Here is a 72089-nt window from a genome sequence, read left to right on the forward strand (position 1 = left end):
GTTTTTATAATTCAAACTTAGTTATACTAAAAAAAAATCCAGACTTTAAAATAAACATTTATTTAAAGATAATATAATTTTTTTTAAATATCATAAAATTTATAGTCCTTGTAAGGGTGAGGATCAGAGGAGTCTGATATAATTGTGGAGAATATTAAACTACTCAATAAGATTATGGTATATGTTCATTAAATTTCAGATTGACAAAATTATTCTGGTTCAAAATAATGATGTTATTGGACATTCATCACTAACAGAAGGCAAGTGACAGGAAACTGCACATGCTTAGTGATTGGCTGTGTTTTTCCATTTGCTTTTTTTGTTTGTTTGTTTTAGTGAGGCAATTGGGGTTAAGTGACTTACCCAGGGTCACACAGCTAGTGATTATTAAGTGTCTGAGGCCAGATTTGAACTCAGGTACTCCTAACTCCAGGGCCGATGCTCTATCCACTGCGCCATCTAGCTGCCCCTCCATTTGCTTTTGACAATTTCTAATAAATTGGATGTGTTGTGGCATTTCTATTGTTGATTTAAATGATCATGTTGAAAAGGTAAGACTCTTTGAATGCTTTTATTTAACCCATATTTCTAGAACCACCTATTTTACTGTATAGCTATGTGAATGTGGCTGTGGTATCAATTATATGACTCTCACCTTTCTTTTTTTTTCCAATGGAGAAATCATGTGTGAGGGTGGGTATGGGGGTTGACTATATAAGGGCAAGATTTAGTATGGGAAGAGTTAAGTGGGCAGCTCACCATAGTATTGGGGTAAGAAAGGAAATAGCCTCTTTCAAAAAACAAAACAGGTTTATTAATGGGAACAAGTTCAAAACACAAGTGAAGTTAATAGAAATAGGGAATCTAAATCTCTGGGGTAAAAAGGCCCCAGGCACCCCAAACCTGCTTCCAGCCCAGGAAGCTCCAAAGAGCTAGCTTTGCCTCAAAAAAAAAAAAAAAAACCTCAATACCACATGAAATCTGTATCTGTAGCTCTAAGGAAAATTAGCTTGCAGTCAATTCTGTTTTGGTCTAAAGGTCAAACACCAACAGCAACTCTTACTGTCTACCTTCCTTCCCTGTTTCTCGCAGAATCCTCTACTCAGAAAAACTCTCTAACTGCCTCTAACTCTCTCTCCCACTAGAAGGGGCAGTTCTAAGCCATGCTGAGTCTCCAAATGGCTCAGCACACCAACATGGGCTGTCCCCATTATAATCTGGCCAGGCCCATGTGGGTGTGGAGGAGCTACCAGGTGAGGCTAAGTTACTCAGTTTCAATAAATGTTCCCTGTGGTCAGAGTTCCTCTTGTTTGTTCAATTATCTCCCAAAGTACACACACATTTTCTCTTAGGCTTTTAAGCTTACATTTTTTTCAGTCTGACCATAACGAAGCAAAGATAGGGTTATGAAAACCCCAAATCACAATTAATTCCTTAAAACTATGTATTTTTCCTATTATCATCATGCTTTTCAGACTCTTGGACTCAGTATATACATATCACCTTATCTTAAATGATCTGTTTTATCTGTGATTCTTCCCCTTATTCATGAAATGTAAAAAGCCATAAAGTTATAGGGCTTCAAGTTTTTCAGTAAAATTTTATGGTTTTTTAAAAAATTTGTGCCATTTATAGTTGTCCTACATAAGATAACATTTGTTCTTTAAACATATTAAATTTGTTTTAATTAGGATGTTAGCACAGTAAGAGAGCTGGTACATTGTCTTAACTGAAGGATTTCATAGATAATGAGTTTTAAAAATGATATTTGAGATCAAGTTTGAAGCATATATTGCTAGTAAGAGAATTGTTAAAGAAGTACACATTGCACTCATTTATTGTGTATTTTGTGAAAAAAAGTAATTATGACACTGGTTCTTATGTCTTTCATTTTTTTCTCTAATTCTCCAGGTTGCTGTCAGCCTGGCCCACACACAGGTCTATTTCCTGTATACAAACATACCCTTTTGGGCTCCTGTTTATGTATTGTCTTACCCCATTAGAATGTAAGCTTAATGAGGTATAGGACTGCATTTTTTGCATTCATTTGTATTCCCCATATTTTATCATAGTACCTGGCATATTGGAAATGCTCAATGAAAACATTATTTATACACCATTGCTTATTTATCCAAAGTTTTTTTTTTAATAAAACCTAGACAATCAGAAGATTTTTGAAGTTAAAAAAAAGATGGTTCAGTGCAATGGCAACTTTGAATTATAAAAAATGGGCATACACAATCTAGATTCTAGCATAGACATATCAACAAGGAACTACCTGGAAAATAGTTATATGAAATCAATAAACTCATAAAATTGAATATGTTAAAACATTATTTAATGAATAATTTCAAAGGAAAGAAAGACAGTAGAAGATATTTATACACATTTTACCAATATAATGTATATTTGAATAAAATCTACATCTTACATACTTCAATTTAAAATCAATGTAATTGGAAATATGATACACATATATGTATATAAACTAATTTTTCATAATTTTTTGTGTTACATTTCTTTTTTAGACTGAAATTAGGCAAAAGGACTAAATTTTATAGCATGCCAGTCTTTAAAATGACTGTGCATTATAACTGCTAGGGTTCATGGCCTAGGAAATACAAACACACAATTTTATTTGCTCAATAACCTCAATTCTTCTGACAATTATCAGCCTGAAACTCTTTTAAAAGATATTTTGGTGTATTTTTCCTTCTATTTGAATTAAAACTCTTTGGAGTACACAATTTGCTTCTAATTCCATAAGGTTCCCATTGGAATTGAGGTTGAAGATTGTGAAAAAATTGTTGTATGATCAAATGTGAAATAAAAAGATTGTTAACCGATAAAAACCAAAGACAGCCTATTGCTATGTTTAATCAGTATTCTAATTTCAGTAAAAGGAGAGAAAACAGCATAGTATCGGACTCTAATTATTACACCGGAAAAGGATCTATTTGGGGGCAGCTAGGTGGTGTAGTAGATAACACACCAACCATGAATTCAGAAGGACCTGATTTCAAATCCCGCCTCAGACACTTGACACTTACTAGCTCTGTGATCCTAGATAAGTCACTTAAACCCTCATTGCCCCACAAAAAAAGAAAAAGAAGTCAAGGATATATTTGGAAAATTCTGCTCATAACACTGTCAATTCACTATTCTTTCTGAAATGTGTTGAGCTTTCTCAAGATGAAAACAGCAACATAAAAACAGAAGCATTTTGTTCTATCCCTTATTTAAAACAAACAACAAGAGAAAAAAAAACTTTACCAAGTTTAATTAGTCATGTATTCTATTTATAGTATATCTCTTGCATTATTCATACAACTATTTTAAAATATCAAGAGGTATATTTTTAATGATTTGAATTTTTTTCTATTTTTTGTGTTGGGGGATTTGGGTTTATAGATTTCTTAAGTAAGTAGGAATAATGTCTTCAGTGAAATTAGGCATTTATGAAATGATAATCAATCATCACAATTTAAAATTACTTAAGTATCTACTAAATTCAGTGCAAGATGCAAAAACTTTATAAAATGAGTTTTCTACCCCTCCATTAGCCACAGAAAGATTTAACTTGGAGAATAAGGCAGGCGATGTCCTCTTCCATTCATCCATCAACTCATTCTTTTTTTTTTTTTCCTGAGGCAATTGGGTTCAAGTGATTTGCTCAGGGTCACACATCTAGTAAGTGTCAAGTGTCTAAGCCTGGGTTTGAACTCAGGTCCTCCTGAATCCATGGCCGGTGCTCTATCCATTGTGCCACCTAGCTGCCCCTCTATCAACTCATTCTTGAGAGGCAACATCCACAGTAGACTTTATACTGAATCTCATAAAGAAGACCTGGATTTTAATTTCTCTTATGTGCTTAGTCCTTGTCTGTTGGGCAAGATACAATGTCTTTCACCTTCAATGTCCTCATCTTTTTTTTTTTTTTTTTTTTTTTTAGTGAGGCAATTGGGGTTAAGTGACTTGCCCAAGGTCACAGAGCTGGCAAGTATCTTTTTGGTTTTTTTGTTTGTTTTTTTAGTGAGGCAGTTGGGGTTAAGTGACTTGCCCAGGGTCACACAGCTAGTAAGTGTTAAGTGTCTGAGGCCGGATTTGAACCCAGGTACCCCTGACTCCAGGGCTGGTGCTCTAACCACTGCGCCACGTAGCTGCCCCAGAGCTGGTAAGTGTCAAGTGTCTGACGCTGGATTTGGACTCAGGTCCTCCTGAATCCAGGGCCGGTACTCTCTCCACTGTGCCACCTAGCTGCCCCTGTCCTCAACTTTGGAATAACAACAATTAATAGTACCTATCACATAGTGTTTTTGCAAAAAACAAATGCAAATTTATTTGAAAGCCTAAAAGTGTTAAATCTGTCAGTTATTATTACTATATGTAAGAGTGTAAGGATTGGAATTATGCCACCTGCTGGAGACTTACCGCAGGAGGGCTTTGCCATGAGGAGAAGGTGCCTGAGGGCAAGACATGTGGCTTTTCTTTAGCATCAGGAAATGACATTTGCTTGTGGGAGGAAGAGGGGGCAAGTTTGGTGCTCTCGCTCTCTTTTGCCAGGAGTCTCATGAAGAGGGGAGCAGAACTATGACTCCCTGAGATAGACAGCTGAATCTAGGCCTCTTTCTTTCTCTTCATGAAATTTTTGTTCTCTTTAATAAATGCTTAAAAGTCTAACTCTTGCTAAAGCTTATAATTTATTGGTGACCACTCATTAGATATTTTAGACAGACTAGCTAGAATTTTAGCCCCTTAAAGAGACAGTGAACATAGAACATTTAGATGCAATTGATTGTCAATAAGTCTCAATCCCCAAAGACCCCAGGCCCATATATATATAGGATCTAATTTTAGGAGCTGACCCCAGGCAGGTCATTAACACTGGCAGCATCTAGTGCTCTAAGACACTTTCCTAATATTTTCATGGGGAGAACTGAATCCCTAATTTAAATGCCAGTACTTAGTTTACTGAGTGCACATTAAATATAGGACAGTATTTGCTTTTCTGCTAAATAAAATGTATAAGTATCACAGAAATACCTAAAGTACCAGCTCTATTCAATAGGTTTCTGAAATAAAGATTGCTATAGTCAAGGCAGCAAGGATACAAAGAAAACATAAGCAAAACAAAACAAAAGATAAACCACTGCTCCACACAGGAATCTGACATTTTTTTTTAAGTCCGGGCAATGGGGGTTAAGTGCCTTGCTCAGCATCACACAGCTAGTAAGTGTCAAGTGTCTGAGGCCAGATTTGAGTTCAGGTACTCCTGAATCGAGAGCTGGTGCTTTATCCACTGCACCACCTAGCTGCCCTGGAATCTGACATTCTAATTGAGAAAATGGTACACAAACTACTAGACAATATATATGGAGGGAGAAATTGGAAATAATCAACAAAGGGAAAATACTAACATTCAGAAAAGACTTCCTGTGGAAGTTGAGATTTTAGATGGGACTTGGAGAAAACCAGATGATTTAGGTGAGGATGGAAAGAGTTCCATATCATGTGAATAACAAGATGATGGACTAGACATTTTCTCTAAACCTCATATTTCTCAGATATCTCCAAACTGAAATTACACATCAAAGATAAAGCCTCTCCAACTACATGGTCTAAGATAACCAGAATTCAAAGGAAGTTTAAAAAAAAAAAAAAGATCTAGCCAGAGGGGTGGAGCCAAGTTAGTGGAGGAAAGGCTGTAAATTTCAGAGCTCCCAACACAATGATCCATCTACATACCTTCAAAAAAAATGATAAGACAATTCTTGGAGCAGGAGAACTCACAAAAGAACAGATTGAGATCATTTTCTGGCCAAAGATGGCTTAAAAAGGGTGGCCAGCCATGAGCAGGTCATGCCTCTAGAGGCTTGGAATCATCAGCGCCAGTGGCTACTTCTGAAACTTGTCTCACAGGCCAGTAAGGGAGTCCAGCAGTTGCCAGGCAGAAATAGTAGTGTTCTCTGCTGGAGCAGAGGTATAGCCCTGCCGTGTTGTTCAGGAAGCAGACTTGAATGGCAATAGTCCAGTGCAGGAGGGGTACGGGCACATCAACCTTGCAACCACAGAGAATCAGATTTCAATCAGATTTCTGCTTCCAGGTTAAAGAACAAGCTGGCGCCCGGTTACTTACAGGGCAGGCAGACTGAGAGCAAGCCTCTCCTTGAATTGTACCACCTGGGACCCCCTAAACCTTGGGACAGTTTACCCTGCAAGCAGTGCTCCACTTTAAGAAGGAACTAAAAGAAAGAAAGATGTGGAGAAAATGAGCAAGCAGAAAAAGCAGTGAACCCTCAAAAGTTTCCTTGTGACAAGGTACATAAAAATATATCCTCAGAACAAGATAACAAGGTCAAAGCTCCTACATCCAAAGAGTCCAAGAAAAATATGAATCAGTCTCAGACCATGGAAGCTCTCAAAAAGGGCTTTGAAGATAAAGTAAGAGAGGTTGAGGGAAAAGTAAGAGAAGTAGATGAAAAAATGTAAAGCATAATGAGAGTGATGCAGGAGGGTCCTGAAAAAAAAGTCAACAGTTTGAAAAGCCAAATTGGCCAAATGTAAAAGGAGGCACAAAAGCTCTCTGAAGAAAATTATTGCTTAAGAATTAGGATAGAGCAAATAGAAGCTAATGAATTATGAGTAATCAAGACACAATAAAGCAAATCTAAATGAATAAAAAATACAGGACAATATGAAATATTACCTTGGAAAATCAGCTGACCTGGAAAATTGATCCAGGAGAGATCATTTGAAAATCGTTTGACTACCTAAAAACCACGATCAAAAAAAGAGCTTAGACATCATCTTCTGGGACAGCTAGGTGGCACAGTGGATAGAGCACCCACTCTGGAGTCAGGAGTACCTGAGTTCAAATCTGGCTTCAGACACTTAACACTTACTAGCTGTGTGACCCTGGGCAAGTCACTTAACCCCAATTACCTCACTAAAAAAAAAAAAAAGACATCATCTTCCAAGAAATTGTCAGGAAAAATTGTCCTGATATTCTAGAAGCAGAAGGTAAAATAGAAATTGAAAGAATTCACCAATCACCTCCTGAAAGAGATCCCAAAATGAAAACTTCCAGAAAGAAAATCCCTCCAAACCCAGGAAGTGATGGTCAATGGCCTCGAACTACCTTAGCACACTTTCCCCCTATACATAACCCCCATGATAACTGTAGCAAAACTACACTAGCAGACCCAAGGACATAAACAAGCTTATAATAAATATATCCTTGAACCTCATCCCCCCACCTCTTTCTAGTATGCTAGAGATGCTGGCTTTAGGCTTCAGAAGTTTGATTGGAAATCAACACCTTGCTCTTAGCAGATCATGAGCAAAATCCAGTCAGAAATTGTAAACCAGTAGCACCAGTGTGCAAAGCTCTGAATTGGTGGTGCCTGGGAAGCAAGCAAAACATGGATCTCAAATATAGGATATATAGTTCTTGCAAAGAAATATGACATGATAAAGAAGATCATAACACCATAATAAAGCAAATAATAGAAGAGAACTGCCCAGAATTTATGAACACACAAAATGAAGTAACAATGGAAAGAATTCAAACATTCCCTCCAAAGGAGGGGGGAGGGGAGGCTGCAAACTCCAAAATATTCTGGTTAATTTTAATTATTCAATTCAGAACTCAAAAGTTCCAAATGCCATCATGAGAAAGAACTTCAAACACAAACAAAGGCTATTCAAAAAAAATCAAAACTATTATTTACCTGCAAGAAAAAAAGAGAAGGAAATAGAATGTGTTCTGAAGATCACTGGCGTTTAGATTGCAACCCTGGGAGATCTATCTTTAAAATCAGAGCTTATTCAGAAAAAAAAAAAGATGGGCTATCAATTAAAAGAAAAAAGAAAAAAGAAAAACAGAACAAAAGAGATAATGTTTCTCCAACTCTTCAATGAAGAGAAATGCAAAAGGAATGAATAAATGCAGATAGCAACAGCAATAGAGGGACAAAGAATAGTAGGAGACATATATTTATATATTTATTTAAGTTTTCAAACTTTGTTTAGATAAGATTTCAAATTTCAAATTTTTTCTCCCTCCATCCCCTTCCTGCCCCCCTCCCCTAGACAGCAGGTAATCTCATACATAACAGTAAACATATTTCTGCATTAGTCATATAATACAAGAAGAATCAGAGCAAGAAGAAAAAACCTCAAAAAAGAAAAACAACAGCACCAAAAACAAAAGAGATAGTATGGTCCAATCAGTGTCTATATTCCAAAGTTTCTTTCTTTCTTTCTTTCTTTTCTCCACCTATTCCTAAAATCTCCAGTGTTTTTATTAGGAATATGTGCTGTATTTTGTCAAAAGCTTTCTCTGCATCTATTTAGATAATCATATGATTTTGGTTAGTTTTCTTATTGATGTGGTTGATTATGTTAATAGTTTTCCTAATGTTGACCCAGCCCTGTATTCCTGGTATAAATCCCACCTGGTCATAGTGTATTACCCTGGTGATCACTTGCTGTAATCTCCTTGCTAATATCTTATTTAAGATTTCTGCATCAATATTTATTAGAAAAATTGGTCTATGATTTTCTTTCTCTGTTTAGCTCTTCCTAGTTTAGGTATCAACACTATATTTGCGTCATAAAACGAATTTGGTAGAACTCCTTCTTCACCTATTTTCAAATAATTTGAATAATATTGGAATTAATTGTTCTTTAAATGTTTGGTAAAATTCATCTGTAGACCCATCTGGCCCTGGGGATTTTTTCTTAGGAAGTTCATTAATGGTTTCTTCAATTTCTTTTTCTAATATGGGCTTATTTAAGGATTTTATTTCCTCTTCAGTTAACCTGGGCAGTTTGTATTTTTGTAAATATTTATCCATTTCATTTAGATTGTCACATTTATACAGTTGGGCAAAAGAAGTCCTAATTATTGATTTAATTTCCACTTCATTGGTGGTAACAACACCCCTTTCATTTTTGATATTGGTAATTTGGTTTTCTTATTCCTTTTTTTTTAAATCAAATTAACCAATATTTTATCTATTTTATTGTTTTTTTTTTTCATAAAACCAACTCTTAATTTTATTGATTAACTCTATAGTTTTCTTGTTTTCAATTTTATTAATTTCTCCTTTAATTTTCAGGATCTCTAGTTCAGTATCTAATTGGGGATTTCTAATTTGTTTTTTTTTTCTATCTTTTTAAGTTGCATGCCCAATTCATTGATCTACTCTTTCTCTTTTTTATTAAGGTAAGCAGTTAGAGCTATAAATTTTCCCCTAAGCACTGCTTTAGCTGCATCACATAGATTTTGGTATGTTGTCCCATCTTTGTCATATTCTTGGATAAAGTTATTTATTGTTTCTATGATTTATTATTTGACCCATTCATTCTTTAGAATGAAATTATTTAGTTTCCAATTGATTTTCAGTCTACTTTTCCCTGGCTCTTTCTTACATGTAATTTTTATTGCATCATGATCTGAGAAGGATGCATTTACTATTTCTGCCTTTCTACATTTGACTGTGAGGTTTTTGTGCCCTAATACATGGTCAATTTTTGAAAATGTGCCATGTACTGCTGAGAAAAAGGTATATTCCTTTCTATCCCCATTCAATTTTCTCCAGACATCTATCGTGTCTAACTTTTCTAGTATTCTATTCACCTCTTCACTTATTTCTTATTTATTTTTTGGCTAGATTTATCTAATTCTGAAAGGGGGAGATTCAGATCCCCTACTAGTATAGTATTACTGTCTAATTCCTCTTGTAACTCATTTAACTTCCCCTCTAAGAATTTGGATGCTTGGCACATACGTGTTTAATATTGATATTACTTCATTATCTATAGTACCTTTTAGCAAGATGTAGTTTCCTTCCTTATCTCTTTTACTGAGATCTATTTTTGCCTGTGCTTTATCTGAGATAAGGATTGCTACCCCTGCTTTTTTTACTTTAGCTGATGCATAATATATTCTGCTCCAGCATTTTACCTTTACTCTGTGTGTATCTCTCTGCTTCAAATGTGTTTCTTGTAAACAGCATATTGTAGGATTCTGGTTTTTAATCCACTCTGCATTTGCTTCTGTTTTATAGCAGAGTTCATTCCATTCACATTCACAGGTATTATTACTGACTGTCTATTCCCCTCCATTCTATTTACTCCCTTTGTACTTTTCCCCCCTTTTTTCACCCTATTCCTCCTCAACAACATTTTGCTTCTTACCCCTGCCTCCCCCAATCTGCCCTCCCTTTTTATCACCCCCTCCCTTTTCTTCACCCTTTTCTACCTTGCTTTTGCCCTCCCTTCTATCAGTCCTCCCCTTTCTCTTGCCCTTTTACTTACCTAAAAAATCAGCTAAGTTTCTTTATGGAAATGAACATATATATTATTCCCTCTTTGAATTAAATCTGGTGAGAGCAGGGTTGAAACAATGTTCACCCCTCCCTTCTTTCCCTCTATTGTAATAGGTTTTTTTTCACCTCTTCATATGATGTAATTCATCCCCTTCCTCCTCCCCTTTCCTCTCCTCCCCATAGACTCCCTTTTTAACCCCTTAATTTTCTTTGTATCATCACATCAGAGACAATTTATAATTATACCCTCTGTGTATAGTCCTTCTGTCTGCCCAAATACATTTACAATTCTCAAGAGTCATAAGTATTATCTTCCTGTGTAGGGATGTAAACAGTTTAACCTTATTGAGTAACTTTTTCCCCCTCTGTTTACCTTTTTAAAGTTCTCTTGAGTTTTGTATGTTAAGATTGAATTTTCTATTCAGTTCTGATCTTTTCCTCAAGAAACCTTGAAAGTTCCCAATGTCATTGAATGTCCATCTATTCCCCTGAAAGAGAATGTGCATTTTTGCTGGGTAATAGATTCTTGGCTGTAATCCAAGCTCCTTTGCCTCCCGGGAATATAATATTCCAAACCTTGCGGTCCTTTAATGTTGAAGCTGCCAGGTCCTGAGCAATCCTGACTGTGGCTCCATAATATTTAAATTGCTTCTTTCTGGCTGCTTGGAGTATTTTCTCCTTCACCTGATAATTCTGGAATTTGGCTACCATATTCCTTGGAGTTTTCCCTTTGGGGTCTCTTTCAGGAGGTGATCGGTGGATTCTTTCAATGATGATTTTATCCTCTGATTCTATGATATCAGGGCAGTTTTCCTTAATAATTACCTGAATATGGTGTCTAGATTCTTTTTCTGGTCATGGCTTTCAGGCAGTCCAATGATTCTCAAATTGTCTCTCCAGGATCTGTTTTCCAGATCAGTTGTCTTTCCAATGAGTTATTTCACATTTTCTTCTATTTTTTCCTTCTTTTGATTCTGCTTGACTGATTCCTGGTGTCTCATGGAATACTTATCTTCCAACTGTCCAATTTTAATTTTTAAGGCATTGTTTTCTTCAGTGAGATTATGCACCTTTTTTCCCATTTGGCCAGATGAATTTTTTAAGGAATTTTTTTTTTCAGTCAATCTTTGTCCTGCCTTTTCCAAACTGCTGATTCTTTTTTCATAATTTTCTTGTTTTGCTTTCATTTATCTCCCCATTTTTTTGTTCTCCTACCTCTCTCAATTTACTTTGGAAATCTTTTTTGAGCTCTCTGCCCATTTTTTCTTCTACCTCTCTCAATTGATTTTTAAAATGCTTTTTGAGCTCTTCTAGGAAGGCTTTTTGTTCTTGAGACTAATTCAATTTCCCTCTTGAGGCTTCACATGTAGGCAATCTGAGAGTATTGTCTTCATATGAGTTTGTGTTTGCCTCTTCCCTTTGATACAGAAGCTCTAAATGGTGAGGGCTCTTTTTTGCTTCTTATTCATATTAAAGCTTATTTATTTATTCATCCATCCATCCATCCATCCATCCATCCATCCATCCATCCATCCATCCATTCATTCATTCATTTATTTATTTATTTATTTATTTATTTATTTTTAAGTTGAGGTCTGCTCTGGGGGCACCAGGGTCCCTGTTTTGAGCTTCTTGTGCTGGGGTATACGGGCTGTGTCACCAGCTTTTTACACTGAGGCTTCCATGGTGTATGTATTTCCCCCACCCTGGACTTCCTGTCTGAGTATGCTGGGATCAGTGGGCCTAGTCATGCCTATCCTGTCTGTGGCCCTCCAACTGGCAACCTGCCATCTCAGCTGGTGCAGGTGGGTTTTTGCCACTGTCCTGCTATGTCACCAGCTTGTTGAGCCAGGATCCAGGGGCCTCAGTTGCTCAGCTGTGGCCCACAGCTTCTTGCTAGGTTGCCCCTACCCCCTTGGCATTGCACTGCTGCTCTGCTCTGTGCCTGCCTTTTGCCAGAGTCAGACAGACCTTTCCTGAAGTCTTCTAAATTATCTCTGGTTGGAAGACTGTGTCTCTCTGTCTCTTTGAAAGTTCTGTACTTTCAGAATCTGTCCAGAGGCTTGATTTAATGTTCTTTTTGAGGGAACAGAAGAAGAGCTCGGGCAGCTTGCTGATTCCTCTCTGCCATCTTGGCTTCACCTCTCAACAGACTTTTTTCTAAAGGTACACAAGGAGATTGGATTTAAGGCTAAAATCTGGAAGAGGTAACAGTGAAGATGCATGCAGGGGGCCTTATGGACAGAACTTAGAGACACTTTGCATACAGATGAATGTTTCTTTTGTGGGACTACATTAAAACAAGGCAGGATAAATGAAAAGAGAGGGGAGCAGAGGGATTGAGAGGACTGAGTAATGTCTTCGGGTCAAAGGAAGAGCTAGCAACAAGCATAAAATTGCCTCCATTGTCTCAGAAAGATAAGAGCCTACAAAGAAGTGAGGGCAGATCAGAAAGATTGGAAATGAGGAAAGAAACAAGTATTTATTTTGGAGGTGGGAGGGGGTTCCACTAATGAATTTGCTTATGAGTGAAGAGAAATGAGGACTTTAAACTAGATTATGGTTTGAATAGTCAACTTTTCCTGGTTTGGGTAGCTGAAAGCTATAGGAAGCAACCGGCATCTGCAAGAGTAGGAAAATATGGAAACAAGGAGCTTTCTAGACAGATGTGGTAGGGGTAGGGGTGGGGAGGATGTCAACAAGAAAGGTTACAGATAAATTGGGGGAGGGATCCTACCTTGGGGTAGTGTCTTCTTTGACATCTGAAATAGTTGGCATTGTTATGAGAGTGAGGCACAATGGAAAAGGGAATCTATGAGGTATTTTATACAGTGCAGTGGCAGAAAGTATTTAGAGGACACAGCCTAGAATGAACAGTTTGGAAACTTTGATTGTTTAAAGATACAGAAAAAAGAGAGACACCAGGTGATTATAGGGGTCATTAATCTGTGTATGAGCAGCTAGAGTAAATGGAAAGGGAATATGGATAATAGAGTGAGATAAATCCCTTTTTAGAAAGAGTTGCAAAAAATGAAATTAAAAATATAATGAAAAGCACTAGCTAAAGGGAAGAAGTGGAAGAAAGAATCTATATAAATAACTGAAATTGAAAAAGAGGTAAAAAAAATATATTACCACATAAAAGTACAAAAAGAAACAAAAAAAATACCTAAAGGACAGATGGTAACACATGAGAAGAGGGGATCAGAAGTGAGAGGAAGAGAGCCAGTGGGAACAGTGCCACTTTAAAAGATTAAAGTGAAATAACTGAAATAATTTGTTTCTTTTTTTGTTTACAGCAGAAGAGGAGGAAAATCATCATTAAAAAAAACAAACACACAAACACCTTTATAGACAGATGAAGGAAGATACAAACCCAAATTTTATAACCATAAATGGATTATGTTAGATTAACAATCCAATAAAACAAACCAAAAAGAGAGACAGATTAGATAAGAAAACAAAACCATATAATCTCTTGGTTACAAGAAACACATTAAAAAAAACCTAGCGATACATGAAATAAAACTTGAGGATACATGGGGAAAAAGTACCAAACATTAAATGAGTCAAAAATATCAGGAGTTGCCATGATGCTATCAGAAAAATCAAGAACAAAATTTCAAAAAATAAAAAGGGACAAAGAATGAAACCATATCATTCTGAAAGAAACTATAGAAAACCAAATATTGGTAATAAACTTAAATGCTTCAAATTTCTTTGCATCCAAATTCATAAAGGAAACATTAGCTGAGTCTCAGTAAGATATAGACAGTAACACAGTATGGGCAATAGACTTCAAAATCACTTTATTACTTTTGGATAGGTCTAACAGAAAGATTTAAAAAAGGGAAATTATAGAACTGAACAAATTTCCAAAGAATCTAGAGTCAAAAATCTTATAGCATGTTGAAATGGGACATATTTCTCAGTACCACATGGAATTTTGACAAAAATTAATGGGACACAAATGTACAAAGAAAGACATAGTCAACATATCCTTCATATACCACAATGTAATGAAAACAGAAATTGGTTCAGGGACCAAAAAAAAAAAAAAATACAGAATCAAATGGAGACTTAACAATGATTTTTTTTGGTGGGGCAATGAGGGTTAAGGGACTTGCCCAGGGTCCCACAACTAGTAAGTGTCAATTTTCTGAGGTTAGATTTGAACACAGGTCCTCCTGAATCCAAGGTTGGTGCCTTTTCCACTGTGCCACTTAGCTGCCCCCATAACAAAGAAATATTAGACAATGAATGAGTCAAAGAACAAATCATAGAAACATTTAATAGCATGATGATAATAATGAAACATATTATAATCATATATAATATAATATGATAATTATGAAACATTTATTATAATAAAATTCACGTTGCTAAATGCATATAAAGATAGGAAAGAAAATGAAAAAAATAAAGTTAAGATTTTATCCAAAAGCCTAAGAAAAGGGAAAAGGCTACTTTCCAGAGGAAGTAAAGAGATTATAAAGGTGAAAGGGGGACAGCTAGTTGGCACAGCAAATAAAGCACTGGCCCTGGATTCTGGAGGACCCGAGTTCAAATCTGGCTTCAGATACTTGACACTTACTAGCTATGTGACCCTGGGCAAGTCAATTAACCCTCATTGCCCTGCAAAAAAATGATAAAAGGACAAATATATTCTATTAAAAATCAAAGAAGAATTTAACTGATAAATAAATACAGTTGTTTTTTCTGGTGATAAATCAATAAAATCAGAAAGTCATTCACAAATTTATTTTTTTAAAGTCAGAAAATATATATCATTATAATTATAAATAAAAAATAAAATAGAAATATTTTTTCTTTCTTTTTTTTTTTTGGTGAGGCAATTGGGGTTAAATGACTTGCCTAAGGTCACACAGCTTGTAAGGGTCAACTATCTGAGGCCGCATTTGAACTCAGGTCCTCCTGAGTCCAGGGCCAGAGCTTTATCTACTGTGCCACCTAGCTGCCCCCTAGAAATATTAGTAGTAAATAATACCCATAGCTTTTTTAATGGAGAATTTAAAGGAGCTACATGGTTATCAAAAATACCAATTGTTCGGTTTATATTAAAACTGTAAGACATTTATCATTTAAACAGATCAATCTTAGAGTATGGAAAAGATTCCATCCAAAAAGTAAAACTCTGGGCCCATATAGATTAATAGTAGATTCCTTTCAAATTTTCTAAAAATCAGTAACCCCTAGGTAACATCCAAAAAAAAAAATGATCCCTATTACAGAGATTACTCTTAAAAATAGAGAAAATGGAACATTACCCATTAAATTTTTTATGCCAATGTAAAACCATAGGAGCATAATACTAAACATAATACTAAATGTTTAGATAGTATTTTAGAACTTGCAAAGAACTTTTCAAATATTATCTTATTTTGTCCTCATACAACACAGGAGTATAAGTTTCATTATTATTCCCATTTATAGATCAGGAAACTGAGACAGAGAGGGGTTAAATGATTTGTCCACAGTCATATAGCATATAATTGTTTAAGGCTGGATTTAAACTCATGTCTTTTTAATACCTAGGCAGCTAGGTAGTGGAGTACATGGAGCTCCAGACCTTCAGTCAGGAAGATCTAAGTTCAAATTTGGCCTTTCAAGACAAGATCTTATGCATCCCACCAGTTTCAATTTCCTTATCTATGGATCATTCCTGACCCAGAAGGTTTTAAGTAGCCCTTGGAAAAGAACAATAATAACTATTATCTATATAGTACTTTAAGTTTTATAAAAAAATGTACATATATTATCTCATTTGATCCTCACAACAACCCTGTGAGGCAAATGTCAGCATCATACTTATTTTATAGCTGGGGGGAATGAAGTTTAATGAGGCTGAGGTTATGTGACTCATAAAGGACCACCTAGCTAAGTAGATATTTGAGGTAGAATTGAAACTCAGGTCTTTTTAACTCCCATATTTAGCCTTTTTTCACTAAGACATTTATTCTATTCCAAAATACTTAGTTAATTCAGTATTAATCTCATCATAGGTCTTTCTGTCACCTTATTTCTACTAGCTGGCTGTATTCTGGTTGTCTATTCAAGGCCCTGTTGCCTTGGATCCTAATTTCAGTAATGAAGTCTTGGGAAAACCTTTTGATACCTAAAACTTTGCCTTGGTTACCTAACTCCTCCTCTTCAAATTTATTTAGAGATAGAGTTGCTTTGCATCCCCACATCTATCCTTCTAGGGAAAGGAGTCTTGGTCTTGAACCTAAAATCCTCATAGCACTATCTGTTGCTAGATAATCCTGAGACTGACAATTCTCATTGCTTCCATGACAAGACCTTTCCTACCCTGAAATCCTTGCACTGACTGGATGTCACTAATTGACCCAACCCTGCTAATTTGTTTGGTGCCCAGGTGCTGGTAATTTCTGATCTATCCTGTCCTTCTGCCAACAAAGTCATCATCAAAGAACTCTGAGTACTTCAATGACAATTCAAACAGGACTTCCCTTTGCCAATCCTGATGAAAGAAAGAGTTGTGGTTAGGGACATTCTAGACAGAACTGAGGCTACCTAAACGTAAAAATTACTCCCCTAGTCCTTTTATTGAGGAACTCACTGGTTGACACAGACCATATATTCAAGAGTAGAGGTAGATGTCAAGACAAATCTTAAAATTCTCTAAAATTAAAAGGCTCCCATTCAGCCAAGAATACATAATATGACATTTTATTTTGTTTCTGGCCAAAAAGTGTCTTGAACAATCTTGTCATAGCATCTCTTGCATTGCTAGTAAATGGTGACCAAATGTCCCATGTTTCTAGAGATTAGAGTTAGAGTGGTTTAATCAGATTTTATACTTTTGAAATAATTCCTCTTATTTTTGAAAAACTTTCTGAAATTGAGATGCAGGTGGTAAAAGTACAGTAATTAGATTTAATGATATAAATCAAATTATGCAAATTCATCTAATGTGGCAATATTAGATTCTTGCCATTTAAAAATAATTCTAGCTTGACTCCTGCACTGATTTGACCTATTTACTGTGGAATCAAAATTCTGTTTGTGAATTTTTGCTTTAGAATAATTTGAATGCTAATTCCTTAGCTCTATTTACTCAGCTGCCACTCTACTTGCGTTACCAGCCCCCAGTTTTATAAAGGAACTCTTTCTGCCCAGATCATAATGTTCTTTGTGAAGTCCAGTCTTGTAGCATTTGGGGGGAACTGAGAGATTAAACCTTTTGTCCAGAGTCACACAGTGCTTGTATGTCAAAGGTGGACTTTGAACACAAGTTTCTTACAGTTTGAAGCCAAGTTTATCTACTCTTATACATTAACTCATAAATTTATGTTTAGAAAGGATGAGGATGGTGAAAAACAAATTTGAAGGAAATTACATTCTGACTTTGAGCATATTAGCAACTAACACTGTGGACTGTTAATCAAGAGAAAGCTAATCTAAAAGGAAATGAGATTAATAATAGCAGCATTTATATAGAAGTTTGTTTTACAAAGCACTATATATGTTATCTTTCTTATCACCATTTTACAGATGAGGAAACTGCCTGAAAGAGGTTAGGTAAGTGATTTGCCAGGGTTTGAGGCAGGATTTGAACTCAGCTCTTTCTTATTGCAAATATACTGCTCTTAGCTACTGCATAAGCTAGCTACCTAGATAGTTCAAGACGTCATGCACATTATCTTCTTTGTCCAACATTCAGCAAGAAAAATATGAAGAAAAATTTAAATTACAGACAAACCTCAAATTGTCACAGTGAATTATTTTTACTTTCTTGTAGGATTCAGTGTTTGAGCTTAATATGAAATAAACTATTTTCTTTTCAAAGCTATTTTAAGTGTTAAAAAAGAACAATCTTTTCTGCAATTAATTAAGTACAAGAACCAAGAATCATAGGTGTTTTTCTATAAATTGATATAGAGAAAAATGTACTAAATTGATATTTTAAAAAACCCAAATGCTTAAAATATAAGAACATGAAATATAATTTTGTTTTTGGAGAACCAATTGTTAAATAATAAAATCTATTCATAAATTGACCAAAGTATAAGAATCAATCAAAAATAACAACAATAATAATCAATCAATCATGAGTATTTATCAAACCTGTTATATGCTAGGCAGTATGCTAGAAATACAGCAAGTGAAAAAACATGTACTTAAAAATTGCTTACATTCTAACAAACAAGCAAGATTTAATTATGGGCTCAAATAGACAATTTTTTATATAATAAGCATTAGCAAAGGTGAATTTGCATCTGCACATTTTTTGTCTACTATCTAAATAGTAATCTATATTTAAAGCGAGTTCACTATTGTTGTGTTGAACTTCAAGAACAGTTCAAAATAAATTTGCTTGCAATATATCAATGATACAAATGTAGTAGCATCTCAGACTAAAAACTGAGCTAAAAGCTGAAAAATGTACAACCTCTTTAAAAGGGGATCAAAGACATGAAAGATTTAGAAAGAAATGGTTCTGTGATGGTCAGTAAAATTGTGTATTAGACATTTCTATTCTGGGCTGAATTCAGTTAGGCATACAAAGCTAAACTGACATGGAAAATTGTCACAGGATCCACAGAAATGCTGAGGCATTAATGGGCTAGAGACAGTAAGAAAGAACCGAAATAACTGGCAATATTGATCATGTTTAAGTAAATGATGAAGGAAGTATAAGGAGACAGTGCACTGTACTATAGGGTATTAGAAGTGACTACACAGTGGGGGCAGCTAGGTAGCACAGTGGATAAAGCACTGGCCTTTGATTCAAGAGGATCTGAGTTCAAATCCAATCTCAGACACTTGACACTTATTGGCTATGTGACCCTGGGCAAGTCACTTAACCCTTATTGGCCCACCAAAAAAAAAAAAGAAGGAAGCAATGACTACACACTCTGGAGCATTTTAAGACTCAAATTAAGAATTTAGATATTAAATAAAAATTTTCTGCATGTCAGACATCAGGTTGGTAAAGATATGTCACTGTTAACTGTGCTGACTCTGGCTTAGCAAAAGTTTAAACCATCTGCACTCTTTGTATTTCTCACATTGAAGAAGGCTGCTGAACAGAATTTGGAGTTAGGAAAATAAACTCTAATCCTGCCTCAGATACTTATCAGTTTTGTGCCTGGTAAGCCATTTAACATCTCACAGGCTTAGTTCCCTCATCTGTAAAAGTTGGATAATAATAATCATAAAATTGTTGTGAGTTATCAAATGAGTAAATATATGGGAAACAATTTTCAAAACTTAAAGTGGTATATAAATGTTAGCACCTATTTATAATAGCAATAATAATCATGCAGGAGAATTGTTTTAGAACTAGTATGTTATAGTGAGAAACCACTTTTAAAAACACTCATAAAGTAAAAGGATTTCAAAATTCTCACAGAAAGCACTCAGGGCTCATTGCAGCTTATCTTAGTGGAATTCCTTTTAAAATAACCTTTTCAGTTGACCTCTGATCAATTATTGCAAAAGTCATTGCTGTTCAAAAAGCTGATGCTATGAGCCTAGGAAAACATTGCTTTTACCTACTCAAAGTAAGGCCAAGTGAACTACTGGCTATGAATTTAATTGGAGTGATTTGAATTTGTATAGTACCACCTTATGCTTATAATCACTTTGTTCTGAAAAAGGCTGCAAGAAATGTAAATAAATGGGACCCAATTAAAAAAAATACTGTGGGTACAGGGAATACTGGTAAGGAAAGGAAAAGGTTAAGTTTCCAACTAGACAAGTCTACATGAGTTGGTATAATTATGTAAATCACAGACAAGTGCCATTACTCTTTCTATTACTTTCACCAGGAGATTTCCAAATGACTCAGTGGGAATGCAGAGACCTATTATGGATGCAATAGAAATGTCTAGAGGCACAGACTTGATAGCACACTGCCATATCCATTGAAAAACAGATTATTAAAATTGATATGAGCAAAATCCAAACTGAATAATCTAAACTACTCCAAGCAGTACAGCATTATAGAGTTTTCTTTGACTGTAGGCATTTAACAAATATTTGTTGAATTTAATTGAATAATGCCATTGATTTAGTCAATAATAACACTATATCTAAAAGATGGTAGTAGGCAAGTGTGTGGGGGTGGAGAAGATGAAATAAAACATGAAATAAAATCTGCCTTCAAGGAGCAAATAATCAGAAAACAGGAATTAAATATAAACAAGTAACCAAAATAAAAGAAAACTATGAGACAAAATCAAAGGAAAGATACAAAGTATTACAAGATATTTGAAAGAGATACCACTTATTTCCAGGTGGCAACATGAGGGAAGGTTTCATGAAGGAGGTAGAACCTGAACTAGGTTTTGAAAGGCTTACATTTAGTAAGCAGTACTGGGGAAATAACTCTGTTCCAGGCATGGAGACTAGGTAAGCAGAGATATGGAAATAGGAGAGAGAAGGAGGAGAACCAGACATGGTAAGAACTATACTTTGGCTGGAACATAAAATCTTGAAAAGGCATATGATAGGACTATAAACAGAGTTTGGAGTCAGATTTTGTAGGGCCTGTACAACTAGAGAGGCTACTAGGTTATTACTGAAAATATCTGAGCAGAGGAGTGGCTAGATCAGTAGGATTCATTAGGATAATGATGAAGATAGAGAGAGACAGAGAAACAGAGAAAGACTGAGAAAGAGAGAGAAGAAAGGAGAGATTGGAGCCAGGAAGCCAATTTATTTATTTACTTTTTTTTTTTTTTGGTGAGGCAATGGGGGTTAAGTGACTTGCCCAGGGTCACACAGCTAGTAAGTGTCAAGTGTCTGAGGTTGAATTTGAACTCAGGTCCACCTGCATCCAGGGCCGGTGCTCTATCCACTGCGCCACCTAGCTGCCCTAGGAAGCCAATTTGAAAGGTGATTGTTGTGTCTCCATCTCTAAAGGAATAGAAAATGAAATTGTTGAATGAGAAATACTCATGGAACAAAAAGGTTTAGTTCCTCTTTGCAGAATTTCTTAGCTATGGCTAAGATCCCCAGATGCAGAAATTTTACCAAATCTTTCTGAAAGCACAGAATACAACGAGGAAAAGTTTTATTTATTGGTCAAAGAAAAAAACTGGAACTTACAGAAGACAGAGGAAAATTACGGCCAGTGATGAGAATCCCCATGCCAGAGGATTCCAAAGACTGGAATGTTCTCTTCCATTTCCATGGTTATTTTCACATAGATATGAATGTCTGAAATAGAGCTCTCTAACATGTATGCCTCCTGAAAATTAATCATTCAGAGACATGTAGTAAGGATCCATGGCTGGAATCAATGAGTGATGAACAGGCATAAGAAAATTGACCAATGCACAGACTTAAATGTCTAATACTAAAGAGTAACTATTAAGGCTGAACCAAAGTGAAAGCCAGGAAATCAAAGAAATACCTGATCCAATGTTTAAGAAAACATGGTCTGGACTTTGGTGGAATGGGTCCAAAGCTTACATGGTTTTGCACAGAACAGGACCATGAGAACACAGCTGATGATCATGATGCTTTGACTAATGAAGCCCACCCACTCATAGTTGCTATCTTCACCCCCTAGGCCTTTTCTGAGGTTCTAAAGGCCTTGCTTAGATGTGATACAAAAGAAAGTGCCAAGTCCCCTCCCTTATCTAAGCTCCCCTAGGCCATACTTTCATTTACCCCAACCTTCTGTAGGACTTTCTTAGTGTCCCAGGACTACACATTTCCACCTCACTTGAGGGAGGGCCTTGAATAAGCTAATCACCCTGTCCCTCAATGGACCTCTTTAGGCCACTTGATATTCTGCCTGGGCTCATTCCTCCTAGTTTAGCATATTTACACCATCATATTCTCCCCATGCTGGGAATTCTGAATACCCAGCTAACAACGTACAAACTTACACCCCCAGTGCCCCAATGCCCAATCCTTATTTCCATTCCCCTCAACCATTTAACCCAAATGTTCCACTCCAGATCTACCTGTTCTTTCCACTGTGCTCTGTGGAGAGTTAACAGATATGTGATATATAGTTCCACAGCAGCAATTTCCAGGGCTCTCTCCTTTTCCTTCCTTCTATACCAAGCTGCCTGACTCCTTGGGACAACTCCAACCGTCAGACTAAACTCCTATAACCAATGAAAAGATTCCTGAGTTAAATGATCAATTATATATATATATATATATGTATATATATGTATATATATATATATATATATTCTAGGTCTCCCACTGATTGTTCCCTTAATTTCACCCCCATCAATCCAACCCCAACAATGTCTCTTTCTAAAGCTAACTGCCCCTTCATCTGTGCTCTCCAGAATGGGTGCTTCATAGGTAAAAACCTAGATTTCACTTTAAACACTTTCCTTTCTCACTTTCTTCATCTTCTTGTATTCACTGAGACCGGGCTCTGTCCTGGTAACACCCTTGGCCCCTCTTGCTAATACTGGTTGCACTCATACTCCCTAAATCATTGCTCATGGTTAAGGGAAACAAAATGTTCCTTGCTTCCCACTGCGACTTTTATACCTTTCCTCTAATATCATCACCCTCCAACTACTTATCTTCTGAGGTTCATTAAATCTATATTTATTACCCAAACAGGGTTCTGGTGGTTGTCATCCATGGAGCTCTAAGACACTCTCCTTCTTTCCTCATTGATTTCAGTGCTTGGGCCATAGTCTTCTTTTCTCTTACTCAAATCCTGCCTCAGTATTAGTAGACTTTAATATACATATTCATATTCCCTCAAGCCCCTAAGCAACCAGTTCTTCTATTTATTTACTCTTCTACTCCATCATATTTACACACAGAGGTGTTAATATCTTTGATCGTGCCATTACCCATAAGTCCACCAAGTTCAAGTTCATGAACTTTGAAGATTCTTTATCTGATTACAATCCCTTGTCCTTCAAACTCTCCCTCTGCCTTGGAAACCCAAACCCTTTTCTTCATTCTCTTTATGACCCCTAATCCCTCAATCCTTCAATTCTTTCTCAGGTCATCATCCCTGCAATGATTACACTATTCTCCCTTCCTCATCTAGACCACTTTGTGAACCAATTTAACTGCACTGGATAATCCGCTTTGTCTTGTTCTCTAGAAGCTGCCCAAACACATGTTAGCAAGGATCTTGCCCTTAGAAGTCTCATCCTTGGCTTACTCTCACCATCTGTTTCCTTCACTTACCGTTGTGCTTCTGAATGAAGCTGGAAAAAATCACAAACTGACCCCTCACTGCAGCAAGGCAGTCATTTTCTACCTCCCTATTCTATAAACTATCCCAGTCACCTCAACAGTTATTCCAAACCTTTGCAATCTTTCTCAAGACTCTCATAGAATCCCTTTCCTCCATGTTCTAAGCTGAAGTCCTTGCCTCACGCTTCATTAAAAAAATTTTTTTAAATAAGGCTATGGCTAAGTGCTTCCTCTTCTCCCTTCCTCCTTATCTCACATTGCTCAGATATATTCTTCCATCTACCCCCATTTCATATGAAGAGGAAATCTTCATTTCTGACAAGGGAAACTTCTTTAAAATTCTCTCCCTCCCTCTCTCTCTCTCTCTCTCTCTCTCTCTCTCTCTCTCTCTCTCTCTCTCTCACTCACTCTCTCTTGCTGGGCAGTGAGGGTTAAGTGACTTGCCCAGGGTCACGCAGCTAGTAAATATCAAGTGTCTGGGGCCAAATTTGAACTCAGGTCCTCTTGAATCCAGGGCCAGTTCTTTATCCACTATGCTACCTAAGGTGCCTGTCTACATTCATTCATCTCTTCTCCAACCCATTGCCCTTCTATATTCCCCATTCATTAATTAATATTTAATCTCTCCCTAATTACTGGCTGTTCCTTTGCTGCCAATGAATATTTATGTGTCTCTTTGTCTTAAAAAAATCCTCACCTTATCCAACCATCTCCACTAGTTATTATCCCATATCTCTTCTGCTTTTCCTGAGCAAAGTACTGGAGACAGTTGTCTGCAAGCAGCGCCTCCATTTCCTTGCCTCTTACTCTCTAACTTCTGAACTCATCATTCAAATGAAACTGCTCTCTCTAAAGTTATCAATGCTTTGATAATTAATTGTCAGAATTAATAAAATTTATCTCTCTTAATTCTTCCTGACCCTACAACCTCTGCCAGTGATGATAACCCTCTTTTCCTGGATGGTCTTTCCTCTCTTTTTCCTGACATCACTACTCCATGAGTATACTGGTTAAAAACTGGCACACACACCCATAATATATGTGTATGTATGTATGCACATATATATGCATACATATGTGTGTGTATATATATATATATATATATGTTATGTACACATATGTATGTAGGTACTATTACAAGTAAAACTAAATGTGTGGTGACTATCTCTGTCCCAAGTGTAGGGAAAACTAGCTAGGGTTTACTTATAAATTAGAAGCTTTAGTACCAGTTTAGGAATTAAGCATTTATTAAAGTATATTAGAGGTTAGCAGAGAGAGAACACGTTTCTCTGAAAGATAGGAAAGCCTAGCTAGGATCTATGGGAGAGAGAGAAGAAAAAGCTACCTTCACCTACAAGTCCCAGGCCACAAAGAGAAAGTTCTTGTTTCTGTTTCAGTGGAAGTTCCCTATAGGACCAGAAGACAGGCGGGCCCTACACACAGCTCCAAGCTAAATGGCTGTTAGCATTCAAGTCCATTGTTTGGCATGACTTGAAGGCCGTCCATGAACTTGAGGTAACTTCCTGATGCCTGGTTGATCTTAAATCAAAGGTCAGCCCCCCCCCTTCCTCCCACTCTCAGCAAGGGGGATGGGCCTGGTAATAATTTTCTCACAGTACTACACATGCAAACACACACACATATGCCTGGCATGCTTTAAAGATTAATCTACATTATTAACATTTTCTCTGTCACTTTCTTGACTAGAAAATCAAAATAATAAATCAAGCCCTGATCTGTAGCATTTGCCAATTTCTGAAGTGTAAATATTCACACTGAAACCTGGCTCTTTCAAACTGCTCTAACAGGCTGCGGTATACTGTGGATTTGTTCCCTTCTGCTTCTATTTCTTCCTGTCTGACATTCCTTCTAGTCTCTTTTGAGGGATCTTCCTTCAGGTTATGCACTCCAACCGTTCAATAAATCCCCCAAGGATTTATCCTTGGTCCTCTTCTTTTCACCCTCTATTACAATAACATTTTTTCTGGGTAATTTCATCATTTTATTAATAATTCCAACATATCTATTAATAAAAGGATGATCATTTGGCTGTCTCACTTAGACCAAAGACCCCTCACGGTGGTGGGCTCACAGTTTATGTGCTCTTGGAAGTTATACCAGTAATTCTTAACCTGGGGTTCATAGATAGATACCTTAGATTTCAGGGTAACTCAGAATTTGGAAAGGAGAAATTCCATCTTCCTTTTCACTAACCTCTAAGTAAAATGTAGCATTTTCTTTGATTATTTTAAACCATTCTGAGAAAGAAAGGGTCATTAGGCTTCACCAACCTTAGAGAAGGCCCACCAACCTTAGAGAAGGCCATAACACAAAAAAGCTAACAAACCCTGTTTTATACCACCTCCCTTGATGATCTCATCAACTCTAATGGGTTCAGTGATCATCTCTGTACAGGTGATTCTCATATCTATTCATCCAGCCCCAGTATCTTCCCTTATATTTCATCTCATATCAACTATCTATTGGACTTCTCAAACTGTATTTCCAACTTGACAACTTAAAATCAACATGTCCAAAAATAGAAATTGAATCTTTCTCCCCAAACCCTCCACTCTTCCTGACTTTTCTTTTAATATAAAGTACATCACTGTCCTCCCACTTAGGCTAACAATGTCAGTGTCATCCCAGATTACACACTCACACACCCCACATACACAATTTACTGACAAATCTTGTATTTTCTACTTTTTCAACATCCTTCTATACATTCTTTTCTCTGTATCTATACGGCTGCCACCCTCATCATCACATCATATCTGAATTATTACAATAGTCTTCCATCTGTTTTCCCTATTTACCAACTCTAGTCTACTCACCATTAAGCACCAAAGATACCTTCCTAAGGTACCAGTCTTAACATGCCACTCCCTGCCTCTATTCAATAAATGCACTTTTTTAAAAAGGGGCAGAAAAATATTTTATTTATTAAAAACTTATAAAATGTAAGTATGAAGATTAAAGGTCAAAGACAAAGATTTTGTAAGAGGATCATTTTGGGAACTTATGAAAGGATTTAACTAAAGTCCATCATGGTTCCTCAGCTTATTTTTGTATGAGGTTTTTTTTCCTTTTTAAAAAATTTTCCAGTTACATGTAGAGATAGTTTTCAACATTTGTTTATATAAGATTTCCAATTTCAAATTTTTCTCCCTCCCACTCTCCCCAAGACAGCAGGTATTCTGAAATAGGTTATATATGTACAATAACATTAAACATATTTCTGCATTAGTCATGTTATACAAGAAGAATCAGAGCAAGAAGGAAAAAAAAATCTCAAAAAAGAAAAACAACAGCCCCCACAACAAAAGAAATAGTATGGCTCAATCAGCATTCATATTCCACAGTTCTTTTTTTTTCTTCTGGATTTGGAGAACCTTTTCCATCATGAGTCCTTTGGAAGTTTCTTGTACCATTGGATTGGTGAGAAGAATCTAGTCTATCACAATTGATCAACACATAATGTTGATGATACTGTGTACAATGTTCTTCTGGTTCTGCTCATTTCACTCATCAACAATTCATGCAAGTCCTTCCAGGTTTCTCTGAACTCCTCCTGCTCATCATTTCTTACAGTACAATAGAATTCTATTACATTCATATACCACAACTTGTTCAGTCATTCCCCAATTGATGTGCAGCCCCTCAATTTCCAATTCCTTGCCACCACAAAAAGAGCACCTATAAATATTTTTGTACATGTCAGTTCTTTTCCCTTTTCATGATCTCTTTGGGAAAAAGACCCAAAAGTGGTATTTCTGGGCCAAAGGGTCTGCACAGCTTTATAGCTCTTTGGGCATAATTCCAAATAGCTCTCCAAAACAGTTGGATCAATTCACAGTGTTCCAATTTTTCCACAGCTTCTCCAACATTTATTACTTTCTCTTTTGTCATATTAGCCAATCTGATAGGTGTCAGGTGGTACTTCAGAGTTGTTTTAATTTGCATCTCTCTAATCAATAGTGATTTAGAGCATTTTTTCATATGGCAATAGATAGCTTTGATGTCTTCATCAGAAAGCTGCCCGTTCATATCCTTTGGCCATTTCTCAATTGGGGAATGACTTGGATTCTTATAAATTTGATTTAGTTCCCAGTATATTTTAGAAATGAGGTCTTTATCAGAAGTACTGGCCATAAAAATTATTTCCCAACTTTCTGCCTCCCTTCTAATTTTGGATGTATTGCTTCTGTTTGTACAAAAACTTTATAATTTAATGTAATCAAAATCATACATTTTGCAATTCATAATATTCTCTATCTCTTGTTTGGTCATAAATTGTTCTCTTTTCCAAAGATCTGAAAGGTAGACTATTCCTTCCTCTCCTAATTTACCTATGCTATCACCTTTTATGTCTAAATCATGTTCCCATTTTGAACTTATTTTAGTATAAGGTGTAAGATGTTGGTCTATGCTTAATTTCTGCCATACTATCTTCCAGTTATCCCAGAAGTTTTTGTCAAATACTGAATTCCTATCCCAGAAGCTGGAGTCTTTGGTTTTATCAAACACTACTTTACTAAAGTCATTTACTACTGTGTCTCCTGTGGGTGGCCTATTCCATTGATCCTCCACTCTATTTCTTAGCCATTACCAAATAGTTTTGATGACTGCCACTTTATAGTAGAGCTTCAGATTTGGTACAGCTAACTCACCTTCCTGTGCATTTTTTTCATTATTTCCATTGATATTCTTGAGCTTTTTTTTTCCAGATGAATTTTGTTATTAGTTTTTCTAGCTCTATAAAATAATTTTTAGGTAGTCTGATTGGTATGGCACTGAATAAGTAAATTAATTTAGGTAGAATTGTCATTTTTACTATATTAGCTCTGCCTATCCATGAGCAATTGATATTTTTCCAATTATTTAGATCTGATTTGATTTGTGTGAAAAGTGTTTGGTAATTGTGTTCATAGAGTGCCTGGGTTTGTCTTGGCAAGTAGACTCCCAAATATTTTATATTGCTACCATTACTTTATATGGAATTTCTCTTTCTATCTCTTACTGCTGGATTGTTTCACTTTTAAAAACAATCAAGCCCCCATCCTACCGTTTTAATCTTATTAAAATTTACTCCTTAATCATGTTTTGTGATCAAATAAAACTTATCTTCTTGCTTTCCCTTTCAAATGACATTGCACTTTCCAACTCTGTGCCTTTTATTTGGCTGTCTGCAGGCCCTTGTATGTTTCCCCTCTCTACATCCACACTCTGGCTTTTTTCACAATAACTCAAATTCTGCCTTCTGTTAAAGATTTTTCTTGCTCCACTTCTAGCACCTTACCTCTGAATTTCCCATTAACACATATACAGAATATATCTTGTATGTACACAGTTGTTTAGGTGTTGTTTCTTCCATTAGAATGTTACTCTTTGACTAAAGTGACTATGTTTTTGCTTTCTTTGTATCCCCAACACTTAGCACAGTACCAGACATGCATTAAGAACTTAATAAATACCTGTTTACTGAATAGCTGACTGAAGATTTTCTTCAGCCAGCAATTAGTCTGAAGCAATACTGTTGTCTGTTGCAATAGTCTAAGTAATGGGTTATGGTAGGAATGGTGGGAAATGGGGTAAAAATGGTTAGAGGTGCAAGCACTATTTCAGGGATAAAATTTTTAAGGGCTGTCAACTGAGTATTTATGGAGAATGGAAAAATAAAAATAATAGTTAACTGAATTTTTAATCCTGGGTGACTGGAATCATGCTCATGAAAGCTACAGGTTGGAACAGATTTTGAGGCATAAGAGAAGCTGGGTTCAAATCCTAACATTGACATTTCTACCTGTAGACTTTGAGAGTCTCAACTTCTTTGAGACACAGGTTTCTCACCTGTAAAATAAGGGTGTTTGACTAGATGAACTCAAAGTTACTTTCTAACTTTAATACTTTGATTCCATGACTCAGATAAAGTTGTTCAGACCACAGCAGTACTGAATTTGAGGGGAAAGTTGGGACAAAAGGCATAAAGAGTGATTCACATATAAATAACAGTTGAGGGGGCAGTTAGGTGGTACAGTGGATAAAGCACCAACCCTGAATTCAGGAGTACTTGAGTTCAAATCCAACCTCAAACACTTGACACTTACTGGCTGTGTGACCCTGAGTAAGTCAATTAAGCCTCTTTGCCCCACAAAACACCCCAAAAACAAAAAACAACAACAAAAAGAAATAACAGTTGTATCAACAGAAATGAATGAGATCCCTAATATAGAGAGGGAAGAGAGTCAGTGACAGAGCCTTTGGGTGATTGTCACATTTAGAGAGTGAATGTGAGTAAGTAAAATAAATTTAGGAGTTGTCTGAAAGGTATTTACAATCACAGACTCTCAAAACTGGATATAACCTCAGACAGAGACTATCTGACCCAATATGTATCAGAACAATAATCCCTATATAATGTTCACAGTGAGGAGCCATCTAGCTTTGTTTCTAGTACAATACTCTCACTTTCTCTCTCTCTCTCTCTCTCTCTCTCTCTCTCTCTCTCTCTCTCTCTCTCTCCCTCCCTCCCTCCCTCCCTCCCTCCCTCCCTCTCACAAACACACACACACACATATACATACACATGTGTGAAGGTAGAAATTTTTCTATTTTATGAAAAGGATTTATAGATTTTACTTTGAATAACATTAAAGACATTTCATTTCAGACTAATCATATACTTTCTTCAGAACACTCTTAAATAAAGGACAATTTAATAGCTTACTATTTTAAGGGTAACAATAATACTTATCAGTGTTAAGTTATTTATATCATTGATTATTGATAATGTTATTAATAAAATAGCTAGCATTTATATAGTCCTTTAAGGTCTAAAAAGCACTTTATATATGATACCTCATTTGATCCTTACAACAACCCTGTGAAATAGGGACTATTATTATCCTTATTTTACAGATGAAAATACTGAGACTGAGGCAGGTTAAGTGACTTTCCCATGGTCAAATAGCTAAAGGTTCTGATATAGGATCAAAACTTAGATTTTCCTGACTATAAGTCCCATGATCTATCCATTGGGCCATTTAGCTGCCTTTTAAATGTTTTCAAAGGTTCATATTTCTACATTTTAAAATAAATAAATACAACATAAGAGTCCTTAGAATTTTTCAAGAATTAACAGCAGGTATTGATAATCAGGAAACATTCACAGAGTATGAAGAAGGAAGAAGTGTACAGAAATATCCAATGCTATAGGAGTCAAGGAGTATGAATTCTTAAAAAACTGCTTAAGTTGGTGGTAAGGCAGTCAATGGTAACATTGAAAAAAATCGTTTCAACAGTGTTGGATAAGTAACTCCATAATGCTGAACAATAAGAAGGTAGCTTTTAGAGGAATGCTTTTAATGGGATTTTAATGAGCCCAACACGAAATCAGAAATAAACAAATATCCAACTGGAAACTGTTAGAGAGAACAGAAACTGTCACTTTGTCCTAATAGGAGATTCTAGCTACCTCTTATTAGCCTAAATTAAAATTTGGGAACATTAGTCTGTAACTCAGTTGTATAACCAGGTTGTTAATTCCCACAGGGGAGACACAGGGAATAACAAACTGCTGGTAATGGCTTCAATCTATCCCTGAAGTAAAATTTAGATTTCCCTAGTTCTATCATGAAAAATGATCTGATATGTTTGTCCACAATCTTATAAGGAAAATAAATAGACAAAATATTTTCAATAGGATAATATGATTTTCTTTACCAGCAACATGAATAATTCAGTAATAGATTTTCCTTGACCATAGTTACAAATGTCTTTTAGCTTTCCTCCTCTACTACTCAATTTTTCTTTCTTTAATCCATGAAACTGTAAGTGGCTAAAATTCTAGCTAATCTGTCTAAAATCTAATGAGTGGTCACCAATAAATTATAAGCTTTAGCAAGAATTTAGACTTTTAAGCATTTATTAAAGAGAATAAGAATTTGGTGAAGACAGAGAGAGAAAGAGGCCTAGATTCATCTGTCTATCTCAGGGAGCCAATGTCTCCTTCTCCACTCTCCATGAGAGTCCTGACAAAAGAGAGAGAACCACCACTTCTTCATCCCACAAGCCTCCTGTGAAACTGGGAACACCCTGTACACACACACACACACACACACACACACCTCCAAGCTGGTATCTTTGATAGACAGTACCCATCAGCAAACATCACTTCCTGACACCAAGGACCTGCATGGCTTGCCCTCAGATACCTTGTCCTCATGGTGGAGCTTTCCTACAGTAACTCTCCAGCAGGTGGCATCACTCCAATCATTATAAAACTAAGAAAAGAAATAAGTTTTAATTGAATTCAATAAGCATTTATTACGTGTTGGTCGATTCTTTCAATACAAAGACAAAAATGAAATAAACATTACCTGTCCTTTAGGACTTTATATTCTACAGGGAGTCAAGGGGTGGTAGTTACATACCAGTTATATACAAAGTAATTGCAGGGTGAAGGGAAGGAGAGAGTGCATTCTCTCCCCTGTAAAGATGAATTAGGAAAAGTTTCAATATAGAAAGCTCACTTTACATGAATTGGAAATTGGAGGAGGGGATTGGGTTGGAAAGATGCAGAGGTATGGGAGAGGGAATTACAATCATGGAGAAAACCTATGAAAGAGACACTGTGATGGGAGATGGAATGTTTACTTTGGGGAATAGCTAGTATACCACTTCAGCTGGTATTTGAAATGCATGAATATGCAATAAGTCTGGAAAGATAGGATAGAGGCAGATTGTGAAGGGCCTTAAATGTCAAATTGGAGATTTTTATTTTATTTCAAGGAAAACAGAGTCTTTGAAGCTTTTTTTGAGCAGGGGAACAAACTTATATTAGGCCTATGCTTTCTGAATGGATTGAAGAGGAGAAAGAACAGAAGCATGGAGATCAATTTAGAGGCTATCCCAGTTGTCAGGTGAGAATCGATGAGAGTTTGGACTAGGGTAGTGGTAGACTTTTAAATGGAAAGAAGGGGAAAAGGGGAGAGTTATTTTAGAGGTAGAAATTATAAAACTTGGCAGCTAATTAAGAATAGAGAATGCTAGGATTGGGGAAGAGTCAAGGATGATTCTCAGGTTGGGTACCTGGAAAGTGAGAAGAATGATTATAATTTTAACAGACATAAGGAAACTGGAGAGAGGGGGGCATAATGATTTCTGACAGGGTATGTACCATTTGGGACATGTAGGAAATACAGGTAAAATTTTCTAGCAGGCAATTGGCAATTTAGGATTGAGACTCAGGGAAAAGTAGATCTGTGAATATGTAGACTTGGATAGCTGTGGTAGCTGAATCCATGGGAGCTAATGACAGCACTAAGAGTATAAGGGATGTGGGGGGGAGCATCCATGGCAGAGATCTCTGGTTTATTCATTCCAAGAGTGAAACATGTAATTCTCCAAAAGAGACCAAGAAAGACTGGTCTGTTAGGGAGAGAGAAAACACCACCACAACAATTTCATGAAGACCCCAAGGTGTGTGTGGAGGTTGGAGAAGTAATCAGGAGGAGGGAACAGTCAGTATTGTGAAAGATAAAGATTGGTCAAGAAAGATCAAGATTGAGAAAAGGGGGGCAGCTAGGTGGCACAGTGAATAAAGCACCAGCCCTGGATTCAGGAAGACCTGAGTTCAAATCTGGCCTCAGACACTTGACACTTACTAGCCTGTGTGACCCTGGGCAAATCACTTAACCCCAATTGCCTCACCAAGAAATAAAATAATAATTTCTCTTTGCCTGAGTTTCCTCATCTGTAAAATAAAGATACTAATATTACCACTGTAAGGATAAAATGGGGGAATATTCATAACAAGATTGAGAAAAGGGCATTGGATTTAGAAATCATGATATAAAATTGGATACTATGAGGTAAACTCAGAAAGAGTCAAGTGGTGGGGTAAGGAATCATACTGCAAGGAGTTGAGAAATGAGTAGGAATAAACGAAATAAAGACAAATCCCCCCCATATATAGAAGATTAAAACTTTCATGCCAAAGAAATGTCAATTGTGTTTGTAAAGTTTATCTTTAGAAAAAAACAGATATTACTTTGATTCCCATGCAAGCAACTAATTCAGTCACAAAATCCTGGGCAAAAACAATAAGAACAGTAAAGAAATTTCATGTCTTTCTTTTGTGGGGCATATATATGAAGTTAGGAAATTAGGTTTGTATGTATGCATGCATGCATGTATTTGTGTGTATATATATATATACATTTGTATACATGTAACTATATGTATACATATGTAAACATATCCTCAGGAAATATATAAATGTGTATAGTATTTAATATCTAGTTTCATACATATAACTGGGCTCTGAAATTTGAGTGACATTTACTTTAAGAACTTGAAAAACATGAACAAAATGAAGATTGTACTTTTCTTTCCTTGCTTTATAAAAATACCAAAAATGAATTTTAATGAAAGATAAATAATTATGAGACTGAATTGTGAATTTGTCATGAATATACTTACCATTTATGAGCCAAACTAATTTTTAATAAGATATATGCATACAGCTAATTTTTGCTCTTATTGTGTTTTATGCTTCTTTACATTCCAAATTGTCATGCTCATATGTCAGGGACTACAAACTCTTCCTTATAATTGGGGTCCCAAGTACTTGTGCTAGGAGAAACTGTTCATTTCTAGAAATAGTCTTCGTTAATTTCAATAAACCATCAGATATTCCCCAAGAGATTAAGGAGGATGGAATGCCATTGGGGAAGAAAATCAGGTTGCTCTCCCAGATTGAGATTCTATGTTTGACTGGAAGAGGATGGATGCAGGGGAGGAAAAGAGAGTCTTATAATGTAAAGAGATGCACCTCTCAGCCTATAGAGAGAAGAGCCAAACAGTAAAGACTCACTGTAAGTGTGCATAGGATTGAAGACAGATTCCTGTGCAGTGAAAGCAAGCAGTCAACAAGCACTTGTCAAGTATTTACTCAATGCCAGACACTGTACTGACAATGGGCAAGGACAAGAATGAGCTCAAAGGTTAAAATCTTGCTGCTGTGTATACAATATGAGATGCACATTTGTTTAAGGAAGTAGAGAGAGAGTGAAATTGTCCTCCAGTATTAATTTTTTGGTTTATTTTTTGCTTTCTCACCCCACCCCAACTAATTCACAGAGAGCAGAAGGTGTTTTGGAATTGAAAAATTGGAGTACCCTAAGTCCCAGAGCCTTTAGTTATTTTCATAATTAGGTATAATCTAGATAATATTAATATTAAAATTGGGAGGCATTTATAATACCCACCTTAAGCTAGAGTATTATCACTCATAAAAGAAAAAAAGGCCAGTGACTAGGTAGTTATATTTCAAATGTAGATTTGAGATCAATGTTCCAAAGAGCTTACCTCTTAGGGAAGATGATTTTCTACTATAGATGAAAAGCCTTCTAACCAGGACTCTTAAATTAACATGACATAAACTTTAAATTAACAGGGCACACTCTTGGGATAAAAGAAAGTTTTTTTCTTTTGTTTTGTTCCCTGCCCAAGCCCAAAGGGGAAAAAAATGGTTCATGATTTGGGTTCAGGGTTTGAACTGAAAGAGAATGGTAGAGGCAGCTAGGTGGCACAGTGGATAAAGCACAGGCCCTGGATTCAGGAAGACTTTAGTTCAAATCTGACCTCAGGCACTTGACAGTTACTAGCTGTGTGACCCTGAGCAAGTCACTTAACCCTCATTGCCCCACAAAAAATTTTAAAAAGAAAGAAAGAGAATGGGAGAGGCTATAGTCTCTAAGTGACAGCAGACAAGGATTTCAGCCAAAGCTGGAATCAAGGGGTAGCTTTCCAGTCATGTTCCTATTTGGGCTATGCCTGCTAGTGGCCAACAAATATTATGTAAAGAAAGTCAAATTGCAATGGTTTATGCCTGACAGAAGAGTTTTTCTAAAAGACATCATGTCCAGTAGAATAGTGTCTGGAAAGGACTATTCATTGAATGAAACAGAATCCAATAAGATTTGTATAGGGTTAGCTTAGTGCTGTAGTAGATAGAGTGCCATCCTGGAATGAGGAAGACTCATCTCCCTGAATGTAGATCTGGCCTTGGACACTTACTAGCTGTGTGACCCTAGGAAAGACACTCAACCCTGTTTGCCTCAGTTTCCTCATCTGTAAAATGAGTGGGATAGGGAAATGGCAAACTTCTCCAGTATCTTTGCCAAGAAAACCCCAAATGGGGTCACAAAGAGTCAGACATAACTGAAAAAGACTGAATAACCATAAGAAAACCGCTGTGTATTCTAGTAGAGTAAAATCTAGCAGCAACAATTCTAGGCCATAAGAGAGCAGAATGACATTATCATCAGAAGACATCATTATCCCTTCAATCAACAAGCATTTAATATAAAGGAATTTATTAAGCATCTACTATATGCCAGGCACTGGAGATATTTTTATGCTTAATTTTGCACAATATTTTTTTTACAATTTCTTAAATATTTCTATTTATTTTGTTAAATATTCCCAAACTTCATATAAAGGAGTTAACCATCATTTTTTTTAAATTGGAGTTCCAAATGTTTTCCCCTCTTCCTACCCCCCCACCTCCTTGAGAAGGGAAGCAATTGAATATAAATAATACATGTGAAGTCATGCAAAACACATTTCCACATTAGATACATTGCAAGAGCAAGACAAAATAAAAAGAAAAATACAGTAAAAAAAAAAAAGACAACAATGGATGCTTCACTTTACATTCAGAGTATATCAGTTCTCCCTCTGGAATTGGATAGTATTTTAAATCATGGGTTCTTTGGAGTTGTCTTAGATCACTTGATAAGAGTAGCTAAATCTCACAGTTAAGAATTATTATCATATTGTTGTTACTGTGTAGAATGTTCTGCTGGTTCTACTAATTTCATTTTGCATCAGTTCATATAAGCCTTCACAGGCTTTTCTAAAACCATCCTGCTCACCATTTCTTATTGCTCAATAATAATCTATCACAATCTTATACCTCAACATGTTTAGCCATTCCCCCAATTGATGGATATCCCCTTGATTTCCAGATCTTTGAATTACAAAAATAACTACTTTGAATACTTATATGCACATAGGTAATTTTCCCTTTTCTTTGATCTCTGGTATACAGATCTAGTAGTGGTATTGGTGGGTCAAAGGGTATGCACAATTTTATAGCCCTTTGGGTAGAGTTTTAAATTATTCTCCAGAATATTTGCACTAGTTCACAAATCCTCCAACAATGCATTGGTATTCCAATTTTTCAACATCCCCTCCAGAAATTGTCAATTTCTTTTTGTGTCATGTTAGCCACTCTTATAGGTTTGAGGTGGTATCTCAGAGTACTTAGTCTTTTGTAATTGTCTTCATATGATTCCTGAGTTTTTTGTGTTAGATAGACTCTCAAGTATTTGATGTTATCTGAAGTTATTTTAAATGGAATTTCTCCTTTAATAGCTTGCTGCTGAGTTTTGTTGGTAGTATATAGAAATGGTGATGATTTATGTGGCTTTATTTTATATGCTGTAACTCTGCTGAATGTGTTCATTGTTTTGGGATACATATTAAAAAAAAAGTCATTACCTCCCTCCCAAGGTGGTTACATTTTGTTAGGGATGTAAGACAAACTGAAAGATAAATAAATGTAAGGCTATTAGGAAAATAATTGTGCCATGATATGTGTTTTTAAAGGGGATATTTCTATGAGCTGAAGGATTCAGGAAAGATGTCTTGAAGGAAGAAGCATAAAATTGGAGCCTTAAGGGGAGCTGGAGATTGCCAAGAGAAAGAGATGAGGAGGGGGATGATGACATTCATATCTGATGATGTTTACAAATTCAGGGAGGCAAAGGATAACATCAAATGTTGGGAATAGTAAGTATACCATTGTGGATCATATATAAAAGCATGTTATTGGTAAGACTATGTTATTAGCCTGAAAAGATAGGCAGATAAGGGCTTTAATGGCTAAAAGATGAATCTATGTGGTATTTTTTTCCTTTAAGCAATAGGGAAGTATTGAAACTTCTTGAACAGGGGAATGACATTGAATTCAGAGAAATAGAAAATCATTTGAATCATCTGAGAAATGGAAGAAACTGAAGGGAATATCTAGACTACAAAGGAATACACAGTATAGCATACCTGATAGGTAATTATCTAGTCTCTGCTGAAACATTTTTAACTAGGGAAAACCTACTACTTCTTAAAAGGCAGGCCATTGCACTTTGGATGGTTCTAATTCTTATAATTTGAGGTTTGGGTTTCTTGTTTGTTTTCTGTTTTCCTCATACAAAGCCCAACTTAGCTGATTTGAAATATTGACCCGGTCCTACTGGTCCTCCAGCTTTGGCCAAAGGGCACAATTGTAATCTCTCTTTCACATGATAGTCTTCCAGACACTTGAAGACAATTATCAAGTGCTTCCCTAAGACTTCTCTTCTCCTGCCTAAACATCCCTATGTGTTGTTTAAAAATCTAAATGTGATGTCTAAAAAACCTAACGTGTGGTCACCTTAAGTTAGAAGCTTTAGCACCGGTCTTTGGGCATTAAGCATTTATTAAAGTATACCAGGTATTCAAGTGGAGTTTTCAGAAAGTTAAGAAAAGGCCTATCTAGCCAGAGTCCCATCCTGTTTGAGTTCTTCCTCAAGTCCTCCGCCATGAGCCTGTTTCAATCACGAACCCTCAACCTGTGTGGAAGTTTTTTATAGGTGTGGAGCAAAGGCGATTCTTACACACTCCTTCAAATTGATTGGTTGAGAGTGATCTCCTGTTGATGTTGCAGTCCACAGCCTCTCAGAATACACTCTACTTAGGGTTGGCCATGTGTGGTCTCAATTTAATCAACCTTACCTAAGTTCAACTTCTGAGAACAACACCCTACTCAAGGCTGGCCAGGTGTGGTCCTGATTTAATCATCCTTAAGTAGTTTCTCAGTCTCTCAGTCTCACCCAATTCAATCAATTCCAAATCAATCTTCAGGTGGGGTTCCTGGGTGTCTTCCAAGTCCCATGATTTTATCACACCCAATTCTTTCCACTGATCTTCATATGACATGAACTCTTGAACTTGAGTCCTTAAAGTCTTGTGACCAGAAATGAACATAAAACGTTTGCTGAGGTTTGACAGATAAGAGCACAATTGGACTATGAACTCCTTATTCATGGAAGATAGGCCTCCTGATGTTGCCCAAAATTGCACTAGATTTTTTTGGTTACCACATCACACTGTGGATATGTATAAAGCTTTTAGTCTACTAAAACTTTCAGATGTTTTTCAGAACTTCTGTCCAGTTGTTGTCTAGCCCTAGCTTATACTTGAGCAGGTAATTATTTTCATAGCCAATTTTGTGACCCCAATTACTTCCCTTGAGTTACTTCTTAATAGATTAAATACAATGAGCTACTAGAGAAGATGGGGAGATGTAAACCAGATGATAAATAATCAGATGAATTCAAAACTATTTGGATGACTAAACTCAAGGACTTCTTGTTTACAATTCCATATCAGAATGATAGGAGGTTTCCAATGGAATAATCCAGGGATCTGTGATAGGACTGGGATATTTAATAATTTATACAAATTACTAAGATAAAGGCATAAATGTCATGTTCAATAGATTGTTATTTGACATAAAACTTGAGGATAAATTAGAGGATGAAATTTCCATTAATGTAATTTAAAAAGTTATTTTCTGTTCTGCTTTTAACAGATGGAGAATTCTAGCATATATTTATAAAACAGATCCATTCTCATTCTATTCCTCTGTGCCAAACTTCTGATGAGTTTCTAAAACTCCTCATCTATTTTGTCCTTCTGTCCAGGTGGTTTATAGTATCCTCCAATGACAAAATCACTTTTGTTTCTCCTTTCATTGATCTTCATCCAAATGTTTTCCCCCATTGTGTCCTGTGATTCCTGCCTTCCCTCACATGAGTATAACACATTGATACTTTATCCCTTCACTCACAATCCTTAACCTATTCTCTTTCCTTTAAATAACTGCACCAATGCAAAGGTATATTTTAGTTATTTCACCAAATCTCACGTATAACTATAAGGCCAAAATTATTCCTTGTGTTAGAATCTCAAATTCAAAATTGGAGCATTTGTATATAGACATATTTGGATATGTGTTATTGCTACTGGCTCTTTTCTTGAATTTTATCTTCTGTGAACTTCTGGGTCTTTCAACTGTTATTCTTTCCCCACCATGTATTATTTTTTGTGCTATCTAACTTAGGAGGACAACATAAGCAGGCTTCTTCCTCCTCTGATCTTTATCATTTAAGTTCCATTTTGTTAAATATGTGAAATACCTGACAAATATTTACTTACAAGCCTTGCTTGGTATGTTCCCTGTCTTTCCAGGAAATTGTCATTATTTTATTTTAAGCTGTGGTACAGAAATGCAAATCCTATTTTTAGACACTGTCTTCTTGGCCAGATGTTAACTCCCTAAATCAACTTTTTCCCCTCATTTTATGTTACCTAGAGTGTTAGACTTGTAGTCAGAATAGTCTCAGGTGCAATTCTGCCTCAGGCACTTACTGTGTGACCCCAGGGGAAGTCACTTAATTTTTCTTAGTCTGAGTTTCCTCATAAGTAAAATAAGGATACTGAGAGCACCCATCTCACAAAGTTGTTCTAAGGATTAAATGAGATAATACATGTAAAGTATTTTTTGAACCTTAAAGCACAATATAGATTATTATTAGCATTCATCATAATCATTCTGGCCTTGATTTGGCAACAGTGGGAGAAATACAATCTGTTCAGTTTCTTACCAAAGACCGCATACTTTTTGTCAACAGTTCTTAGCTCCTTACTGGCAGTATCATTTTTGATCATATGAATCACTAGAATTAGAAAGTAGTCATCAGGGGCAGCTAGATGGCACAGTGGATAGAGCACCGGCCCTGGAGTCAGGAGTACCTGAGTTCAAATCCGGCCTCAGACACTTAACACTTACTAGCTGTGTGACCCTAGGCAAGTCACTTAACCCCAATTGCCTCACTAAAAAAAAAAAAAAAAAAAAAAAAAAAAAAGTAGTCATCTGCCTTCATAAGTCTGGGGAGGTTCTCTATTATATGTTATATTTAGTTTCCAAGGACCCAATAGATCTCTCTATTGTTGTCATCAAGTCAACAGATAGTTGTTTCAATAGCCCTGAGCAGAGAATTACCCACTATTATCCCATTTTTTCCCTTTGACTTATCCTGAATGATCTCTTTTGTTTCTTTAGCTCTATACCATTCTTTGAAGGACAAGTAGCTGCTTTCTTCTCTTATACATGATCAGGTTTATACTCTGACAGTGGTATCAAACTCAAATAGAAACTAAGACCAATAATCTTTACATAAGGATCACTGTGGGCCACATATTGACTTCGTTTTAAAATATATGGTTTTCTATATTATATTTTATTGTATTTTTATTTATTTTATTAAATATTGCCCAATTGGAGCCAAGATGGCAGAGAGGAAGCAGCAAGCTGCCTGAGCTCTCCTTCTGTTCCCTCAAAACGAACATTAAATCAAGCCTCTGGAGAGATTCTGAAACTACAGAACCTGCAAAGAGACAGAGAGACACAGTCCTCCAACCAGAGATAATTTAGAAGACTTCAGGAAAAGGTCGGTCTGACTCGGGCAAAAGGGAGGCCCAGCGCAGGGCAGCAACCCAGCGCCGAGGGGGTTGGGGCAAGTCAGCAGGAGCTGCGGGCCACAGCCGAACAACTGAGGCTCCCGGAACCTGGTTCAAAAATCTGGTGGCCAAGAAGGACAGTGGAAAAACCTACCTGCACCGGCCGAGAGGGCCACGAACGGCGGGATCAGACGCTGGGGTCTGGCGCCTGGCTGGCCGAGCACAATCAGACAGGAAGTGCAGGGTGGGGGATCACCACACACCATAAAGGCCTCAGAGTAAAAGCCCGGTCACACAGCACCTATACACCTGCACAAGAAGCCCAAAACAGGGACCCTGGTGCCCCCAGAGCAGACCTCAACTTAAAGAATAAATAAATATGCTGCAATAATGAGTAAGAAGCAAAAAAGAGCCCTCTCCATTGAGAGCTTCTGTATCAATAGGGAAGAAGCCAACACAAACTCAGATGAGGACGATAGCCTCAAATTGGCTACATCTGAAGCCTCACAAGGGAAGGTGAATTGGTCACAAGAACAAAAAGCCTTCCTGGAAGAGCTCAAAAAGGATTTTAAAAATCAATTGCAAGAGGTAGAAGAAAAAATGGGGAGAGAAATGAAAGCAAAACAAAAAAAACTATGAAAAAAGAATCAGCAGCTTGGAAAAGGAAGCTGAAGAAAACAAAGCCTTAAAAAATTCATTTGGCCAAATGGAAAAAAAGCTGCATAATCTCACTGAAGAAAACAATACCTTAAAAAATTCACTTGGCCAAATGGAAAAAAAGCTGCATAATCTCACTGAAGAAAACAATACCTTACAAAATTCACTTAGCCAAATGGAAAAAAAGGTGCATAATCTCACTGAAGAAAACAATGCCTTAAAAATTAAAGTGGGACAGTTGGAAGATAAGGAATCCATGAGACACCAAGAATCAGTCAAGCAGAATGTGAAATACCTCATTGGAAAGACAACTGATCTGGAAAACAGATCGAGGAGAGACAATTTGAGAATCATTGGACTGCCTGAAAGCCATGACCAGAAAAAGAATCTAGACACCATATTCCAAGAAATTATTAAGGAGAACTGCCCTGATATCATAGAATCAGAGGATAAAATCATCATTGAAAGAATCCACCGATCACCTCCTGAAAGAGACCCCAAAAGGAAAACTCCAAGGAATATTGTAGCCAAATTCCAGAATTATCAGGTGAAGGAGAAAATACTCCAAGCAGCCAGAAAGAAGCAATTTAAATATCATGGAGCTACAGTCAGGATTGCTCAGGACCTGGCAGCTTCAACATTAAAGGACCGCAAGGCTTGGAATATGATATTCCGGAAAGCAAAGGAGCTTGGATTGCAGCCGAGAATCTATTACCCAGCAAAAATGTGCATTTTCTTTCAGGGGAAAAGATGGACATTTAATGACATTGGGGACTTTCAATCTTTCCTGGTGAAAAGACCAGAACTGAATAGAAAATGTGATCTCAACATACAAGACTCAAGAGAAGTTTAAAAAGGTAAACAGAGGGGAAAAAAAAGTTACCCTATTAGGTTAAACTGTTTATATCTCTACACAGGAAGATAATACTCATAACTCTTAAGAACTGTAAATGTATTTGGGCAGAGAGAAGGACTTTATATAGAGAGTATAAATATAAATTGTCTTTGATGTGATGATACAAAAGAATTAAGGGGATAAAAAGGGAGTCTATGGGGAGGAGAGGAAAGAGGAGGTGGAATGGGATGAATTATATCATATGAAGAGGTGGAAAAAAACCTATTACAATAGAGGGAAAGAAAGGAGGGGGGAACATGGTTTCAACCCTATTCTCATTAGATTTGACTCAAAGAGGGAATAACATATACGTTCATTGGGATAAAGAAACTTAACTCATTCTTTAGGGAAACAAAAGGGGAAGGGAAAGGGGGGGACTGATAGAAGGGAGGACAAAAGCAAGGGAGAAAAGGGTAAAGAAAAGAGAGGGGGGTGATAAAAAGGGAGGGCAGATCAGGGGAGGCAGGGGTAAGAAGTAAAACGTAAGTGAGGAGGAATAGGGTGAAAGAAGGGGGGGAAGTACAAAGGGGGTAAATAGAATGGAGGGGAATTGACAGTCAGTAATAATAACTGTGAATGTGAATGGGATGAACTCTGCTATAAAACGGAAGCGAATTGCAGAGTGGATTAAAAACCAGAACCCTACAATATGCTGTTTACAAGAAACACATTTGAAGCAGAGAGATACACACAGAGTAAAGGTAAAAGGCTGGAGCAAAATATATTATGCCTCAGCTAAAGTAAAAAAGGCAGGGGTAGCAATCCTTATCTCAGACAAAGTGCAGGCAAAAATAGATCTCATTAAAAGAGATAAGGAAGGAAATTACATCTTACTTAAAGGTACTATAGATAATGAAGTAATATCAATATTAAATATGTATGCGCCAAGTGGTATAGCATCCAAGTTCTTAGAGGAGAAGTTAAATGAGTTACAAGAGGAATTAGATAGTAATACTATACTAGTGGGGGATCTGAATCTCCCCCTCTCAGAATTAGATAAATCTAGCCAAAAAATAAATAAGAAAGAAGTGAAAGAGGTGAATAGATTACTAGAAAAGTTAGACATGATAGATGTCTGGAGAAAATTGAATGGGGATAGAAAGGAATATACCTTTTTCTCAACAGTACATGGCACATTTTCAAAAATTGACCATGTATTAGGGCACAAAAACATCATAGTCAAATGTAGAAAGGCAGAAATAGTAAATGCATCCTTCTCAGATCATGATGCAATAAAAATTACATGTAAGAAAGAGCCAGGGAAAAGTAGAATGAAAAACAATTGGAAACTAAATAATTTCATTCTAAAGAATGAATGGGCCAAACAAGAAATCATAGAAACAATCAATAACTTTATCCAAGAGAATGACAATAATGAGACAACATACCAAAATCTATGGGATGCAGCCAAAGCAGTGCTTAGGGGAAAATTTATAGCTCTAAATGCTTACATGAATAAAAAAGAGAAAGAGGAGATTAATGAATTGGGCATGCAATTTAAAAAGTTAGAAAAAGAACAAATTAGAAATCCCCAATTAGACACTAAATTAGAGATCCTGAAAATTAAAGGAGAAATTAATAAGATTGAAAGCAAAAAACTATAGAATTAATCAATAAAACTAAGAGCTGGTTTTATGAAAAAACCAATAAAATAGATAAAATATTGGTTAATTTGATTAAAAAAAAGAAAGAAGAAAACCAAATTACCAGTATCAAAAATGAAAAGGGTGATGTTACCACCAATGAAGTGGAAATTAAAGCAATAATTAGGAAATATTTTGCCCAACTGTATGCCAATAAATTTGACAATCTAAATGAAATGGATGAATATTTACAAAGATACAAACTGTCCAGGTTAACTGAAGAGGAAATAAAATCCTTAAATAAACCCATATTAGAAAAAGAAATTGAACAAGCTATTAATGAACTCCCTAAGAAAAATCCCCAGGGCCAGATGGGTTTAGGGGTGAATTTTACCAAACATTTAAAGAACAATTAATTCCAATATTATACAAATTATTTGGAAAAATAGGTGAAGAAGGAGTTCTACCAAATTCGTTTTATGACACAAATATGGGGGTGATACCAAAACCAGGCAAAGCAAAAACAGAGAAGGAAAATTATAGACCAATCTCCCTAATGAATATTGATGCTAAAATCTTAAATAAGATATTAGCAAGGAGATTACAGCAAGTGATCACCAGGATAATACACTATGACCAGGTGGGATTTATACCAGGAATGCAGGGCTGGTTCAACATTAGGAAAACTATTAACATAATCAACCACATCAATAAGAAAACCAACCAAAATCATATGATTATCTCAATAGATGCAGAGAAAGCTTTTGACAAAGTACAGCACCCATTCCTAATAAAAACACTAGAGAGTTTAGGAATAGGGGGAGCTTTCCTTAGAATAATAAACAGTATCTACCTAAAGCCATCAGCAAGTATTATATGCAATGGAGATAAATTAGAGGCCTTCCCAATAAGATCAGGGGTGAAACAGGGATCTGCATTATCACCCCTATTATTTAATATTGTTCTAGAAATGTTAGCTTTAGCAATCAGAGAAGAGAAGGGAATTAAAGGAATTAGAATAGGCAAGGAGGAAACAAAGCTATCACTCTTTGCAGATGATATGATGGTATACTTAAGGAATCCTCGAGAATCAACTCAAAAATTACTTGAAACAATTAACAACTTTAGCAAAGTAGCAGGATATAAAATAAATCCACATAAATCATCAGCATTTCTATACATGACCAACAAAGTCCAGCAGCAAGAGATAGAAAGAGAAATTCCATTTAAAGTAACGGTAGATAATATAAAATACTTGGGAGTCTACTTGCCAAGACAAACCCAGGGACTCTATGAACACAACTACCAAACACTCTTCACACAATTCAAATCAGATCTAAATAATTGGAAAGATATCAATTGCTCATGGATAGGCAGAGCTAATATAGTAAAAATGACAATACTGCCTAAATTAATTTACTTATTCAGTGCCATACCAATCAGACTACCTAAAAATTATTTTATACAGCTAGAAAAAATAATAACAAAATTCATCTGGAAAAACAAAAAATCAAGAATATCCAGGGAAATAATGAAAAAAAATTCACAGGAAGGTGGGTTAGCGGTACCAAACCTGGAGCTTTACTATAAAGCGGCAGTCATCAAAACTATCTGGTACTGGCTAAAAAATAGAGTGGTAGATCAATGGAATAGGCTAGGCTCAGGAAATGCAGTAGGAAATGACACTAGTAATGTAGTGTTTGATAAACCCAAAGACTCCAGCTTCTGGGATAGGAACTCAGTATTTGCCAAAAACTGCTGGGAAAACTGGAAGATAGTATGGCAGAAATTAGGCATAGACCAACATCTTACACCTTATACTAAAATAAGGTCAAAATGGATACATGATTTAGACATAAGAGGTGATACCATAGGTAAATTAGGAGAGAAAGGAATAGTGTACCTATCAGATCTTTGGAAAGGAAAACAGTTTTTGACCAAACAAGAGATAGAGTATATTATAAAATGCAAAATGGATGATTTTGATTATATTAAATAAAAAAAATTTTGTACAAACAGAAGCAATGCATCCAAAATTGGAAGGGAGGCAGAAAGCTGGGAAACAATTTTTGAGGCCAGTACTTCTGATAAAGGCCTCATCTCTAAAATATATAGGGAATTAAATCAAATTCCCCAATTGAGAAATGGTCAAAGGATATGAACAGGCAGTTTTCTGATGAAGAAACCAAAGCTATCTATTCCCATATGAAAAAATGCTCTAAATCTCTAATGATTAGAGAGATGCAAATTAAAACAGCTCTGAGGTACCACCTGACACCTATCAGATTGGCTAAAATGACAAAAACGGAAGATAATAAATGTTGGAGAGGCTGTGGGAAAATTGGAACACTAATGCATTGTTGGTGGAACTGTGAGCTGATCCAACCATTCTGGAGAGCAATTTGGAATTATGCCCAAAGGGCGATAAAGCTGTGCATACCCTTTGACCCAGCAATCCCACTTTTAGGTCTTTTGCCCTAAGAAATCATGGAAGGGGGAAAGGGACCCACATGTACAAAAATATTTATAGCTGCTCTTTACGTGGTAGCAAGGAATTGGAAGTTGAGGGGGTGCCCATCAATTGGGGAGTGGCTGGACAAGTTGTGGTATATGAATACAATGGAATACTATTGTGCTGTAAGAAATGATGAGCAGGAAGAGTTCAGAGAAACCTGGAGGGTCTTACGTGAGCTGATGATGAGTGAGATGAGCAGAACCAGAAGAACATTGTACACAGTATCATCAACATTGAGTGTTGACCTACTGTGATGGACTATATTCTTCTCACCAATGCAATGGTACAGAAGAGTTCCAGGGAACTCATGATAGAAGAGTATCTCCAAATCCATGAAAAAAAAAAGAAAGAAAGAACTGTGGAGTATAGATGCTGATTGAACCATATTATTTCTTTTGTTTTGGGTGCTGTTGGTTTTTTTTTTCTTTTCTTTCTATTTTGAGGTTTTGCATCACTGCTCTGATTCTTTCTCTTGTAATAGGATTAATGCAGAAATAGGATTAATGTTATTATGTGTATATATATATGTGTGTGTGTATATATATATCTATATGTATATGTATAGAGATATATAGATATAACCTATATCAGATTATCTGCTGTCTAGGGGAGGGGGGAGGGAGGGGTGGGAGGGAGAAAAATCTGAAATTGTAAAGCTTGTATAAACAAAAGTTGAGAACTATCTTTACATGTAATGGAAAAAATAAAATACCTCATACATTTAAAAAAAAGTAAAAAAAAAAGAAAATGTAAAATTTTTCATTGGAAAAACAACTGATCTAAAAAATAGATCCAGGAGAGATAATATAAGTATTATTGGACAACCTGAAAGCCATGATCCAAAAAAAAAAAAAGGCCTGGATAATATCTTTCAAGAAATTATCAAAGAAAACTGCCCTGAAATATTAGAACCAGAAGACAAAATAGATATTGAAAGAATCTACCAATCACCACCTGAAAGAAAGAGATCCCAAAATGAAAACTCCCAGGAACATTATTCCTAATTTCAAAGCTCACAGATCAAAGAAAAAGTATTGTAGCCAAAAAGAAACAGTTCAAATACCGTGGAGCTAAAGTCAGAATTTGCAGCTTCCACATTAAAAAATCATGTTGAGGGAAGCTAGGTCATACAGTGGATAAAGCAGTGGCCTTGGATTCAGGAGGACCTGTGTTCAAATTCGGCTTCAGACACTTGACACTTCCTAGCTGTATGAACCTGGGCAAGTCACTTAACCCTCATTGCCCCACAAAAAGAAAAAAGAAAGAAAGAAAAAAAAAATTAAAGACTTGCAGGGCTTGGAATATAATAGTTAGGTTTACAACCAAGAATCACCTACCCAGCAAAATTAAATATATTCTTTCAGGGGGGAAAAAGGATGTTTAACAAAATAGAGTACTTGCAACGATTTCTGATTAAAAGGCCAGAGTTGAATAAAAAATTTGACCTGCAAATACAATACTCAAGAGAAACAAAATAAAGGGGTAAAAAGAAATTGCATGGAAGAAGGGGAGAAATTGAATCAGGTGAATTATCCCTCCAAACATACACACAGAAAGAAGCATAAAAGAACTCTCATAATGGAAGTGAAGATGGGGGGGTGGTGAGCATGGGCAAAGATTAAACCTTATTCTCATCAAAGTTGGCTCAAAGAGGAAATCACAAACACATTCATTTGGATATAGAAATTTATCTTACCCCATAAGGAAGTTTAAAATGGGACACTGATAATATAAGGGGGAGGGATGATTGATACAAAGGAGGGGATGTTGGAGAAAGCAGGGATCACAAGTAAAATGCTTGTGAGAAGGGAGAGGGTGGGGTCAGAATGGAGGGGAAACAAATGAAAAATAGCATGGGGACAAATAAAGAGTTAGTCTTCATAACTATAAATGTGAATGCAATGAACTCACCCATTAAACAGAAGCAAATGACAGAATGGATTAAAAACCCAAAAACCTGCAATATGTTGTTTACAATTAAAACATTTAAAGCTGAGAGACACACAGGGTACATGTAAGGGGCTGGAACAGAATCTATTATGCTTCAGCTGAAGCAAAGAAAGCAGGGGTAGCAATCATGATTTCAAACAAAGCAAAATCAGAAATAGATATAGTTAAAAGAGATAAATAAGGAAACTAGATCTTACTGAAAGGTAAGATTGACAATGAAGTCATATCAATACTTAACTTATACGCATCAAATGATATAGCATCTAAATTTTTGAAGGAGAATTTGAATGAGTTACAGATACAATATTAGATAATAGAGGTGATAATGGTCATCCTTGCTTCACCCTTGTTTGTATTGGGAAAGCTTTTAGTTTTAAAAATCCCCAACTATACACCAAATTAAAAATCATGAAAATCAAAGGAGATATTAATAAATTGAAAGTAAGAAAACCAATGAATTAATAAAACTAGAAACTGGATTTATGTGGGAAAACAATAAAATAGATAAACCATTGGTGAATTTGATCAAAACAAAAGGAAAGAAGAAAACCAAATTACTAGTATCAAAAATGAAAGGCGTAAACTTACCAATGAAGAAGAAATTAAGACACTTATTAGGAGCTATTTTGCCCAATTACATGCCAAAAATTTTGACAATCTAAATGAAATGGATGAATATCTACAAAATTATAAATTACCCATATTAACAGAAGAAATAAAAAACTTAACTGAATTTTAGAAAAAGAAATTGACCAAGTCATCAATTAACTTCCTAAGAAAAAATTCCCAGGACCAGATGGATTCACAAGTGAAGTCTACCAAACATTTAAAGAACAATTAATTCCAATACTATATAAATTATTAAAAAAAATAAGTGAAGGAGTTCTACTGAATTCTATTGTGAGACAGTTATGGTACTGATACACAAACCAGGAAGAGCTAAAACAGAGAAAGAAAAGTATAGACCAATTTTGCTAATGAATAGTGATGCAGAAATTTTAAATAAATGCTAGCAAGTAGATTACAGAAATATATCACAAGAATCATACACCATGACCAGGTGAAATTTATACCAGGAATGCAGAGCTGGTTCAATATTAGGACAACTACCAGCATAATTGACCATATCAATAACTAAACAACAGAAATCATATGATTATCTCAATAGATGCAGAAACGGCCTTTGACAAAACACAGCACCCGTTCCTATTAAAAACACTAGAGGTATAGGAATAAAAGGAGCTTAACTTAAATTATAGGTAGTATTTATCTAACACCATCAACAAGCATTATCTGTAATGGGGATAAACTAAAAGCTTTCCCAATACAAACAAGGGTGAAGCAAGGATGACCATTATCACCTCTATTATTTAATATTGTATTAGAAATGTTAGCTATAGTAATAAGAATAGAAAAAGAAACAAAAGTAATTGGAATAGGTAATGAAGAAACAAAACTATCACTCTTTGCAGATGATATGATATTATACTTAGAAAATCATAGAGAATCAATTGAAAAGCTATTTGAAATTATTAACAACTTTAGCAAAGTTGCAGAATAAAAAATAAATCCACATAAATCATCAGCATTTCTATATACAACCAATAAAGACTAGCAACAACAGATAGAAATTCATTTTAAAATAACTGGGGCGGGGGGGGGGGAGCTAGGTGGCACAGTGGATAAAGCACTGGCCCTAGATTCAGGAAGACCCGAGTTCAAATCCGGCCTCAGACACTTGACACTTATTAGCTGAGTGACCCTGGACAAGTCACTTTACCCCCATTGCCCTGCAAAAAACAAAAACCCAACCCCTCCCAATAAAATAAAATAACTGTGCCCAATATAAAATACTAGGGAGTCTACCTGTCAAGACAAATATAGCAAATATATGACCAGAACTACAAAACACTTTTCACAGAAATAAAGTCAGATCTAAACAATTGGAAAAATAATTGTTCATGGGCAGGCAGTGCCAATATAATAAAAATGATAATCCTACCTGTTTATTTATTTAGTGTTATACAAACTATCAAAAATATTTCATAGAGCTAGAAAAATAACAAAATTCATCTGGAAAAACAAAAGTTCAAGGATATTGTGGGAATCAATAAAAAAGAAATACAAAGAAGGTGGTCTAGCATTACCAGATCTCAAACTGTATTATACACAAATAATTATCAAAACAATATGGTACTGGCTAAGAAATAGAGAGGTGGATCAGTGGAATAGAATAAAAAGAAATTGCACTATAGTAAATGACTTTAGTACTCTAGTATATAATAAACCCAATGATCCAAGATTTTGGAACAAAAACTCATTGTTTAACAATAACTGCTGGGAAAACTGGAAAACAGTATGGAAGAAACTAAGTATAGACCAAGATCTCACACTGTATACTAAAATATGGTCAAAATAGGTACATGATTTACACATAAAGGATGATACCATAACCAAATTAAAGGAGCATGGAATTGTTTATCTGTCACATTTGGAGGAAGAATTTAGGACCAAAGAAGATACAGAGAATAAAACTAAATGCAAAGTATATCATTTTGATTTTATATAAAATTAAAATAAACTTTTGCACAAACAAAACTAATTTAGCCAAGATTACAAAGGAGTTAGAAAATTGGGAAAGAATGTTTGAAACAAATATATCTGATAAAGGCCTCATTATTCAAATATATAGACAACGGAGTCAAATTTATAAAATACAAGTCATTCCCCTATTGATAATTTCTCAAATGATATTAACATGTAGTTTTCAGACAAAGAAATCAAAGCTATCTATAATCAAATGAAAATGTTCTAGATCATTACTGATCAGAGAAGTACAAATTAAAACTTTGAGGTACTACCTCACACCTATCAGAGTGGCAAATATAACAAAAACAGAAAATATTGGATGTTGGAGGGGATGTGGGAAAGCTGGGATGCTAATCCACTGTTGGTGGAGTTGTGAATAGATCCAACAATTCTTGAGAGCAATTTGGAATTATGCCCAAAGGGCTACAGAACTGTGTATATACCCTTTGATCTAGAAATAACACTGCTAGGTTTATATCCCAAAGATATCCCCCAAAAGAGAAAGAGACCTATTTGTACAAAAATATTTATAGCAACTCTTTTTGTGGTGGCCAAGAATTGGAAATCATAGGAATGCCTATCAATTGGGGAAATGCTAAACAAACTGTGGTATATGATGTTGATGAAATATTAATATGCTATAAGAAATGACAAGCAGCATGACTTCAGAAAGGCCTGGAAAGACATTTATGAAATGATGTATTGTGAAGTGAGCAGAACTAAGAGAACACTGTATACAGAGACAGCAAAATTGTTTGCCAAAGAGCTGTAAATGACTTGACTATTCTTAACAATACAATGATTCAAAGGACTATTGATAAAAAATACTATCCACCTCCAAAGAAAGAACTGATATTGAAGGAACAGACTGAAGCATGCTATTTTTAACTTTCTTTCATTTTTGTTCTTTTAATCAAGTTTGCTTGTATAAAATGACAAATATGGTAATGTTTTACATCATCACACATATATAACTCATTTCTGACTGCTGCCTCAAGGAGGAGGAAGGGAGGAAGGGAAAGAGAAATAAAAATTGGAACCTGAAATTATAAATAAAAAAGTTTATTATGATAAAAAAAGAATTATACCCTCTCACACATAAATCCAATTGGAATAAAATAATATTCTATTTAGGCACCAGAGAAAGGAAGCCAAGAGAGAGGTTCTTGGACTTTTCTCAGGGGGAGATAGGTCAGAGACTTGCTTCTTTGAATGTCTCTCTCCTTGTAAAGAAAAAAGGGATAGGTGGTCCTGACTTCTGGAGTTTTCTGTCCTCTTGGTACCACTTAGGCAGAAGCCATGCCTTGTGGGCTTATCTCTCTTGATTCAAGGAGTCCTTCAGTTTAGCTGGCCAGTTTAAACTAATCCTAACCCCATACCAAGGACCATGACATTGAGAGGTGATCATCACTTTCACTAAATTTGATTTAAGTGAGGGAGGACTGTGGAAAGTCACCAGACTCACTCTCTCCCCCAGAGCAATCTGGATCCAGTGGCAAGATATGCATCAGGACAACTAGAGATGGCCTCCATGGCAGTGGGGGGACTTCGACCTTTTTAAACTAAGGTCTTTCCCAGGTTTCAGTTTACCTGAGTAAATGCCTATTTAGTGATTAAGGCTAGGTAAGAAGTGAGGCAAAGAATGATTTCCTTTACCTAGTTAAAAAATAAAGGAATGGAAGGGGAAGGGGAAGGGAGGAAGGAAGGAACAAAAAAGAAAGGAAGGAAAAAAAAAGGAAGGAAGAAAGGAAGTCCCAGATGGCAAGGCCATCAGGGTTTCAGGAAAAAAGAAAAGCAATCAACATTTACCCTCATTCTGAGCCATTAAAAAGCCAAAGGATGGGGGGCAGCTAGATGGCGCAGTGGATAGAGCACCGGCCCTGGATTCAGGAGTACCTGGGTTCAAATCCGGCCTCAGACACTTAACACTTACTAGCTGTGTGACCTTGGGAAAGTCACTTAACCCCAATTGCCTCCAAAAAAAAAAAAAGAAAAGAAAAAGCCAAAGGATGGCCAATGAGGCTTGGTCTGGGACCAATTCTTAGCTGATCTAAAAAAGAAAGAGATGGATATGAGAGATTTGGGGAATGTAGAAGTATGAAGACTTAATTACTGCATAGATAACGGGGGTGATTCAGAGTCAAGAGTTAGGGATACCTGAAAATGGGTGATGCTAGAAGAATGTTAGTACCTTCAACAAAAATGGAGAAGTTATCAGAGGGTTGGGTTTAGGAAGAAAGATACTGAATTCTTATGTACACATGTTGACTTTATGATGCCAATGAGAAATCCAAGTGGGGCAGCTAGGTGGTACAGTGCATAGAGTACTGGCCCTGTATTTGGGAGACCGGAGTTCAAATCTCACTTGACACTTATTAGTTATGTGACTTTCAGCAAGTCACAATCCCAATTACCTTAAAAGTGGATAGATAGATAGATAGATAGATAGATAGATAGATAGATAGATAGATAGATAGATAGATAGATAGATAATATATAAATATTTCCACCGAACCCAGATGGCTGTGGAAGAATGAGTGTGGTTGGTGACCTTGCATAGTTTTCCCTCATTTAAATCCAATTCACTGCAAGACATGACATCAACATGGTCCTTTTTGAGAATGAAGAAAAAACAACAACAAAAACAACAAGGAAATCCAAGTACATATTTTAGTTACACTGTCTTAGAACCACCTCACCTGCAGAAGGTAAAACCCTGATCACTCTGAACTAGAGCCCTATCTAGGATAGTGCTATAAACCATATAAACTGTTATAGGTCTTTGAGAGAGATATGGACACTTTTGGAATATTACTGCTTCAAACAAGCTCAGTTGTGAGTCCTTTCTATTTTTATCTACTTGTAAATTAAAATGTGTTTTGAGCCTTTTAGTACTGTGTTTATATTTGTAAAGAGTGGTGGTAACTACTGTTAGGAAGTTCTATAAACTAAAGTTCCCAAATCATCTGAGTGAGGTAAATAAACTGGACAAGAGAAAGGTTCCCAATTATACTGGAACCTCATATGTCACAAAGGTGCTACTGACACAAAGCTTACCAAACATAATGCCTATCTAAATGATTATGTTTTTAATGTATATAGCAATTCACAGTTTACAAAATATTTTCACATACATTATCCCTTTTGAATCTCTTAACTTTATGAGGTAGGCAGTAAAAGTATTCTTTATCCAATTTTACATATAAAAAACACATTTTTCATCATAACTTAAACCTTAAAAGAGTTGCCTTGGGCCCTAACAGTTTATCATAGTCACTTAGGATTTGCAAGTGCAGGACTTGGAGGGAGGTCTTTCTGACTCAGAGGCTGTCTAGCCCTCTATTCACATGCTATGCTATGTGATTCCCCATCTCTATTAGAATCATGAGACTAGGGGGCAGCTAGGTGCCCTGGATTCAGGACGATCTGATTTACATTCCAACCTCAGACACTTGACACTAGCTGTGTGACTCAGGCCTAGTCACTTAACCCTAATTGCCCCACCAAAATAAAAACAAAAACAAAAACAAAAACAAAAACAAAAACAAAAGAATCATGAGACTACCAAAGATGCTTCACAATCACCTAGTATGCATGTAGCTTCAGGAAGACCAATGAAGTCATCAGTCCTTTTCTTCACATCCTTTACAGTGAAAAGCCTTTCCAACAATAATTAGAAGTGAATAAGGGAATCCAGAGATCAACTCAAGGCGTTTTGGAAATTCTCATATCATCTTATAAAATAGCAAAAGGCAAAATAAATAAGATACAAAAGAAATTATGACATATGAAAAAATATTTTTTTAAAAATCAATCTCCTTTCTGAGGTAACTTTCTCTGAATTCCAAAATGTGGCAATTTTTAAAATGAAAAAGTTTTATTTTTTAGTGTTCAATCTTTATTGGGTTTTAAAACCCCAAAGTAAAAGCTATAAAGGAAATCACACGTAACAAAAAGGTGCATGGTACAAAATATTAATATTTTATAGTTTTATGATGCCTTTAAAAATTCCATGTTTTTTTTTTTTTTTTTTGCAGGGCAATGGTGGTTAAGTGACTTGCCCAGGGTCACACAGCTAGTAAGTGTCAAGTGTCTGAGACCGGATTTGAACTCAGGTAGTCCTGAATCCAGGGCCAGTGCTTTATCCACTGCACCACCTAGCCGCGCCTCCAAGTGTTTTTAAGACCATTGTGAACCTTACATCATTTTGAGGTAAGATATTGAGGAAATCATTATATTGTGATCTACAGGTATGAATTACTGTAATAGTACTGGTCATTTTTAATTTACAAACTTAGAGATCCCCACTCAGGATTTCATAAATGAATCTTCCAGTTCAGCCAATAAAAGGGTGGGGGCAGGGACTCTACCCGCAGTATACACAGAGATATACCAGAAACACCTGTTTATATGAAAATAGGATATGATCGGGTAGGATGAAGTATTACCCCTGGATCTGGGCATTTGCTCTGGCTCCTTTCTATGGCACATGTTCTCTGGCTAGAAGACAGGCACAAATGAACAATTCCTGATAGGGGCCTTGGTGCCTATGATTGTGATTGCCAACTGAGCTAGAAATAACTGGCCACAGGTGTAGATATACTACCTGAGGTAAAAGATAGCTCAAAAGGTAGTGTTTCAAGGGAAGGGGATATTTTGTGTTGCAACCCTACAGTTAACAAAGAAGTGATTTAAAAATAAGACCCAATTAAGGCTATGTATTTCTCTTTCAATATTCCTTCTCAGTTCAATCTGACTTCCTTTAGCTCTTATACACATAAAATGCTATTTTTTAATGGAAGATTTATGCTACTCTCATAGCCTCAAACTATGCCATTTTAAAAATCTGTCAGCCTCCTTTAATATGAAACCTTTTGTTCTCAGACTCAATTGATCACTTCTGATCTAGACCTTTAAATCAGTCATCTTAAGGAACCCCTGATTTCCACCTCGAATTAATTTTTAACTACTTATGCAATGTCTTTCCTCATCCCTAACTCTACAACAATGGAAACAACTTTTGTTCTTTTTAATCATTGCTAATCTCTGGCCTCCATATTCACAGAGGCAGGGACCAGACAATCTTATATTACTTCAAGCCAAATTATGAACCACAGCTTAAAAAAAAAAAAGGAGCAATGTTAGTACCAGCTCTACTGCCTCCTTAAGTGGATCTTTCAGGGGCAGAGGCCCAAATATTACACTTCAGCAACAGGTAATACACTGTGATGTTTAAAATCTAAACTGTGGTTGCCTTAAATTATAAGCTTTAGCACCAGTATGTAGGCATTAAACATTTATTAAAGCATAGAGGTATTCACAAGGAATTCAGAAGAAAAAAAAAAGTCCTACCTAGCCTAGAGTTCCAGCCTAGTTGGGTTCTTCCTGAAGTCCTCCTCCTTACATAGAGGCGGTCCTTACACACTGCTTCAAGCTGATTGGTTGGCATCATCCAAATCCACTGGTTCTAAAGGTGTTCTCAAGGTGTGATTACAATCCAGTTAACTTGAAGTAGGCTTATCAGCAGCTAATCACTCTCACTTGATTTAATCAGTCTAGATTAATCTCCAGGTGGTTCTTTGAGTATTTGCTAAATCTCATTATTTCATCACATCACAAAGCAGAAAACAATTCCCATTTATATAGCACTTGAGGGCTTACAAAGTATTCTCCTTATATCCCTGTAAGGTAGATCATCATACATTTATTTATATTCCATTATGCATATATGGAAAATTAGAGTTAGAAAGACTCAGTGATTTTATCTAAACCAAAAACTTGGAAACATTAAAATTTGGACTTGAACGCAAGTTTCTTATTTTTTATCATTGTGGGGGGCAGAGTCAAGATGGTGGAGGAAAGGCACTGAATCATCTGAGCTCTCCGCCAAACCCCTCTAAATACCTTTAAATAATGCCATAAGACAATTCCTAGAGCAGCAGAACCCACAAAGCAGCAGGGTTAAATAATTTTCCAGCCAAAGACAACTTAGAAGGTCTGTCACACCTGGGTAAGAGTGAAACATAGTCCAGCAAAGGCTATACCAGTGTAGACCTGGACCCAGAAAACCAAAAGCAGGCCTTGGTAGTTGCCACTGAATCAGCAGTGGCAGAGGCTGCTTCTGGAACTCTCAGACCAGAAATGGTAAGGGGATTGAAAAGGTGGCCAGAAGGATATAACAGGGGCCTCTTTTCTGTCACTGAGGCAGAACTCTGTTTCTTTGCCCATACTCACATCCAGGTTGCAGCACTGGGTGGCAATCCCAGAGTAGGGAGGAGCACTAGCACACTAGAGCTGTGCACAGTGAATGACAACTATTCTTAGAAATACAATGATCCAAGGGGCAGCTAGGTGTCACAGTAGATAAGAGTACCGGCCCTGGAGTCAGGAGTACCTGAGTTCAAATCCGGCCTCAGACACTTAACACTTACTAGCTGTGTGACCCTGGGCAAGTCACTTAACCCCAATTTCCTCACTAAAAAAAAAACAAAAACAAAAACAAAAACGAGAAAAGAAATACAATGATCCAAGACAATCCTAAAGGACTAAGGATAAAGTATATAATCCACTTCCAAAGGAAGAACTGATATTGATTGAACACAGACTGAAACATGCTATTTTTTACTTTCTGTTTGTTTTTGTGCAGGGCAGTGAGGGTTAAGTGACTTGCCCAGGGTCATGGAGCTAGTATCAAGTGTCTTCTGGATTTGAACTTAGGTCCTCCTGAATCCAGGGCCAGTGCTTTATCCACTGTGCCACCTAGCTGCCCCCTATTTTTCACTTTCTTTCATTTGTTTCCTTTATTCAAGTTTTCTTACATAAAATGACTCTCTCTCTCTCTATTTATGTTTTATAAATAATTGCACATGTATAACCTATATCTGATTGCTTACAACCTCAGGGAGGGGGATGGAAGGGAGAGAAGGTGGCATAGAATGTGGAACTCAAAACTTTAAATAAAAATATTTTATTGTCTAAAAAAAAAGAAATGTTTATTATTCAAGATGTGAAAAAAAAACATACTGATGGACAAAATCAAAGTTTGTGAGAGGGGCTGCTGTGGTGCTAGATGAACCCAAATAACACTATCATTCTCCGACCAATTGACTCATATTGACGGGTTAGGGGATCTTAATAGAACCACACATTCCCATACAAACTAAATCTCAAACCTTCCCAACTGACCCTTGCAATGGAATTTTACAACTGTCAAATGTCAGGCTAACCAAGACTATTGGTGTCTGAGGCTTCTGGGAATGTTACAGAATTAGTAATTACTGACTAAGATTATTTCAAAAACTTCAAATCACCCAGTGGCAGTTAGAATGATTAATTAGTGGCAGCTAGTCAATCAGCAGAGAAAGTGCTGGGTCTGGAGCCAGAAAAAAACTAGAATTCAAATCCAGCCTTGAGCAATTACTAACAGTTTGATACTCCATAAATCCCTTCTGTTTGCCTCAGTTTCTTCAATTATAAAATAGGGATAAAAATAGCACTTACTCTGCAGGATCATTATGAGAATCAAATGAACTAATTTTGTAAAAAGCACTTAATACAATATCTGGCACATAGTAGGCACTGTAGAATTACTTATTCTATTCCCTTCCCCTTCATCTGAATGGGTAACTGTTTCTGTCTAGTCTCATGTATCAAGTAGGCCAAGCCCTTGTGGTCCATTTGTGGGAAAGCACTTTATATTCAATAGCCTGAATATTACCTACATTCCCTGCTTCCCAATGTTTCTGAAATTGCTTTGGTTGATTTTGCATAATCCAGACAATGTGGGGGAATTAGGGAAGGTCATGTTCAGTATTCCCCAGAGTGTCAGAAGCATTGCCTAAGCTCATATATTCCAGATACAGTTATAGTCCTTTAAAACACCTCAGTCTAGAACTGCCTTCTGAGTACTAAGAATTTAGGATGTATTCATTGGAGACAGAGGTATTGTTTCCTTTGCTCTATGATTGTCATATTAACCTAGTCCCAAAAGCACCAATTCTCACTACTGTATCAGTTTGTTTAATAGACTCAAAATCATAGAACTATACAGGAATCACAGGAAAAAAATCTTCAAAAGGAACTAATCTGGCCCTTTCTTTCTCCTTCCAGGACTGGAGTACTATTTGGCAAGAAATAGAGCATTATAGTTCTTCAGTGATTACAGACACCTGAATACCATCAACATATGTGACTAGTACTATTGACACTGATAGTCAACCTCCTTAGATGGAGTGGTAATATTCACCAAACTGAATATGATCTAGATGGGTTTTTGTATTCCATTTTCCAAGTCGTTATAATCTCTGGGGATGATGATTTATCTAAATAATATTCTTATGTACTTCCCTATACTAGGAAAGTCCTAGCTCTGACTGTTCTTATAGTAATTTAGTTCTGAGATTTGATTGAAATAAAATCTTCTTTAAAATTTTGACAGTTAATAAGAGCTTTATTTAGTAATAGCAAGGAAAGGGGTGGTCAGAAAGGACATATTTTTCCCCTGCCTTTATGTTACAAATGACAGACTTCCAATGAAACATCAGGGCCTGGCTACAGTCCGTCATGCTTTTGTTGAATTCAGGATGCCAGGAAACGACTTCAAAAGCTCAAGCTATAATCTCTAGAGCAAATTCATTAAGTGCAATTTCAATACATTTTAAGCAAAAATTGACCTAACCTGCATGTAAGGACTTTTGTTCTCATCATATTACTGCCTTCCTGCATTCCCATGCTGGGATTTAACTATGAGTGATGTTCATCTGTGCTTTCTGATACCCTTCATTCCTTTACTGCCTTTGACATAGCCACTGCACCAGTGGAAGAAGCTACTGCTGGGACCAGAGCTCTGTCACTCTACATGGGGAGAAGAGCCAAGATGGTGGGGTAAAGGCAGTGACTTCCCTGAGCTCTCTGCAAGACCCCTCTAAATACCTTCAAATAATGCCATAAGACAATTTCTGGAGCAGCAGAATCCACAAAAAGATGGGGTGAGATAATTTTCCATTCAAAGAAGACTTAGAAGGTTGGCAGTAAAGGTCTGTTTTATGGCAGTGAGAGTGGAGCACAGCCATGCTGACCCAACCCCAGCCCCAGATAATGAGGCCTCAGGAGCCTCTGAATCAGCTGCAAAAGCTGGTGCTTCTGGAACTCGGCCCACAGATCGTAAGGGGGTCTAGTGGGTGTCCAGGGGGTGATTGCAGGGGTCTGTTTGCTGGTGCTGAGGCAGGACTCTGTTGTTTTGCCCATGCTTGGATCCAGGTTGCAGTGTTGAGTTGTGGCCAAAATGGGGGAGGGGTGCAGGCACACCAGAGTTTGCGGCCATAGTGGAATAGGATTCTTTTCCTGGGATAGAGAGAAAGCAAACCTGTGATTGCTTGCACTCCAGAACACAGACCAGGGGAGTGGTGAATGTGCCTCTCCTTAAATTGTACCACCTTGGACCCCCTGAAGCTTGGGATAGTTTACTCTGGAAGCAATGCCCTACTTTAAGAAGGAGTTAAAAGTCAAGAAATAAGCTGGGAAGGGTACAGTTAGCTAGCGCAGTGTATAAAGCACCTGATGTGGATTCAGGAGGACCTGAGTTCAAATCCTGACTCAGACACTTGACACTTACTAGCTGTGTGACCCTGGAAAAGTTACTTAATCCCCATTGCCCCACAAAAAAAACAAAACAATACAAAACAAAGAAACAAACATGAAATAAGCAGGGAAAATGAGCAAACAAAAAATGCTGACCCTAGAAATTTTCTATGGTGACAAGGAAGATCAAAATATACCCTCAGAAGAAGATAACAAAGTCAAAGCTCCTACCTCTAAAGCTTCAAAGAAAATATCAATTGGTTTCAGGCCATAGAAGAGCACAAAGAGGACTCTGAAAATAAAGTAATAGACATAGAGGCAAAAATGGAAAGAGAAATGAGAATAATGCAAGAAAATCATGAAAAAAGTCAACAGCTTAAAAAGCCAAATTGGTCAAATGAAAAAGGAGGTATAAAAGCTCTCTGAAGAAAAAAATTCCTTAAAATTAGGATAGAGCAAAGGGAAGCTAATGACTTTATGATAAATCAAGACACAATAAAGCAAAACCAAAAGAATGAAAAAATAGAAGTAATGTGAAATATCTCCTTGGAAAAACAGCTGACATGGAAAATAGATCCAGGAGAGATAACTTGTAAATTATTGGACTACCTGAAAACCATCATCAAAAAAGAGCTTAGACATCATCTTCCAAGAGATTGTCAGGGAAAGGTGCCCTGATATTCTAGAAGCAGGAAGTAAAATGGAAATTGAAAGAATCCACCAATCACCTCCTGAAAGAGATCCCAAAATGAAAATTTCCAGTAATATTATAGCCAAATCCCCAAACTCCCAAATCAAGGAGAAAATATTGCAAGCATCCAAAAAGAAACAATGCAAGTATTGTGGAGTCCTAGTCAGGATAGCACATGATCAAGCAGCTTCTACATTAAAGCATCAGAGAGCGTGGAATATGATATTCCATAGGGCAAAGGAACTGAGATTACAACCAAGAATCACCTACCCAGAAAACCTGAGTTTAATCTTTCAGGGGGAAAATGGGACTTGATGAAAAAAAAAGAATTTTCAGGCATTCATGATGAAAAGACATGAACTAAATAGAAAATTTGACTTTCAAATACAAGACTCTAGAGAAGCATAAAAAGGCAAACAGTAAAAAAGAAATCATGAGAGATATTAAAAGGTTAAACTGTTTGCCTTCCTACATGGGAAAATGATATGTCTAACTCTAAAGAACTTTTTCAGTATTAGAGCAGATGATAGAAATACATTTAGACATAGGGCATAGGTGGGAATTAGGAAATGGTGATATCTGTAAAGCATTTATTTTTGTTTATCAGTTTGTTTCTTGTGGGGTGTTCAGGGTTGGGTGGCATACCTGAGGTCACTGAGTTGGTGAGCGTATTCTGTCTGTGGCTGGATTTGGGCTTGGATCTTCCTGGGTGCAGGGTGGGTGCTTTGTCCACAGTGTCACTTAGCTTCCCCATGATGAAATATTCAGGGTAAAATTGAGGGTGGGAGAGTATTGCACTGGGGGAGGGGGAAGGGGAGAGTTAGAATGGGGTGAAATCTCACATGAAAGAAGCAGGAAAGGACTTATGGAGTGGGTGGAGATATGGCAGAGGATTTGGGCAGTTAATGAGCCTTATATTCATCAGAATTGGCTCAAAGCCCTTACTCTCATCAGAGTTTTCTCAAGGAGGAAATAACATAGATCCTTAATTGAGCAGAGTGATCTATCTTATCCTGCAGGAAAATAGAAGGCTAAGGGGACAAATGGGGAGGGGTGAAAGAAGGGAGGGCAGATTGGGAGAGGGGACAGTCAGAAGTATCCCTATTTTAGGAGGGATAGGATGAAAAAAGATATAAAATAGAATAAATATCATGGGGAGGTAATAGGATGGAGGGAAATACAGTTAGCAATAGTAATTGTGGGGAAAAAAATCAAAGCCATTTTGTTTGATAGGCCTCAGTTCCCAAACATATAGAGAACTGAGTCAAATTTGTTAAAAGGAGAGCCATTCCCCAATTGATAAATGATCAAATGATATGAAGTTTTCAGATGAAATAATCAAAGCCACCTAAAGCCATATGAAAATAAATGCTCTAACTCACTACTGACTGGAGAGATTCAAGTCAAAACAATTCTGTGTACTACTTCAAACCTATTGGATTGGATAATAGGACAGCAGAGGAAAATGACAAATATTATAGGGTATATGGGGAAAATGAAACATTAATACACTCTTGGTAATGTTGCAATCTGATTCAAACATTCTGTAGAGCAATTTGGAACTATGGCCAAAGGGTTATAAAACCATGCATACTCTTCGACCCAGTAATACCACTACTAGGTTGGTATCCTAAAAGAGATTTTTAAAATGTTGAATTGTAAATTGGGGAGCTGTCCATCAATTGGGCAGTAGCTGAACAAATTGTGGGATGAAATTGGAATGGAAAACTATTGTGTTATAAGAAGTGATGAGCAGGATGCTATCAGAAAAACCTGGAAAAACATACATGAGCTGATGCAAAGTGAAATGTACTGTATACAAAATAACAACAATATTGTAAGATGATCTGCTGTGAATAATGTAGTTATTTTCAGCAATAAAATTATCCAAGAAAAATCTGAAGGACTTATGAAAATGCAATACATCTATAGAGAAAGAACTGATAGTTTTCAAATACAGATTGAAGCATATATTTTTTTAGTTCATTTTTCTAAAGTTTTTTTGTCTGTTTTCTTTCACCACTTGGCTAACGTAGAAATGCTATGCATAATTACACAGGTATAACATATATTGAATTACTTGATTTCTTAAGGGGGTTGGGGAGGGAGGGACAGAGAGAATTTGGAACACAAAATTTTAAAAATCAATGTTAAAATTGGTTTTTACATGTAATTCTGGAAAAAAATGAAATTCTAAATTCTAAAAAAAAATTTATTCTAATGAAAAATTCTAAGAGGCATACACCTCCAGTCATATCACAGAATTTGATTTGATTGTTGTTAAACAATTAGATTTGATGGCAATATGATGAACCTCTTATAGTTGGAAGGGTTTATGTATGAAGTGAGTCCCCACCACCATGAGGGATCCTTGGTTTGAGAGAGATGGCCATAGACCTCCTTTTATTAATAACCTATCAGCCTATTAATAAAATGATTAAATTACCCAGGAATACATAAATGAAAAAAGAACACCAGTGTAAGAACGGTAGGGAGACAATAGAAAAGGTGGATTTGAATCAGTTAAATATAATTTTGTAAAATATTGAGAGCTGTATTTTTTAAATTTATGATTCTAGAGTGGAATGAGCAGAGACAGTAAATGGACTTAAAGAAAGCATAGTCTATATCAATTAAGGATGGAGTTTACCATCCTGTGGGTGATCAGAAACTGACATAAATTGAGTGTTTGTGGGAAGGTTTGGGGTATTGCTTTTACTTGGCACTACCATTCTGCAAGTCAAAACAAATATAAGGGGATAGGGTTTGTTAATATTCAAAATATGAATATAAGTAAGTTTCTGAGCTTCCTCTAGTCCATCCCTACATGGGAAGAGAGTGGGACCAGGTGGCACATTGGAATCTAGAAGTCATAGAATGAACAACAGTAAAGGAAATGTATAGGGAGATAATCCTAAGGATTATAGCTCTCCCAAAGTAGAATCAGATGCCTGTAGAAGTAGTGAATTCTTCATTAAGAAAAAAAAAGTCAACAAATGATGCTTAAGTATACACTGGGTTTGTTGAAGAGGGCATTTTTTTCAGGAGCAGCTTACACTGGATGTGTTCTAAGGTCCATTCCAAGGCTCTACCATTCTGTGATTTTGTGAGCAGTTACTAAAGATTAGAACATTAAGCCATAAAAAATGCTTTCCTGGATTGGCAGAATTACACTGTCATATTTTTAAAGGCTATTAAGAGTCCTCTAGACTCTATTGGGACTGTAATCAATAACAATTTTTACATGTAGATTCAAAATCAAGAAATTGGCAAAAAAAAACCCGACCATAGGTACATTAATTTAATTACCCTTCAAATATTGTTAAGATCACCCATGTGAACTGAGAATCTGCTTTAAATGTTTAGTTCCATTGAATACAAATATACCATTTGTCTACAAAGATAACACTATTAGCACAATTGGACATTTGTTTTGAGTTGACTTTTCATGGGGTGGGGATTAATTTGCACTGATGTATCCATACCCTCTCATCATAGTATGAGATATCTCTCTCAATCTAGAGGTTCATACTGTGGCTATTCAAGTCAAGTGGCTCACAGAGAAACTGCACTTATCCTCATACATTTATTTGTCAAGTGTCTTAAATAAGTGAGTTAATAATCCATTGTTCTAAAAATAATATATGGCTATTCAGTCAGCTAGCTTAGAAAAATGAAGGGATTACTTCTATGCCTCCTGTGAGTATCAACAAATTATCCCAATGGAAATTTGGAAAGTGACCCATGATCTGTGGTCTTCCCTTTGCTTCTTCACATAAGAGAAGAAACAACAATAGTTAGCCTTGAACTGTATTTCCTAACTTATTGGATCAACAGCCTAATAGTAGATAATATCATATTTTATTGTATAATAAAGCAGAAATACAAACATGTTAGTGATATGAATCAGTAATTAAAGAGTATAACACCTTTTCTCATTGGAAAACTTTATTACTGATGAATATTTCAAGCATTCTGCTTTGTGCCCCCTCCCCCCAAAAAAGCTGTGATTTATTATTATTTTTTTTATTTAGGGCTCTACTGATGTAGAAATATTTCCATATATAGTATCATAAGACTGAAGATTTAACATTGAAAGAGACTTCTTCTTTCTCCTTCCTTCCTTCTTTCCTTCCTTCTGAAAAAATGTAAGCTTAAAAGAGGAAGAGAAGATGGGTGTGTACTTTGCAAGATAATTGAACAAACAAGAGAAACTCTGACCTCAGGAAACATTTATTGAGTCAAAGTATCAAATTAAGTAACTAAGCTTCCCCTAAACCCATGTGGGCCTGGCCAGATTATAATGGGGACAGCCCATGTGGGTTTGCTGAGCCAATTGGAGACTCAGCATGGCTAAGAACCAACCCTTCCTGTGGGAGAGATAGTTAAAGGCAGAGGAAGAGGGAGAGGGGAGTTTTGGGGTTTTTTTTTGTGAGGAGAGTATTCTGAGAGAAACAGGGAAGGACAGTAGACAATTAGAGGAGTTGTTGGTGTTTCACCTTTGGACAAAAACAGAAGAGACTACAAAGCTCATTCTCCTTAAAGCTACTGATTTTGGGTGGTGGTGAGTTTGTTTGTTTGTTTTGAGACACAGCTAGCTCTTTGGAGCTGGCTGGGCTGGAGGCAGGTTTGGGGTGCCTGGGGCCTTTTTTTTTTTTTTTTACTTTTTTTTTCTTTTTTTTTGGTGAGGCAATTAGTGTTAAGTGACTTGCCCAGGGTCACACGACTAGTAAGTGTTAAGTGTCTGAGGCCAGATTTGAACTCAGGTACTCCTGACTCCAGGGCTGGTGCTCTATCCATTGTGCCACCTAGCTGCCCCAGAAGTTTGTCTTTTTTTTTTTGGGTGGGGCAATGGGGGTTAAGTGACTTGCCCAGGGTCACACAGCTAGTAAGTGTCAAGTGTCTGAGGCCAGATTTGAACTCAGGTACTCCTGAATCCTGGGCCAGTGCTTTATCCACTGTGCCACCTAGCTGCCCCATGCCTGGGGCCTTTTTACCCCAGAGATTTAAATTCTCTAGTTCTATTAACCTCACTTGCATTTTGAACTTGTTCCCATTAATAAACTTGTTTTGTTTTTTGAAAGAGGCTGTTTCTTTTCTTACCCCAATACTATGACCAGCTGCCCACTTAACTCTTCCCATACTAGATTTGGACCTTACATTTCCTTGCTTTCTTTCTGGAAGCATTCAGGGTTAAATGATTTTTGCAGTCATATAGCTAATTAGTATTGAAGGCCAAATTTGAACTCAGGTCCTTCTGAATACAGAGCCAATGCTCTATCCACTGTGCTAACTGGAAGGGACTTTTCGAAATCATTACTTTCAACCTTCATTTTACAGAGAGAAAAGTGAGACTCAAAAAGGTAAAACGAACAGGAAGTTAGTATTTAATCTGTAACTTATATGACTTGGCCATAGTCATACAATTGATCAATCCATCAAGTATTAATTAAGTACCTTCAATGTCCCAGGAATTGTGCTAGGCATTGCATTTACAAGTACAAAGAATGAAATATGTCTGACTTACATTCTAATTATAAATAAAAGTATATGTAAAACATATGTAGTTTGGCTCTTTGCCTTCTCTCAAGATGGCAGACAAAAAACCCAAAAAGGAATGAAATTTTTAAAAGGTCAAAAAAGAAAACAAAAAGGAAACGAAGGTATAAAAAAAGATGTGACCAAAAATGTAGTGAAAAAGCCTCAAAGGCATTGCAGACACAACCCGGTCCTGGACCAAAGGATAAGTAAATATTCATGGTTTGCCATGTATTCCCAGTGGGACATGTACAAGTGCAAATATGCTGCACCCAAAACCCAAATTGAAAGGAAAAAGAAAGAGAAGGTGCCTGCTACCATGGAAGAATGGAGGAACCTGGGTGGTGATGATTCCCAAAATGACTAGGTATTAACCTACTGAGGATGTGACTAGAAAGCTGCTAAGTCATGGCAAAAAGCCTTTCTGCCAGCACGTGATGAGATTTCAATTTAGCACCATGCCATTCATGATTCTGATCATGCTCACTGGCCACCACAGGGGCAAGCTATTGATTTTCCTGAAGCAGCTAGCTAGTGGCTTGCTCCTTGCGATTGGACCTCTGACCATTCTGTACCTATGTGAAAGACCCATCAGAAATTTGTCATTGCCACTTCTGCCAGGGTTAACCTTTTGGGTATAAAAATTTCAAATCATCTAACTGATGCTTATTTCAAGAAGAGGCTCCGGGGCAGCTAGGTGGTGCAGTAGATAGAGCACCAGCCCTGGATTCAGGAGGACCTGAATTCAAATCCAGCCTCAGACACTTAACACTTATTAGCTGTGTGACCCTGGGCAAGTCACTTAACCCCAATTGCCTCACCAAAAAACAAAACAAAACAAAACAAAAATTGAAGAGGCTCCATAAACCTAGACACTAAGAAGGAGGTGTTTTTGACACAGAAAAAGAGAAATATGAGATTACAGAGAAGTGCAAGGCTGACCAGGAATCAGTGGACTCTCAGATCCTGCCCCAAATCAAGAAGATTCCTCAGATCTGTGGCTACCTGCATCCTGCATACTATCTCTCCAATGGAGTCTATCCTTACAACCTGGCATTTCAAATGCCTTGTAAAGAACTCATTAAAATATTTGGAGTAACTATGCCTATAACTAATATATATATATATATATATATATTTATTCCAAATATTGTATGTACATGCATATGTATAGGTACATCTATATCTGTATCTGCAGTATAACATTTAAGAGAATAAATGCAAATATATAGAAGGTAGTCTGGAAGGGAGAAGAATAGTAGTTTGTAGGAGTTGGGAGCAGGCTTAAGAAAGGATTCATGTAGTAAACAGCATTTGTACTTCATCTTAAAGGAAAAGAAGACTGAGGAGGAGATAATGAGGGAGCATATTCCAGGAATGTGGGACAGCTAGCCCAAAGGTACAGAGACAAGTGACAGAGCACCTTGTGTGAGGATCAAGACATCAGAGCAGTTTTGCTAGATCAGAATATGGAAGGGGCAAGGTCCTAAAAATATCTTTTCACCGGACTGTATGCCTTTAAAGGCTAAATAGAGGAGTTTATATTTGATCATGAAGGAAAGATGAAGACAATTCCTACAATAGAATATGTTGATTAGGAGAATCAGAGTGCAGAAAAGTCCGAGGCAAAACTGAAGAACCTGAGGTCAGGTCTTCCTAACTTCAAAGATGTTCCTCATTTTTTCGGGTTTTCCTAAGCTTTAGTAAACAGTTATTTTAATGAGCTACTTTGGCAAACCTTCTGATGATGAAACTTTTTGTATTTCATTAGATTTCAGATGATAGGTACCCAGTATCTGGTACTGGCTCCATATAAAGAACTTTTCCAGATCATTATTATCTGCCTATGTAGAACTGACATAACCTTTAAATATCCGGGTGATGTAGGGATGGATTTAATTTATCAAATTGTTTTTTAGGCATCCCAAACAATTACATGACTCATTGACCAGTTTCCTAAATTTTATTAAAAGAGTGTAATGGCCACAGGGAGAACACAGAAAGGAGGAAGATGTCTCAGTGCGGGAGATGGAAATGGTTATATTTATAAGTGAAAATGTGGGTTATTTCTTCATTATCCTAACCTCCTCCTTGTGGGAGGTTTGCATTCTATTTTAGAATTCCTGAGGTCCTAAGATCTCCCCCAAGATGGATACCTTTCTCACTAGGGACATGTTTTGGGGGTTTAAATGTCATAAGGTGAACTTAAGTACACATTTGGTCCTTCTGCACATGTTCCTAAAACAGGTTTAGACTTGTCAGACCCCAAGGTTCTCTCTGTTTAGGATATCTCTTTACTTTAAGATCTGGTTTCTAGTTACAGTTTCTGTTTCCTGTCATACAGGATTATTAATCCCTGGCTACTGTTTAAATTTATGCTGATAGTGTATGTTGATAGGAACTCAAACTGTCTGGATATTTGTTGATAAGAACTTAGATCTTAGTTTCTCTGTTAACTCTTTTGGCTACTATTGATAAGAATTCAAGTCTTGTTTTATCTTTTAACCCTTTTGGCCTCCTCCATCATAGGGTCACATTCATGCTATGATGAAGCACTGAAGCAGGACTTTAATATGATTTTACTGCTGGGATGAGATCAAAAGCTCTTTTATTCTGGATTACAGATGAGATGCTGATCTGAATGGGGCAATAGAGGTTCCATACCAGGAGTTCCTTTTGGTAGTGTTGAGTCACTTTTAAGTCATTTCTGCTTCCTCACAACTTCATTTGAAATTTTCTTGGCAAAAATCCTGGAATAGTTTTTCCTTTCCTTCTCCACATTTTATAGATGAAGAAACTGAAGCAAACAGGGTAAGGTGAATTTCCCAGGGTCTCATAGCTGGTAAGTATCTGAGGTCATATTTGAATTCACAAAGATGAGACTTCCTGACTCCAAACTTGATGTAGGAAATAAAGAAAGAGTTAACAAACCAACCTAAGACCCAGGCTCTGATTTAGATCTGAGCTCTAAGAGGGATTCAGACCCCAGTTTTGAAAGGGATTAATAAATAACTTAAGATGTGGGCCTTCATCAACACAAGTCAGGGCCTAGGTTCTTGTTAACTGGTACCTAGAGATCTGGCTGCTATTAATTATCCCCATTAAACATCGCTCATAACAAGGACATAAAAAGGCAGGTCACCGAAACCCTAACTACAACAAAAACATAGGCAGGCTATAGAAATTTTAATTGATAAATGTTAATACCCAGAAACTAGGCCTGGGAATGAAAAACACAAGGACACTCTCAACTTGGCGAGTTGAGATAACATGTGCAGAAAAGGCTAAATTTGTCCACAGTTCACCTTATGACATGTAAACCCCCAAAATCCACCTCCACTGAAAAAGGTAAAGCCTGGGGGCTTAGGACCCCAGGAAATTCAAATTAGAATAAGCCCTCCCCTGTACCTCCCTAAAGTGGAGATTATTATAATGAGACTGATAATTAATTTATCATACTATAAATATAACTACCTATTTTTCCCCTATTTGAGATATACCTCTCCATTTTTCTGATTCTCTCCCTGTGGTCAACAGTCTTTCAATAAATCTAGGGAAACTGAGTAATCGAGTTTTATAATTGTTTGGGAGAACTCACAATCAATCTGATCATCCTAATTACATCCTACATCAAACTGAACACTCATCTATTCACTGTGATATGTATCCTGAAGATATGTACATATTATATATGTATATACACACATACACACATATATAATATGTACATACACACATATGCACATATATAATATGTACATACACACATATGTATACATATTTTTCAACACAGGAGCTAGAGTTATTGAGACCAATGTATCTACCATCATACCATAGGAAAATAAAATACTGAAAGAAAAGAACTTAAGTTGAATGGAAATTTATCTAATTTACAATCAAATTAAAAAGATATAGTCCTAGAGCCAAAGAATATTCATGATTCAGATTTTTTTTCAGTGTCTTACATTTAAAAACTCAGAATTCTTTTTTAAGTACCATCCTATTCAACCCTTTGAAATGAAGGATTTGCCTTTTAATGAGAAATCTGCATTTCATCTTTAAAGATAGAACACAAGGTCCTTGGCTTAGTTGTTCTCCAAAGCAGTAAGCTCTTTCAAATAAAGTAAAGACACAGATTGCAGTAAATTTATTTCAGTCAAGACAGACTAAAAGTATGTTCCCACAATAGAACAGGTTTCCTTTGAACCAACTAAACCATATTATCCTAAGGCATAAGCTTCTCTTTGGCAGGATGTTGGCATTATTGGCTACTGCATTAAATCTCTGCAGGTGACTAGGAAATAACTACTATCAAAAGGCCTTTGTTGGTTTTCAGTCTTTTTAGTTATATCCAACACATCAAGACCCCATTTAGGGTTTTCTTGGCAGAGACACTAGAGTGGTTTGCCATTGCCTTCTCCAGCTCACTTTACTGATGACGAACAGATGCAAAACAGGGTTAAGTTACTTTTCCAGGGTCACACAGCTAGGAAGGTCTGAAGTCAGATTTGAACTCTGGAAGATGAATCTTCCTGACTCCAGGCCAGGTACTCTATCCACTATGTTGCATAGCTGCCCATTACCAAAGGTAGAAATTCAATTTAACAAAAACCTTCATACATAAGCACTTGTGCATAATGAGGTTATTCTAATTGTGAAAGCCCATACTTATGCTGCTTTGTTGATCTGGGTAAAATGAAGTCTTTAACACAAAGCATTCCATAGTATAGATATGTTCACAATAATGTGTTTGCTTAATAGTCAATCACTTAAAGTCCCCCCCCCCCACTTTGTTAAGGCATCTTATGTCTACTAGAATATTTATTTAATAATATGTTTTAAAATAAAATTTTTAAAGTTTTTAAAATTATTTTGATTTTGTCTTGGGGGAATCTATATACATAATCTAAGTTTTTATGTGCATAATCATGGAGTCAATTTA

Source organism: Dromiciops gliroides, chromosome 5 (genome assembly GCF_019393635.1).
Source record: "Dromiciops gliroides isolate mDroGli1 chromosome 5, mDroGli1.pri, whole genome shotgun sequence".
NCBI classification, from domain to species: domain Eukaryota; kingdom Metazoa; phylum Chordata; class Mammalia; order Microbiotheria; family Microbiotheriidae; genus Dromiciops; species Dromiciops gliroides.